The 72,089-nt window shown below is 36.6% G+C and overlaps 2 protein-coding genes across 2 annotated transcripts; one reads left to right on the top strand and one right to left on the bottom strand.

The window, feature by feature from the left end:
- The first annotated feature begins 18,468 nt into the window (after positions 1-18,468).
- LOC100371206 (uncharacterized) lies at positions 18,469-51,834 on the top strand. The gene is made up of 8 exons (XM_002734120.4): positions 18,469-18,608; positions 28,692-29,129; positions 32,119-32,373; positions 38,913-39,518; positions 41,972-42,169; positions 44,324-44,460; positions 49,227-49,444; positions 51,590-51,834. Exons 2-7 carry the CDS (start codon positions 28,721-28,723, stop codon positions 49,428-49,430), a joined length of 1,809 nt encoding a protein of 602 aa, XP_002734166.2. The 5' UTR covers positions 18,469-18,608; positions 28,692-28,720; the 3' UTR covers positions 49,431-49,444; positions 51,590-51,834.
- Positions 51,835-54,944: 3,110 nt separating this feature from the next.
- LOC100371055 (mannose-P-dolichol utilization defect 1 protein-like) lies at positions 54,945-71,550 on the bottom strand. Its single transcript, XM_002734119.3, has 5 exons — positions 71,419-71,550; positions 62,107-62,172; positions 60,768-60,900; positions 57,333-57,537; positions 54,945-55,609 (listed from the first exon to the last, which is right to left on the bottom strand). Exons 1-5 carry the CDS (start codon positions 71,510-71,512, stop codon positions 55,388-55,390), a joined length of 720 nt encoding a protein of 239 aa, XP_002734165.2. The 5' UTR covers positions 71,513-71,550; the 3' UTR covers positions 54,945-55,387.
- Between the last annotated feature and the right edge of the window lie 539 nt (positions 71,551-72,089).

The raw sequence follows: 72,089 nt of genomic DNA, 5'->3' as shown, positions 1-72,089 counted from the left end.
AATCTTTATTACAAGAGCCAGATTAGGTGAAATAATTGTATCTTTGGAGACAGAGAGTGACATAATTCACCTGGGCATTCCGACAGGGATTCACATCAGATTGAAGGTGCACTGTGCAAATACATCATTCGTGTGAGGCCTTAATATGAAGCTAGCAAATGCTATCCATGATGGGAATTTAGCGAACACTGTATAAAGTTAAAGTTGAAATATAACTTTTTTAAATAGATGACGATAATTAAAACAATATGCTCACAATTATTAATGGATCACGAAACCACGAAAATATTTACAGTCGACCTTGGGATTTAAATAGTTTGTTGTTAAGACTTGATATATAGATGAGTGAACCGAACTGTTATACGTATACGTAATGATATATTATTTTCAGGTGATGGTCAATACTGACTGGATACTTGGACCACTGTGATGAAAGAATCTCAATATGGGTAACGAACACACGGGAATTATGGGACAATATTATTTATGTGTAGACAAAAAGTGAAATAGAATATTATCTCGTAAGTTACAGGCAGCACGCATCTCCATATGGATGGGAAACACGTGGGGTGAGTAGTAGTATCTCCTGAATCCTAAACACTGACGTCAAAATATTACATTGACGTATTCATAGTTCCTTTACTTGAAATTTACGAAAATGTTACACATTGGATAGGAGTGCAAACTGTTCAGGAAAGTTAGGTATCATGGACATGGATGCTGATTATGAGATATGGATGCTGATTAATTTTTTTTTCACCATTACTAGGAAACCTCGCATAATATTGCTGTACTAATTAATAGTACTATTGTACATATGACATGTTCATCAGAAAACTGCGGCCCCAAAAAAGTCTGAGAAACCTAATAAAGTTATATTTACTATTGTGTTACCATGGGAACAACGAGGGTCTCGGAAATGGAAACTATTTAAGAGAATTATTATTGCTTGAAACATGAAATATGTTGTCGCTTGATAAACACTGCCATAGCAGGATACTTTGTACACATTTGCATATGTCTAAATCATAAAACAATTGTTATATTCATAGCTACTATAGCTACTTAGTGTTTTTCATTTACATTCCATAAGCCAAGGTTTCAAATTTACAATCATAATTCTGACTAATGCGCCCCCTGTTTAAAAACTGTAGTGCAGTTCGTAATCTGGAAAAAATGCCCGTTATTCTTTGTGATAACATGAAGGATGCACGTCATAACATAAAGAATACATGTCATAATATGAATAACGCACACTATATCATGACATAACACGATGTTGCCCATCATATCTTGAGGAATGTACAGCATAACATGATGATTGGACACATAACATGGTATTTAGTGAATTTCTACAGTCATGCCAATGTAGGATGAATATATGAAGCTAGCTATCAAGATAAAGAAAACTCTACGTAAGACAGTTAGTGTGAAATTTTAAAATTAAAATTGTTTCTTAGTTATGTAATTCCTCATTGCTCCCATGCACACGGTGACAGTTGCATTAGTGGTCGTACACTTTTTAAAATGTCATTTATGTCAATTCAGAACCGGTTCTTATTTTGCTTATGACTGGATTCATTAAAACATTGTACATACATTAGTATGCTCATTGATGTACGTCATTTACAGATTCTATTCAAAACGGTCGACTAGCAAATATCTTGTATTAACGAATGGTATTCCAGAGCCACATCCATGAACCGATTGCAATAGAAGTGTACAACTTCAAAAATGTAACATATTAACATGCTTCATTAACATTTGCTTCAGGCCCTGACTCATTTCGGCTGTGTTTTCAATTGAACAATGAGGGTTGTGTCATTACATTACATAACTTGATGTAAATAAAAGAGTTGGTTTTATATCTATAAACTATATCCAACTCTGTGCTGTTTCCGTTGAGTAGACACCTGTGAAACATTATTTCTGATTCCTACGAAACATTTCCCGGGCAATTAAAAGTTGTGGTTCTCAGTCACGATGGTAGGTGGGTCCACACGTCTGTGAAGTCATGGCTTTGATTTTAATTATAACATCATGTAAATTTAAATTTTTCAACTAAGACGATCGAAATTGACACGCGAACAAGTACACGCTTTAATTGCTCTGAACGCCGTCGCGTTAATCATCAATGAGATGAGGACTCCAGGGATAATTGGACTTGGCATTGACGTACATCTCCACACGCATTGAACTCGACATTGAGGGATACAATGTGATTTACTTATTGACATGCTCAATGGAATAAAAGAAAAATGATAAAGCACGGCGAAGGTCACAAATGCGAACGCCTAGCGTCCAATGGGTTACACAGACAAGTTTACACCATCAGCTTCATCTAATCATAATAGTCCGTCTGGATAAATCTGATCGCGCTAACCGCAAAATACGATGATCAGATTTGTTTTGAAAATTGGACATGTTTAATTTCATCATATTATTCTGATCTCATAAATCTGATTGTGTTATCATGAGATCGAATCAGTTAATTCGGAGCGTGTAAATCTTAAATAAACAACATATTTTTGGTACGTGCATGTTCATTTCTACGTGTAGTGTGGGGTCGTATCAGCCGCGATGACCACCGCTCGTCTCGATAGTTAACATTTTACATAGTACGTCATATTCATCCTTCCGAATAGCTAGTTGGGCATCTCATTTATATGCAGATGAGTTGTAAATATCACGTGTTAGACTTCAATGTACAAAAAAAAAAAAAAAACTCCCATCTCCCGTCTCATCCGTTATTTGAAATAACTAGGATAGGATGACGTAATCAAACGACTGGAACAAAAGACACACATACCCTAGAAATGATATCCCTTAATTATTGCCATCATTGTTTTTAATAATGGATTATTCGTGATATGTAATCAGCTTAGCTCGGAATTCCCCCAAATTGCAGGGAGTGTTATGTGATTACTTCCCGCATGATATTGTTATTTTTAAATCTAACAATCAATTAGGTTTCAAGGTGTGCGGTTGCTATATCTTCCCCGTACGCATTCGTACATCTCCACGCATAAAAAAAGTGTATCTTAATCCCCCTGCAATTCAATCTATCTTCGAAATTGTGTTCTCAGTTTTAAAATTACGTCCCTAACTCAATTTTCTCGAGGGGTCCAAAACACGGAGAGTGCATTGGAGCTCTAGTGCTTTTTTATTTTCCCAACAAGTGAGTGGCCTCTTTACCGTTCTCATTATTTGATGAAAACTACTCCTCCAGCAGAAGCATTGCTTTGGCTCGTTTCTTTTCAAATCGCCCTATGCGACGAAATGTACAAGGGATGTGCAGCGCATGTAATTAATATAGACTCAATATTAATGTAATTCTTCGAAAATAAATATTACACAGTGACAGTTATCACTGAGAATAATTACACATTATGTATGCATTTCATACATCTTTACCTTGAATACGGTTCATAAATTGGTAGTAATATAGGTAGTATTATACTAAAATAATGAATGTAACTGTCAGAGATTGTGACCATTGCCTAAATCACGTTTAGTGTAATTTCCGTCTACGATTAATGAAAATAAAACATACACCTAATGAAGTTTAAAGATGTTATCAATTATATACTTTTGACGCACATGGTCGTCGAGATATCGTTGAGAGCGTGAGTGTGAGAGCGTGAGTGTTTTATTATTTGTTTGTCATCGCGTCCATTTTTGCACGATTACAAATATCAAGCAGACTGATGATAAAATCGTTATTAGGCTTACCAGAAGTGTTTTTGTTTGTTTCTTGTACTACGTTTGACATTAACGAATCTTCATAAGAATGTCTAGAAGAGGTTATATTTAGATCTCGAGCGTGGGGTTCAACACACAGATTAAACATATGACATTTTGTTCAACGATTCGTGAGCATGTTATCAATGTAAAATTAGAATTTCTCTAAAATATTCATTACGAATACTCTCACTCGATGATAAGGATACGATAATGGTCGTATCAAAGGGCAATATGAGAAGTAACATTCGTCGCCATTATCACAATTCGTATTCCGCCACCGCCGGCCAACGTGAATGTCACGCGAAATACGAGATAAGAACCCGTGCATGGATATTCATAAACGAGACTGTGCATCAGATGAATCGTTTCTAAATGTCACTGACTGTGTCTATTATCAAGTCTTATCCGAAAGCCCGTTATGAATCGGCTTTCATCATATAAGTTCCAGTTTTTCTAATCCGTGCCTGAAGAAGGAAGGTTTCATCTTGATCCTTTAGATAGGCCTAAACAGCTTGGATGACGTCATCATCAGTCAGTCTCAAAACGGTGACCACGCAAGTGGGACAAAGTTTAGGAAACAGGTAAAAATCCGACGGTGCCAGGTCAGGTGAGTAGGAAGGGTGAGGTAAGAGTTCAAAGTCACATTCGGTTGCTGCTGCCACAGCCACCTGTGCTGTGCATTGTCCTGGAGCAACAACACACCAGCTAGAAGCTTTCCTCTCATTTTCTCTTTGATTGCTGCTCTTAACTGTCGCAGTTCTGAAGCATAATACTGTCCATTGATTGTTTGACCTTTTTGCAAGTAGTCAATCATGATGACTCCTTAGCTGTCCCCGAACACAGAGGCCATCACCTTGCCGACTGAACTCGCTTGAACTTCTTTGGCGGATGTGAACTCTTGTGTGTATATTGTTTACTCTGCTCTTTTGATTCTGGATCAAAGTGGTGAACCCATGTCTCATCTTTGGTCACAGATCTCTTGAGGAAGTTGCCAGGATTTGACTGGAAACCAAAGGCGTCCTTGAAACTTCCAACCTGTTGAACTTTTGATGTGGATTCAACATTCGGGGAACCAACCTTGCAGACAGCTTGCTCATCCCAAAGATGTTAGACAAAACGTTGTGAATTGCGCCATAACTAATGCCCAGTGAATGCCTGATATGTCGGATAGTGACACGTCTGTCATTCATTACCATGCGATGGATGGCCTCAACCAGCCCGTGGTGGCAGAACTTGGGCGTCCAGACCTTGGGTCATCTTTCGTGCTCTCCTTGCCTCGCTTAAAGTTAGCAACCCTCTTCTTTACAGTGGAATAAGAAGGGGAGTCCTCACCAATCGTCGCGACTATGTCTTCATGGATTTCTTTGGGAGTCACCCCTTCATTTGATCACAGCACGAGCTTCTGTCTGACCCGTTTTGTGATTTTCGTCTCACCTGCTGATGTGCACCATGTGCTAATTAATGAATACCTAAATTTGCATTTCTAGAGGGAGTGACATTATAGTATAAAATTATACCCCAGAATAGGGGTTCCGCCCCTTGTTTCATGGTGAGGCCGAGAACTTATTGATCACCCCCTCGTATGTTAAATATTTGATCGCTCGATACATGTACTATGCGTTCCAATTTCAATTTACGTGCGTGATCTGTTTGGCTTTCCCTGCTATTGTTTGTTTGAATTTTGTTTGCTAACAAATCGTCATTCTACAGGAGTGGATTCATTTTTAACCCAGCTTAACTCATAGAATATTCAGGGCCATTATTTTCCTCCTCAAACATTACATCGGACGATACCTCAATGTGTGTGTGCGTTCATTTAAATATACATGTTCGCAAATGTGCGTTCCGGAAGTTACATATGGTTAAATACGTGTTCATTTGCATACCCAAATGCCATCATAAATGGGTGCGGTTATCCATTACTAGGGCCGTACATACAAACAAAATGGTGATTATGTTTTTGATCATGGCATCATTTTGCGTCCACGTATTTTTCTGATAAAAATTAAAACCATTAAAATGCTTACAGAAGTTTTAACATATTCGCTTTCCAATGCACGATCGTACCATGACATGCAACATTGTTGAAGTAGGTTGATTATTTGTCTAGTTGTACCAGGAGAAATTATAATAAGTGGAAAACCCTGTATGTGTACAGTCTACGAGCTTCTGCGTCTTAAAGTAGAACTGAATCCGTCAAATTGAAAACGTCAGTCGCATACTCGCCCAGCCGTAACGTCCTTGTACACATACCGCGATCCTGAGATATAAATGTCAAGGAATTCGATTTAATTCTTCCTCGTGCATGAACAACGCGATATATATATATGTGTGTGTACGACAGGTGGTTTTATGAGATAATATGTTTACGCAGTCTGTGTACATATGAACTTCTCTGAAAAAATGTTACATGATATATTTATCAGATATATATAATACTTATAACACTAACTAAAACGCGTCTAAAAGTTGTAGATAAGTATGGCTTGATATGAGAATCGAAAAAAGCCAACATAATATATAGATGCATATGAGTGTTTCTGAAAAATATAGAATACACACAACGTAGCACAACGTGTATTTAGGTATCCCACATTTAAATATCTTCTTTCGCTGTTTTTTATCGATTTACTTGTGAATACATATCGTTGTGCTACGCTTGGTATGCAGAGTCGGTGGCGCTATTGGGCTTATGCGCAGACCCACAGTATTTTCAGAGGTCATGTTATTTGGCAGTAATATGTGATGTGACAAGGCTAGGGAAGAACATGTGGATTGATGGATTGATCGCATTGTTTGATTTGTTTTAAAACGCATGTATAGTTTATAAAAAAAAGTAAGACAATCAACTATCATATGTAAGATAAACGATCCATGCTATTGTCTTAAACAGACAAACACACAGATGATTCTTCAATTTGTTCGTGATATTTATTCCTGATAACCAAATCAGATTGTGTGTGATTTTTAATAATATACATAACTTCGGCCGTATCCATACCAACCACACTGAAATCCATGTAAACTCTGTTCTAAAGAACGATAATCATCATTATAATAGACAACCGCACATATCTATCTGTATATTATGACACTATATTAAGTGAGGCATTATGCTGTCTAATAACAGCGACCTTGCCCCTGCCACTCAATGCTTATTATTGACTAATTGATTAATATAACTTATATTCAGTCAAAAATACAAAATTCATCTGGTTAAGTGATTGATACCAACTATGTTCATTGACGATGTAAAGACGAAGGTAACGTTTATATACACGTTGCTGTTTTGTAGTAATATTCAAATGATCAAACTGCAAACATGTCTTCTAAATTAAAATGACAGTGCAAAGTTTATTGTGCTTTAAAAACCTAGCTCGATGTATCATGCAAATCAATATGAAACGTATTTAAATTTAAAAAAAAATCAATTTATACATTCCATCTGATTTTGTGCATCTTTAAGGCAGTTTATATGTGACTGGGCACATCAAGAAACGCATGTGTTTCATGCGCTTCATGGGTTACCACGTCTAAAACGACGTTTAGAAGTACAGTTTGATCATTGCAAAGTTCTGCTTATTCAGCGCGACGCTTATTATTTTCAGACAATACATTTACATTTAGCTTGTTGCCATTGTCAGTGTGAAAATTGATCTGTGTAGAGGTGGTCATGGTCACACTGCACTGCTGAAATTGCTTCTGTAAATTGATTTCTTTAGAATAAGTACCGGGGATACCTAGCTGGTGTCTCTTCTGGGAATTGATTCTTACCATCGCATCAGCTACCCCATAAAGCCGATCCGTTCGTGGCATAATACGCGGTATTCAGATTGAGACAGCAATTACCGTCAACGAGTCTTTAAAAATAACCGAACTTTTTTATATAATTTTGCCAATTTAGCTTACAGATAGTATGAAAAAAAGTACGGCTCATGATAGTGCCCCTAAACTAAGACAGGAAATCATACTGGACAAAATGATTTCTAATAGAGATCCTGTCCAGGTCCATTTCAATTGTTGCCTCAATACGCTACCGCTAGATATTATTCACAACAGATGTATGCGGTCTGCGTTCCGTCTTATGTATGAATTATTGATAATGTATCATTCATGGGAGCTAAAATAGAAGATTTCCAGTTTTCAAGCGAAACCCAGTGTAATTTAAACTCCCGAGTGGATAGAGTTTCCTCCTGATCCACTGGTATAAATGCAAGGTGTGTGTGACATGTTTCTTTATTTTATCGGCATCAATGAATGACGAATGACGTAAACTGTGTTGCAATTAATGAGAAACACTACACTATAACGTGCTATATTAACTCGTGTTGCACTAGAGTGAATGTTTCTGCGTTGGTCGTATTTTGTGATTTATTGAATCGAATATGAGTTCGTCGGGAAATTGTTAGTGAGAACATACTTGTCATAATTCATACCCTGGAGAACAATCGATGTTTAATGAGATTCTATACAAACAATATCATAAACTTGATTCGTGCTAACTTTTTACCGATGTGAAGTTGATAGACATTTACGTTAGAGTAAATAATAATATAAATACCCTCATACAAAAATTTAAATTCATAATTCCTTCGAGGTTAATAACAAGACCGGTAAACAACATGGATTAGGATACGTATAATCTATTACCTTGATACATTTCAATATCGTCATTGCTGTGTATTATGTACACACGCACTATTTTGTTCACCAAGCTCGTGATCGTTCTCCACAGCACATAACACGACCTAATAGAGTAGAGAGCAATCGTCTGAAAATGTACACCCCTACTGGTTGGATATATACATGCCGTAGCCTCGGTATCGTGCTCTTGACTACGCGATGTATTCACTAAATATTGTAGACACTGAGCACACTGACCAAGGTGATCAATTGTTGGCAAATGATTTATTTTCATAATGTGCCTTTAATTTATATTGTTCGTTTTGTAAAAATAAAATGCTTTTAGGCTTTTCAGGAAACATATACTTAAGTCATCCATGAATAGAAAGAATCACACATGAGTACATTTACAATAGCGATGATATACTAGTATGCTACACTGCGTCCGATGGCCAAGTAACAGCTTCACAATCCCTTCCTTGTTTTCCCTTCTCTGCAACGAAACCACAACCACAGGTCCACTGTTACGTAAACACAAGTTGTGGGAAATCTGAGACGTTATGTTTGAAGTAGCTGATTTATGTATAATATGGATTGGGTTACTTGGGAGCGTCGGTGAAAAGTCATTGCACGATTATGCAGTTCACGGCACACATAAGCAAACAAACAATCAATCATTGTGCCACCGCAGGTAATGGCTGTTCAAATGAACTAAAAAAATTAGTTACCCGTTCAACAGCACACAACGAGTACATTGAACCTTCATATTTGAATATACACGTCGCACAACCGCTCATACAATTGACACCACTACAACGTCATTGGATTTGACTTTCTGTCTGTAATTTTGATAGACAAATAAATCAATTGTTAAATAATGAAAAACTATTGTATTGGGGGGGGTGTCACCTTATGAGAATCGTATGTTCCAGTTCCACTTGATAACGCTTCTGTGTTTTGATGCAATCAATTCTTTGCTTTCGTAATATTTTGACTGTTGCTCGAATGATTACCAAACTATAATATTGAGATTCATTCGCGGGCGGGGGTTATCAAAGATCAATTACTAAAGCATTAATGTATCGGATGTAAATGTCTCACACGTGTTGATTAGTTACTGGGATGATAAGGTACGACTAGTATACTTAAAATAACACACACGTACGTTTCGTGATGTAAAGGTAATACTATTCCTGAGATGGAATGCTTGATTGTGATATAAATAATGATTTGTTACCAGTCGTCGGTGAATAGATAAACGGATGGATTAAATCGGGGCAAATACAATTCTTGACGACTTCTCTGGGGCGAAATACAAAATATGCATGTGTGTTTGGGTCATTGAAACATGCAATCACCACAATCGCACTGGGGAGCCCCCACGGCACCTAGCCTGTCAGTCATTCAATGTCATGATGCATGGCACTTTAGTTTCAGAAGAAATGTATATTTGATAATGCCAGCTACATTGATGATGTAGGTTTCAGACCCCCTACTGCCGATTCCTATCAAGTTTTAGTTGCGTAATTGTAGTTTTGCTATATTAAACAATAAATTTGAATGATAAATGGACCGGAAAGATAAGTAATATGAATTTAAAAACATTTCAACAAAATAATCATTTCATCATAATTGAAATATTGATGAAAAACAAAATGTTAGGCATATGTCAGTATTACTCAAATATTACGAAAAACCGAATAAGTCATTATATTATTGCATTATGAGTTATCTAACCCAATTCCATGTCTCCAGGATCTCTAGCAGCTTTACAGCATGATTCGACTCAGTTCGTTGATGATTAATACATGTGACAGTCAAATGAATCATTGTGACACCTATAATAATAGGCAAATCCGTAGTGCATTTGCAGAACATCAGTATGCTAAGGGACCTTTAAAAGTACCTTGATATTTTTTCAACATTGCTACTCAGAAGAAGATAAAAACGTTGTTAACTGAATACCACCGATGGTGACGTCATAGACGGCGAAAGTGGTCAGATCTTGTGTTTGATACTACTCGGAAAATAACAAACATGTTAAACCATATATACATTGCATAATTTATGGTATAACAAGGATATTATTTCGTATAATTTGATACTCGCCAAAACTCATTAACTATCGACAGGTTATGTTCGGGCGGTATTCAACTCAGCTCACCCGAGGCCCTCTATGTTATGCACTGCTGATTGACACCACTGAATGACAAATAATGTAATAATAATGTAATAATAATAAGTGATTGCTTCTTTTGATTTCGCGGGGATTATGGCCAGAGTAGAAACGATATGGACTAAGTTGTAATGAAATAAATACACTTCTTATGCACTGAGCTAAGACAATACACTCAACGGAAATCAAAAAGGGAGACAGTAGAGACAAAAACAGCACTACTCGTACACCTCTGGCATATTAAACTATTCTTTCTATTCAGGTGCACGTTTATCCAATTCGTGTTTGCATGGGCAATAAGTCTTTCACACTGTTTAGCTTTTGGGCTTGGAAATACAGTAAGAGCCATGGATAACTGTCCCCGATGACAATAGTCGACATAACGTTTTACAAAAATAATTAAGTCTTCAATCATGATATCAGACTTGTATCCCGTACAGATATTTCTGTAATCTTAACTACTTTCCATCCCAACTGATCAATGGTACAAAGAACAAATTTCTGCCAGAATGTTCAAACACCGAATCAATTTCCCTTCTGCAAAATATACTGCTTAAAAATCTGTTATACGAAAATATATACCCTCCCAATATGACAGAGCTTTAATGAGTTTTAAAGCTTATTTGATATTAACTTAAATTAACTGTTTTTGTTGTTGCTATTTTGTCATAAGTATTTAAACACAACAACAAAATATTCTACAATAAAGTTTAACAACTGAAAACGATACCACGATATATAGAATGAAATATAGTGTAACATTATACTAAATCCATAAACTGTGCACAAAAAATCATACATTCAAAAAACCTTGTTATTGGGAAGGTTTCGGTAAAATGTCGTATCATTTTGTTTGCGAATGCCGGGGTTGTTCCAAATAGTACAGTTAGATTGACCAGACGACTTCTTACAATAATTGAGTGCATATCATGCTGTCAAAATATTATAATAAAAGGGGTATTAATCCACTGAAATTGGTATGTCGTCTATATGTGATTACATAAAACAATCGAATCATTCCCATATCGAATATAGATTTGCATATTGTTTCCAGTTTAATTTGTTTGTCTTTGCACAGTAAATAAACGAAGCCCTCCACATTGTTATAAGTTTATTATAGCTGGCCTTTTAATTTTCTCGTTTTATCAAAGGAAATTAGAAATAAAACATAATAAACATAATATTTTAATTTCATTTCAATGCCGATTGTATCACGCGTTAAAAGAACGGCATGTTGGAGATTAAACTCCAAAAGTGTTGATAAATCTGAGCCATCGAGACATATTGTTGTATCGACAACATAGTTTTAAAATCTTAATACTACGGACACTATTTCTAGATCTTACTCATGATGTAAACATTGTGGTTCATAAAATTAATAGGTTAGGCAACAGGATCCTAAGAAAATGAATAAATTACCCAGAACATATTTAACGTTTATCTCCTGCGTACGAATAGAAGCACACAATGGAAGTCTGTATGGTTAGTGCGTCTGTGTTTATAGATGCATGTGTTGATGTACGTGTATTTGCATTACTATATGTAGCGTGGGTGTAAATACAGGACATGCACTTCTTACAGTGACGTTATTAATAGTCCTCGGAAAACATGATTTATATTAATAGTTCAACTTATACTCAAGTTTGCACAGATTATGGCTAGTAAAGGGGTTGTGTATGGTACCGTTTATATTAAAATTAATATACGGTAAGTGTACCCCACCTACCTCTTTACTAACCCTTCGCAGACATTTCTATGAAACTTAATCCACAGGTGCTCTGGGATATATACGTAAATTAAATTTGCATAAACTAACAAATTTAGAGGTATTTCACATAGGTGCTTTTTGATAACTCATATATCTGATAACTTCAGGGTTGAAACCATCCATATTAATTACTTACTTAGCATAAACGGATTCATGTTACCTCATTGATATGCATAACTGTAATATATCAAGTACTGTTGCAGATAGGGACATGCACCTAATGCTACAATGGAGGAACCTTGCAAAGATATGACTGACATATCAGATGGCAATATATAATCATGTGACCTAATTATTATGCATAACTATGATATTTCGAGCGCTGTTGCAGTCAGTGATATGCATTTGGTACTATTTTGAAGACATCGAACGAGAAATAGGACTAACGTATCAGGTGATCATATATGGTCATGTGACTTGATTAATATTCATAAACGTAATGCATTAAGCACTGCTGTGGATGGTGACATACAACTAGTGCTATAATGAAGGTATTAGAAATGACCTAAATATTGTGCGTATTTGTAAGTACTGTTATAAGGACATGCAACTAGTAATATAATGTTGTTGTCGGACAAGTTATATGATCTAAATATCAAATCATCATATATGGTCATGATTTCAGTAAATATGTATAATTGTTATTATACCATAGCTAGTTGGAACTTCGCTGATCATTTCTTGCAGTTTTATTTTTAAATGCCGCATTTTCTCTATTAGAAGCACATTAGTTCAAATGTAAATGACAATGACATCTACAGTCAAGATGAGAAATATTTTAATGATTTTGCATGCAAGAAATACAATTTGTGCTTTACATGTTTCGAAGATGTGTTTCTAATATATTGAATACAGTGTTCCTAATTTCTACTTCAATCTTCCCATACCCTCAGCACACGGGAGTTCTTTCTAAGTTTTTGTTGATTGACTTTGATTTCATTGAAACACAGGGCCAGGTATATGTGATCATTCAGTGCAATGATATTGTATTGCAAAAACAAGTTATGTCAGTTGCATTGGAAAAATCAATACGTTGAATACACTGGGTTGTTACTACAGCCAAGCTTGGGTATAATTTCACAGTTTGACATCTGTGGCCACATACATCAGACGGATTTTGTATGAAATCTGATGCAAACATAAGACAGATGACATTGATGCCAAATGAGAACATCTATTTAACAGTGTTATTGTATTCAACAAAAAGAAGATGATGCCTTGTTAAAAAAAAGTATGCATATGTACTACAACCGGGGCATATGTAGGAAAAAATGCATATTTATGGTAGAAAAGATAATACATCTCTTTTTTTCATTTATTCTGATAAAAAGTTAGGCCCTAGAGTCACATATAATAATATGTGAATAAGAAGAAAAAGATTCTGTACTCTTCTTTAATCCTACATTCAGCTGAAATATATATGAGTGAGAAGGTGACAACAGTCATATGCGAGTGGTGATTCATAGATTTTACTGCTACTTACTTCCGACGTACTATGTTGATCTATGTTATAGAATTTGCTACCAAGAACTGAAACAGTATCTTGATCATTAAAATAATATGAGGTTATTACGAGGATACCACAAATTATGCAAGGAGACAGTACAACGGGAGTATCGACTGACGGTGTCTGTTTAGAACAAAATCAGCGAACTTCGTTGTGTGGAGTCCGGTCAAACCCCGATGGCAGCCATGTTTGTTTTCACTATTAGAAGACGCGTACGAGCGTAATCATTTCAAATTTGGAATCCGCATTTCCTAATATGGCAGGATGAAAATACCCTGTAAAATAACGCAAAATTACGGCACGCTGTAAGTTATGGCGTTACGGTGACAGATGTATAATAATGACTATTAAGAATACCAGGAATATTTCTGCATTGCATACGGTATGGGCCAGGATTTTTTTTTTTTCAGTTTACCTGCCATCATCACTTTTGTTTGAAGAGACTCGTGCACACATGACATGCAACATTAGCTACAACATATTTCTTACAATGTTAAACAAATATTTTGTAAATTTGTCTGTTATGTATTTGTTCATTTTGCCCTAATGAATATAATTTGTCATTGTCTACAGTATTCATTAGAAAAAATATGAAAAAAAAATGTTTTTTTTTTTTTTTTGTGTCGAAGTTGATAGAACGGGGGTTCAGCAAGCAAATACATTGTTTAACAGATACCACGGACATGAACTTATTATCATGTCATTCGTGTCTCCGGGCTTGGATGTGCGTTAACCTACAATTGAATGTAATCCTTAAAGACAGACATGTTTGTTCTCAGATTAAGGTGACCTTTTGCATTTCAACGCTTCTCTGCGCCTGTGACGTGAAACATTCCTCCCATGTGGTGGAGATTTAAAACAAGACGTCTGAGCAACTAGCTAACAACTTTTCTGATACTGTTACATGACAAATAGCACGTTTCATTTTAATATTTTCATTATTTAAAAGTAATTAATTCAAAGTTACTCAAATTCAATGAAAATATTTCTAAAGAAATTTGAAAATATTGAAAACGCATGTTATCGAATGAATAGTACCAAACCTCGCTGAGGATTACGTTAGTAGACCGGTGTCCATGGTGACAAAAGATAAATATAAATATTTCCCGCATCAATGAAGCTCTTTGTCTCCTTTTGCTAGGCAAACAACGTAATATAACTTATTTCACTGGCTCGTTCATCCAGAAATAAAAACGTTCCCTTCGTAACGTAAGCCGCGTGTGTATAATACTCCACGAGACTAACTTAAAGCGCGAGAATTGAGTCCCAAGCGACGATAACAACACACGCTAAAATGCAAAGGCTCATGGGTAGACGCTTGTTTTTAAACAATGACACGCTATGGCCATCTGACGCACGCGCAGGTAACTACTCCCCCGAGCATCTGTGGACTCACCGTTCCAAAATCGAACGCTAGAATACCGTTGCTGGTGTGACAATGTGCTGCAGTCTTTCTGTTTCCTGTTCTATGTAATTTTCCACAGTGTTTTTGACTTATTATATAAAATGGCGACATTTTCTCGTAGTGCATTTTTAATGAAACAACATACTTACATAAATACATTTTCAAACTGAACATTCACTAGCGGCTGATAAGAACAACATGTTGCTTGTTGGGGTTTTGAGATGAGATATTGCCAATGATATTGATCAGAATGATGTTCGAATGACGCACGCGCAGCTCCGTGGAAAGATGAACTGCACCACGTTCTCGTATTCTCGCTCAAATGATGTAACATTTTCTTGATTTGCATAATAAAATGGCGCTCGTAAAACAAGGCGAGAATGTGAGAGTGTGTGGTCATCACACCTCGCTGAATGGACAGATTGTATAAAATGTATGTTGCTGTGTATGTAACCCCCGTTAATTAGTGTGTCTGCTTCTGCGAAACATAAATAATTGTTGAAATAAATACTTCAGTTTGAGTCATGTGCGGAATGTGGTTGAACATCACATGTGTATTTTAAAGCGGGGGAGTCGTCACCTGCGCATGCGTCAGATGGCCATAGAACGTCATTGTTTACAAACAAGCGTCTATCCATGGGCCTTTGCATTTTTAGCGTGTGTTGTTGTCGTCGCTTAGGACTCAATTCCCGCGCGTACGCAGGTGACGACCCTCCCGCTTTAAGAGTAGGCTGCTATCCTGAAGTGACACAGTCGTCGCTAAGCGCATGTCGTGGAAACAATGTATTTTACTCGTGTTTCATAGGTCACTATGGGTCCCATATTATATCTAACGGGACGCGGAGCGATGGATGTGTGCAATAATTAAATATATACTCACTTTCTACGACCTCGTCCACGGGTAAAATGTTGGTAAATTCTGACTCACTCTCATATGCAGGATATGCGCCTCCAATAGGGAAGCGCTCAGCCTCGTTCATATATTCCCATATCCCCACATTATTAAAAGGGGGTTCTTTAATCGGTGGACCAGGATGAAGATTAATTTCAGGCGCTTTAAACTTAGCGTGGAACAAATCCCGGGGTACGCTGTATAAAACGATGGCGGCTAAATCAATCAGAATCTTCGTCGTCTGCGTACGATTGGTCTGTTTTTTAAATAGATATTTACTAATATCACTAATTGGCCAAAACTGAAAAAAACAAAACATTCTCCAATATAAAATGTTGCAAATAACTGTCATGTACTTCAACACTTTAGGTTTAACAAAATTGGAACACTGGAAACATATCGCAAGAGATTGTGACCTAATCGAAATTAAAAATTAAAAATAACCACAGCTCAAACTTACACAATAATGCGAATATGCAAGTTATCTGTTTATTGATTTTCCGTAATTTCGTTTAAAGGGTCGTATTAGTAAATTGGGAAACTAAGGATACGATATGGAATAAAACAATGCTCATAGCGTCTTGTATACCGTGTCGGCATAAAATAATTAATGGAAAGTATTTTACCGTTACTGCTAAATCGTTGTTTTTTTCGTTTGTGTTTAATACGTGGTTCTTCCGAGTCGTGAATTATAAATAAAATAACATTACGTAACCTTGTGTGACTTTTTTCGTATTTAATTCTATTATACCTGGTAAAATCAAATTTGTTACTTGTGTTAAAATGTTGGTAGATAGGACAGTTTGGAGATTTCTACGGTGAACAAATGGTGTAATCACACTTTGCATTTTTATGTAACGTTAACAGTTCATAGACGGCAAAAAATATATATTTTAATTATATCAAAATTTATTTTCCTTCAATAGTGTGTAGCGACCATTTAGTCACGGCTTTTTTGAGAGAATTGGAAATATGTGCTGACGGTGGTTTACGGCCAAAAATTATTTTATGATATTTGCTTTCGTGCCAACGAAAAAAAATATGCGTAAACTTGATTACTAAGTTTATGAAAAATGTTCATGAGTTGAAAACACTGCTCGCGTGTTTTGTTTTCTACAATTGACGGCATAAAATAGCAGACGAAACTATGTATCGCTTTAGAAGAGATTCTGGGGAATTGATTTTTAATTGAATACTATAAGAATTTGAGCCGAATTCGAATTTTGCACCACTGAGCAAGTTACTGCGCATATATGCAATGCATTGTTGGAGAGGACTTTCAATTGCATACTGGAAACTCACTAAATTGTATATCATTGTTTTAAAAATGTTTTAACAATATTGGAATTCGTATTAATTATCATAAATGAAGCAATAATTTCACCATTATAGAATCCAGTGTGTAAAAAATGCCATTTTTTATGACATTTCGGACTCGAAAAAAAATCCCGGTGGCGCGTTTGTTTTTATTCTCAGTATTCTGGGTCCATAATAATGAAAGTTGGACGAACATGACATTTTCTTCAATTAAAAATTGTGGTTTATATAAAAACGTTTATGTGCTTAGGACAAATAATAATGGCTGTCAGGTGCGTTGCGTCATGAATAAACATTAAAAGTAAATTATAAACAGGGACAAAAAGCGTAATTGTATCAATCAGATTGTATCGCTTTATCTGATTAATAAAAAAAAGTGATTGACGTTGGATAATGATTAATATACATATTTATTAAACTAACACTGTATATATAAGCCAGGGGCACCAAGTCGGGTGCACGAACGTTGGCGTGTTCTACGACGTACTAGTACGCCTCTGCGCTGCCAGTGATTTGTGAATATTTGTTTCAACCAAGATGTCATTGTTATTAATGTGAATAAATAGAACCAACTGTTATCTTTTCGGGAGGGAGGAGAGGTAAAAATGGCCTTCTTAATACACTCTTTGAAGCCGCTGTGATGTAGAGTCGGGCGTGTGGATGTAAGCGCGTCCCCTGTTGCAGTACTCCACGTTTGACGGGTTAATTTTAAAAACACGGCGTGGAAATTATTATAGCCGATGCAGAAGAAGGTGAACGCATAAAGCGACAGCCAAATGCTAACATTATTATTTGTGAGTAGAAATGTGTACCGTTACAATTAATTGCTTGATATATCAATTGTTAAAACGAAATAAATATTCACATAATTACTGCGGGTAGAGCCTTGCGAATCGCGTCCAACTCCCTGCCGATTGAATCATATCCTAGCACCCCTCCTTCTGAATGGAATGGTCATATTCGTGACGCCGTGTAATCAATTTACGTATGCTAAGATGTTACAAGTCAGTTTGCCTCTCTCTGAATCGAGTCAGTAGTATGTGCAAGCGCTGACGGATCTTCTGCTGTTGCTGTTGCCTTTGCTAGGGCTTAGCCGGTAGTTGCTACCATTGGACAGTTTTAGTACCACGATTTCACCGACGTGTGGAAGGTGTTGATTGTTCCATCTCATTCCAGGTAATCTTCACAAACGTTTTTATTTTATTTTATTCTGTATTGTTTTATTTTCTCCCCTCAAAAAGCATCGACAGTCTGAGGTGAGATACGTGCTTCATGCAAGTATACGGTTCCACGGAGAGTTCATTGTGTAGTAGAAGGAGCCATGAATATATTGAAGACGCGTTCGGCTAAAAAAAAAATCCGAGAAATTTATTTTTAAAAATTGTATACGCGTCTGTTCTTTTTACTTTCATTTGTGTAGTATCGAAGACATTAAAACAATAATTCAATTCTGTAGCTACGCATCAAATATACGCGAATCAATTTTAGCTTACCGGACAATAGACTGGCCTCGAATATAATTTGTGCTCGCTGTGCTTCTTGACGAAGCCTAATTATGCGTATACGTATTATGGAAAGTACATGTTAATGATATTAATGGCCTGTTATATTTGATAATGAACCAGAATGTATACCGTATATCTGCGATTTGATTCGACTCGTTCTGTATTCTAATTCTATATCACGTTTAAATAATGCTGTCTGCTTTTATTGAGTCTAGTTAATGACGACTGTGCTCAAAGTGATGAGATAATTTGCTTCGGACACCATACTCAGGCGTGCTCCGTCTCTGTTAGTCTACGCCGCCATATTTACTTATTGTTCTATATTCTTCACATCATTTCCTTGCTCCACAGGGAGTTGCAATTTGCTGGCATTTTATTTTCAGTCTTTCCAAGCGTGGCAGTTCCGACGCTGATGTTGTTATTGTTGTTTGTTTGTTTGTGTGTGTGTGTCTGTCTGTCTGTGTTTTTTCACCGCGGAGCCACCCGCCCACCAAAGTGATACTGCACGCACGTCACAGACGTTATTTACGCAAGCCGTCCATTCAATGCACGATTGTCGACGACGGAGAAAATCATTGATGTTAATCTGTATTACGAACATAATAACGATCATTTGACGTTTATTGGTTCTAGTGCGCCGATCTTTTACTGTCGCCATGGCAACCGCGAACTCAGGTAATACCCGGCACACCGGTCTACGGCGGCAAACAGACAGAGAGAGAGGCAGAGGAAATCATACTCATGCTGCCAGTGGATATCACGCGGCCAACAGATGTGGTCTGATCAGCTGCCTCCGGAACAAATTCTCCCAGCATGCATTGCCTCCCACACAATGGCGTTATAGTTTTATTGGAACAAACAGGATACGACGTAGTGTTATTTTGTTGCTGGAAAAATTATATTAAAAAAAATATATGCCCTTATGTGAGGTGCAGAAAACCTGACAAAGAGCTTTTTGTAGATTTTGTATATCAAATAACAAATCGGATGTGTATTTGCTCCAGTTTATTGACCCCTTGATTAAACAGCCCATCAACGCCCCCTTCCTACGTAATGATGACGTTGTGCGCCGGCGTATGTTAATCTTGGAGTCCATGCGATGTTGCTATATCGATCGTAATAGTTATACTTTATTTCAAACAAAAAGATAATCCTCTGTTTTAAGACCCATTTTTTTTCAAAGCAATGTGTTCTAAACCTTGAAACGTTTCCACGATCACCTGTCCTCATTGTAGATTATGCTAATTAGATGAATATCGATTAAAATGCAGGAGTTTAATAATATATAATATTGGAAAGGGGGTCTTTAAGTCAATAGCTCAAAGAAGCCACCACGTACAATTTTTATTAGGGGTTCGTGGGCCATCTTTCTCAAATATTGAATAGACCTGATATAGTGATTCTATACTTAGGTAAGCTGTGGTAGTTATGCTAAATTTACAGAGATTTTCATATAGAGTTTACCAATTAAAAATATGAAAATAAAGCGTTAATCTTGAAGTTGTTTGAACTACGTTTATTTGGATGTCATAGACATATTCGGTTAAATATTTATGTTTTTAAGTATATGATTAATTCTGGATACCCTGTTGTGTGTTAATGTATACAACGATGTGTTGTCGTGCCATGACGGGCAGAGCAGCCCGATAACAAGACAAACACGATGACTAATTTGACGTCATTTGACGCCCCTGTAGTTTCTAGCTTCCTGTATTATCGGAAGATGGGAAAAAGTCCGGAATTGTTCTTCCCGCACACACCAAGATATTTAGCAGATACCCGTGGCGATATTAGCGTACATTTTTTGTATCGCATTTCAATGTAACGACAGGAAAAGTGCTACGTGTAAGTAACTCTGAAAATATATTATAACGAGGACACTCCGTTGCGCCAAATATACCGTGTGAGCGTTTGCACGGTGTCTGGAAAACGTTCATTCGATTGCCGATATTTTGTGAGTTATTCAAACGCATAAACAATCTAGAATCAATCAAACGTAAAGCCTTTGGGACAAATCTGAAAATTGGAATCAACAAAAGAAATGGAATATCATATCTGAAAGATGATTCTGTTTTTACGTCACTAGTTGCAGCAATTATCCTTTCTGTCACTGATATACACTTAAAAATAAACAAATTTTGCAATAGTAATATCATATTAACAAACATGAAATTTTCTGTCGACTGTAAAATGTACTCATTTCTTAATAACCCCTATTCATATCGATCCACACAGTCAGAAAACTTCTTTACAGTGAACAGGAAGTGCATGTTATTTCTAAAGACGTTCATTTTGGTTGGCGGTACGGATAATGATATGCTAATATCAACGAGGAATGCGTCTAATCCCCGCCTTGAGATGAAAACACAAATTACATCAATAACAAGTTCTCGGTGATGTAGGCTTGTTGTATGACCAATTATTGTTATGTGCTCCAAATTTCAGCAGAGGGATGACGGTAAATGTCACATGACTTTGTCAGAAATGACTAATTACCTAATTAAAAAAAAAAAAAAAAAAAAAAAAACGAGCCATCGCATTCAAACCGACGTTGCCAAGCAACCAGTCTCGGAGTTCACCGATTCAGAAACCACTCATGGTTCTAAGTGAGCATCAGCACATTTGTGTCTATTTGTTCGCATGGAATTGTAATTTTCTAGAATTAAAACCAGGACTGGTGTCGTAGTTATGTGATGCTCCAATACTGCCTGTGTGCCATGACATCCATGACAATTTTTAAAATGAAAAGAGCATACTCTATTGCCGTACACGTTACTACTATAAATGGGTAAGATATTGACATTGATGGTTTTCTACAGGATGTAATTAGCAACTTGGATATTTATCACATCATTTGTTGTAATTTTCTCTTCATCCTTATTTTATGTTGCGCATCTTCTTTTTGCGCATGTCCGTATCCCATTATTTAACAAGTAGCTATGCTACAGCCACAAACGTCACGCACAGCCATATTATTAATATTTGCAATTCATCAGCCGCGAAACATTGCTGTGGAAACATATGGAAAAACAGGATTTTCCACGTACTACTAATACAGTTTGTGACGATGAATTTTCATCTGAAACAAGATGTATTAAGTGGAAACGTGTTTCTGGAAAAGGTTATTAGTAAAATATAAATATACTTTTTATTGTATTATATTATTCTATATAATCATCAATTAAACCAAAAAGGCAGGATTTTCACGTACTCTCTATTAGGATCATTAATGACCTCGAAATTCTCGAAATAAACCATTTGAACAGATTTTGAAAAATATTTTGCATCGATTGAGTACAGGGAACTACACAATCAACCTCGTTCGATGAGAGAATACTAGCACTCAAAACCACGCGGGCTTTCGTTCTCTTACTGAATTTCCCATGGTTCTCCTCATCACAGATGCCCAAATTGCACTGTTATTATTCTCATATTAAATTGCACTAACTCTTATTAAACTATTCAATTAAAAAAACCCGCACAATTACTGTTGTATGCCGCAATTACTCCGCAACTTCCCGCTAGACTCAATGAATACACATTACAGACGTTGTGCCTAGATTTCCGCGTATATCACGTAATATGGACATTCAGTGATTTCAATAAATTGAATTTTTGGTATAGATTTGAGTTGAATGTGCAGTATTCCCTGCAAAATAACGGGGATAGCAAACAGACGCACTATTAATACTGAGTTCATCTACTTGTATGTTTAATAATCTCAGAATTGTGGTTCACATGTTACACTTATTTGTTCCCGCCATGATTTTAATTCCGCATTTTTACATATTTATTTTTTTTAATTTTATTTTCGGACTAAATATACAAGATTTCTTCTTTCTAAATATCAAGTAAAGACGTTTATGTTTATTTTATTTTATTACAAAAAAAGGCTTGTATATACCATTGACCAAAAGAGCAAATATAATTTAACACAGCCTGTCAAGGTAAAAATAAACAAAATGAAATAATTTGTATAAACTTGTTTTGGTGCTTGAACTCATAAGCGAAATAAATATGTTACATGAAAGGTATGTGCAAAATCATATAGATCACAATTGCATTATTCAACCTGGACATTTTCAATGACTCCGCGTTTCAATGCGCAGATTGTGAGAAGACTAATGCAACCTGTGCAGCTCCAAATTTATAACCACGAATTCAAAAGAGATATTATGATTCATAAAAATTTTAAGTGATTTTAATGCATTAGATGTATTTACTTCATGCAGTCGCACCTTTTTGTCGGCCTTCTTGGTTCTGTTTGAAAATACATTCATTTAGATGCAATGTGAGAAAATATGCTAGCTTGTACAATGTCTATAAATGTGTATGTTTAAATATAGAACGCGCGTACGATATGCACGTACACCTCTACGTGTTTGTTACATTCTCACCCACTCACAAGTAGTTCTTCTTGAGCAATGTCGTCATACGGTTTATTACTTAGACTTCCGGTCACGTGTTGGTGTGGCTTTGGGTAAATACCTACGTCAAGACAACAACTTATAGACATGATGATTATCGATTCCACTCACGCCCACCTTCTCAAATACACTCAACTGCCATCGTAGGCTGCTTGTACCGGTGACTTTGATTGTATGGTATCTGTTTACGATATATAAAATCATATGATGCTTAGATTACGTCATAATGTACACCCTTGTGGAGAATAATATTGGAGTAACTTGTGTGCCCACGTGTCTACAATCGCTTCTTCTGTAAACTATAATGGTAACAGAAGTCAACAAAAATGTCCTGCATTTTAAGAAAAGGAACGAATTGCTTATTGACACAGATCATGGTTCAACGCTTCGCGCGATGTACAATATGCGGAAATGTTTTTACTTTTCACATCAAGCTAAAGCAAGATGTCATTCTAGTTCGAAGCTAAGGTGAAATGTGGTTGTGCGCATGTGCAAATGTCAGGGTTTTCATTGGGCAACGCGACTCACAGCGCCGACGAGGAAACTGGTCACTTGATTGCCTGAAAAAAACAAGTTAACGGTTTTTTTTTTTCAGGGGACCCATCATGGCGACGCGATTATATCATACAGCCAACTTTATGAGGGGTATGCGTTGTATTTTATTTTTGCGACCCCATCAACATAATTCCAAAGAGATGGCATCGCAGCCGTACGTCTTGGATTTTGTTCATTTAACTATTCTAAGCACATGGTAACTAAACCATTCTGCTTTCATGCATCTAATCCACATATGCGAAATGCCACTAAAGGATCAGATTCGCTCTTAAAACTGAACGAGCCCAAGTTCCAGTAGAGGTACTATCTGTGGCGAATAAGGCAAGAGAGAGAAAGAGAGAGAGAGAGAGTCATACTCTATAACACAGACCATTGAATAAATGGTGATTAAACTAATATAAAAAAATCAATACAGAAATATCCACAGATTTGGGACTGCTGTTTTCTCCTTTCTATTTGCATGTCAAGATAAAAACAAAACATAGAAAGTCCTGTGTATCTCATCCCATAAATTAAAAAAAGAAAAAAACGTGACTTGGTGACAATGTAATAATACTATGAGGTCTCAGTCTCCTCGGGGAAAAACTATTATAAATATCGCGGACCTTTCGACATCATCGATCCTACGACTATCAGTGGTTCTAGGCGGCGTAGAGTGCGAAGTACAAGTCATCAACCAAATGGCCCGGTATTTTGCTTTTTATTTTGGCTCACCTAAACATATCTTCTGTAAATCGATGGAGACTAACGACCATCTGTAGGCCTAAAATACTTTCTCTTGCCAACGATCGATACTGAATCAAAGCCATCGTACTAAGCATATATCGTGATCTTCATGCATCTCAGTAACTGGCGAACGAAATCTCGGTTTTACGTGATCTGCTGACTTAATTAATTCTCTTCCGTACACAGACTGATAACAGGAGAATGACATTCCTATTTGGATTTATTGATACTAGAGTAATTCGACTTTCTAAGTATTAATATGCGTTGAAATATTTAATATATTTGGTATCAATTTATTAAAATAAACCACATCGGTGTACTCAGCGCTTTGTCCGTGGATTTGCATGAGTAAGCCCGTGTTCATTGTGCGATGTACTGGCTCAAATCTCCTGTCATTCGAAGCAACAGACGCGATATAATTATATCAAATTACAATTAAGTGTATCCCTGACAACATATGCTGCCAAATTTGTAACGAATAAAGGCTGGAGTATTACGCCGTGTCAGGTTTCATCACGTAAGTGTGTAACTGTGTGTGGACGCCGTGTTTCATATCGCAATACAAGTATTGGTTCCGTAACAATAATCGAAAAACACCAGCCTTTCTTTTGATGTACAATACACTATATGCTAGAGAAATTGACGCTACTGCAAAGTTAATTCAGTACATCGTTATGTGATTTTAATCCACGCCGTTCATTCAAAATGAAAATTGCCGTATAAGCACCAATGTTAAATCATGATATCTTTTAAAAAAAAGTAATTTTTCAATTCCACTCCAATTAAATTGTCAGTTTTTCAATCTCCGTTGTACACGAGCTTCACATTTCATAGAGTTCACTGGGGAATATTACTAGCCAACCCGGTCATTCATAAATCGAAATATCGAGAGGTTGAAATGAGTAACCGTCGCAGTGATGAATACGTGAATCGAGCGGCTACGGGAAAAGTGATGCCTGGCTGAATATAGCATGATATTTTATTCAACTTGACTCACCCTGAAAGTGAATGACGTCTGGTCAATTGCAATATCCCAAATCGCAGGTCGTTACAGTGATTTTCATATAACGAACGCCAATTACGCCGCGATAAAATTATATCATTAATGTGAGACGTTAAAAGGCCACATCCGCGATATGAATTCGAGTTGTATGAGAAAAAAAATGATTAAAAGAACCTTGGAATGGTGGTATTGAATCACGTTGTTCAGATCGCCAAAAGCACTAAATTAACGGAGTCGATAAAATTCGAAACGCAGGTGTGTGTGATCACATGGTATATTTGCAAAGACGATACTCAAATATGCATTCTCACTAACCATAACGTGTGAACTCAACCAATGAATGAATACATGATGCGCACACGCGCCTCTCCGTAGAACTGGAACCAGATGATATTAACGACGTGATATAGACTTGAGGGAGGGGGGCGTCTGTTTCATTTGATGGATGTATATTTTGACACCGTAACGATAGCCAAATATTAGACAATATTTGTTTGTGGCGGGCGTAGTAGATTCGAGCACTGCATTGAGTTAATTTTATTATAATTTGTATGCAACAAGCATCTTTCTTTGAATACGGTGGCCGAGGAAAGCAAAGATAAATTGAATTCAGGATGACATTATGGTTGCACTGGCATCTTCTTCTAAAGTCTCCATCATCATGCAAGTCGATATTGTCTCACATTTACGTGTCGGTCACTGAGATGAGAACGCAACAAAATACTCAAGAACTGTGCACAACCTAAATCGGGATGACGCATAATGCTATGATAAAGGTACCATCGTCGCAATCAGCATCCAGTGAATCACTTTGTGGTATAAGTCTCGTATGGATAAATTGCAACCAGTATGCGTAATATCAGGCACACGGAATAACATATAATTGCGTCATCCTTACTACTTTACCACAAACGATAGCAATTAAATCATGATTACTCGGCAAATGTGTGTCGGCAACACAAATAATGAATTTAACATTGCGCCATTATGGCCGCGCGAGGTGATTATGCGCAACATGTCGTAGTATGAGCCGCAGGCGAGGTGCCCATATTATCGGTCTGAAGAATTATTTTATCATTATTCTAAAATACCCTCAGTGGCGCCAAACGGAATGGTGCTACTTTGGTGTAAATGCCGCTATTTTATTATCGGTCTGAAGAATTATTTTATCATTATTCTAAAATACCCTCAGTGGCGCCAAACGGAATGGTGCTACTTTGGTGTAAATGCCGCTACGCATACCTGTCTCCGCTATACGCACCTTGCGCATTGATACGCCTGTGGCGCAATACATGCTTTTGGCGTGATTTGTGTATGTACGTGTTTCGGTTTTACCTAATTGATTATTTAAATGAACTTTGTGAAAGGTGACTAAATACCGGTGTTATTGCGTTTAGAAGAGGCGAATCATACATCGTGTCATCGTGTTTTATTCTTGGCAGTTCTAGGAAGTAAGATACAAAACCCGACATTATATCTTCGAGCTAATTTCGGATGATCTGGTCTGATAACGAGGATTTGTATTACTGAGTGCAACACGTGTATGCCTCGAGTGTGGCCCTATATCAAGGGGTTTCAAAAGCCTCGTTTTAAATTGCGACATCAGTTTTGTTACGACAATCGTTAGATTAAAACAAGCCGCCCGACGTTCTTTGTCGTATGACAAACTTCAATAGTCATCTATGCGGCACGAATCCTGCAATTGACGTGAAAGATTAAGGTTTCAAGAGTAAGCCTTACCGACCAGCTCTGAATGTTATTACGGAGGATGCGACGTACTGCTGGTGCTGGCCAGTGGAGATTGTAGCGATGTGAGTGCACAAGAAAGAAGTCACAGAATGTACATGTACCATAGAACACAAACGGAGCGTAACGTAGTGCAATGCAGCGCCGACGCCCCTTTACAAAACGGATAACTTAGTACGGTGAATATAACCAGTTGTACTAAAATGTGTTTAACGGGTGGCGGTGGATCGGCAGTTAATACAACTACAATGAAATCATCCCAGTATGTGCACTTTCTGGAGAATATATCCTCGTTCTAATTCCATTTAAATATATCGTTACTATACAAATGACAATAATGACTAAAGAACATCTCTAGACATTAATTGATGGTACATACAGCCCTCGATTGCAGATGTAGTTAATCAACCTTTATGTACTCGCCTTGTTACGTAGCACGCACGGGTACATCAGTCCGGCGCAGCTGATTTGATTCCAATCTAATTAGACTCGTTATAAATCGTACACAATACAGTTTCATTACGTAGCCGGGTGTAATTATTTCGTCAACTCTCAATATTCTTCTCATATGTACCTTACATTACGTAATAATAATAGAATGAGTGCTTACACTATTCTGGGCGGGAGACCGTACTCATACTTTCTGCACGATTCTGACACGGGGGGTCAAACTGAGTGTCGTATGACGTCATACACGATGCTGTTCCGATCAACTCGAATGTTAGAGCTTCATATTTATTATATCGGCTTTTCTACCGTGGCGGTTGTCAAGGGCACGGTCTAACGTGACGTCATTAAATATGTATCGGGCATCTTCATAATGTTTGTGGGTGTCTGAAGATTACCTTGTTCGTATCGTACTGGAAAGTTCAGACAACACACCGAAATAGATCTTAGTCATATGTATACGGATGCTAAGAATCCCCGCATAAAACGACCCCAGATTGAATGCCGGGATTTTGTCCGTCTACGCATGCGTTTCTTACTATGCATCTCTTTCGATTTGGGTAGTATAGACGTATGTGAAAAAATAGAGATTAAACTTTGTTCTCAATCAATCAATATATTTCATGATTGGTTTGTTTCAGTGGCGCACTTTTATAGTAGACGACATTACCCCTTTTATCCATGCCGACAACGAGTTCAAATAGACATGATGGCAATCTGACTGTCTTTGCTTTATTTAGGTTTACCGTGAACATCAAGCACCGTCCGTTAGAGGCATGTTCGCATAGTCCAACACAACCCAAATAGTAACACGCCTAACGTTTTTTTTTGTTTTTTTATTCTCTTCTAGCTACGTGTATGTAGATTTCCGAAGCGGAAATGACGTCAACGTTGTTGCTGGGAATTTTGCTGGCGGTCGGACTTTCTGTCCAAGCCAACGCTAATTACAAACAATTAGAAAAACAAAAGGCATTGTTAGATGCCCTGGAATATGTCGAGAAAGCAATGCAGGAGCAGGAAGTGTCGGAAGAAAGTGTTTTTGAAAACGACCAGTTAGAAGAAACGGGCGTAGACGATTACGAGACATACATAGAAGAACATTGGCCAGAGGAGGCGCCTGAAATTAATCTTCATCCGGGTCCACCGATTAAAGAACCCCCTTTTAATAATGTGGGGAAATGGGAGTATATGAACGAGGCTGAGCGCTTCCCTATTGGAGGCGCATATCCTGCATATGAGATTGAGTCAGAATTCACCAACATTCTACCCGTGAACGAGGTCGTAGAAAGTGAGTATATATTTAATTATTGCACACAATCATCGCTCCGCGTTCCGTTAGATATAATATGGGACCCATAGTGACCTATGAAACACGAGTAAAATACATTGTTTCCACGACATGCGCTGAGCGACGACTGTGTCGCTTCAGGATAGCAGCCTACTCTTAAAGCGGGAGGGTCGTCACCTGCGCACGCGTGGGAATTGAGTCCCAAGCGACGATAACAACACACGCTAAAACGCAAAGGCTCATTGGTAGACGCTTGTTTGTAAACAATGACACACTATGGCCATCTGACGCATGCGCAGGTAACGACTCAGTCGCCCGCTTTAACTGAACATATATTACCCAGAATTTATCTAGTTTGCAATAAAATGTTCTTCAGGTCAATATAAGGATATTAACTCAAAACTAAAAAATGTATGGCATCAGCTTAATTTTCGAGAAAATGGTTGGCAGTATTATAACCCTTTTACAATAGATTCCTGTAGCAGGGATAATATGCCACATCATGAAATATAGACTGGTGACAGGCTGAAATTAATAAATATTTAATATTGATAACGATGGGGTACTTATTGTTGTCCTGAATTATTTAAAAAATCTGGGTTTTAAAAAAATGTTAAAAACTGTTATTTTTCTTTAACATAATTTTTTTGTTGTGTTCTATGGGATTGTTATAAAAATATAATTGTTTGAAAAATAATACTGGAACAAGTTCCTAAGTAAACGTCACCGTCACACATGAAAAACATGATATTTTGGTATGTGACGGGAATATAGCTCTATGATTGTACATAATAAATCAATGAACATTGTCATGCGATTTATGATTTACTACACATTTTAAAGTTGCAATATGAACGCGATTGTGAATTTTTAGTATTTTTCTTTGATAATGTATATCGATGGATACATTAAATTATGTTTTATCATGAAATGAAAACGCTGTTCTTGTAAACACAATGAGTATTCGTTCAATGAAACAATGAAATTTACATATGACGCATGCGCACTGGTTGTTTTGGTACGGCCAGTTACAATCACTGCACATGCGCATTGTTTGTTCTTATTTTTCAGCTAACGAACACTGTTGTATGTCATGCAAACACGTTTAGGTTATGATAAATGAAAATTCGACTTCGTCCAGAGTATGGAATATCCAACAACATTAAACAAAATATCTTTTCGTCCATATTGCATCGTTAAAGGTGTTATCGAAAAAAACGGATGGTAAAATTGTTCACAATCTACAACTCAAATTGTAAGTGTGGTTTTTCCTTCAGATGTTCCATTCTGTGGAGTAACTAAAGAGTACACTAACATACCGGATTATCATAGTAGTTTTATCATGCGGCACCAAAAACGCATGTCTTGCTAGAGCTTCGCAATCAATCAACTCATGAGAGCTCTCTCCCATGACACATGCGAACCGGAAATTGTTTTTTTTTCTTCTGTTTTTTAATGCTTGGGGGCGTACATTTGTTGTCGCCCGTGAAGCACACACTTGACTCGATATACTCATCGATTTTGATTATCTGTTTAATCGTGTAGCAGTGTTTTCCGCATATCTAACCCAGAGGCTCGGTCTTCTTACAGCCATAACTAACACGTTTAAATTAGTTTGACTGCCTGTATGACCCAGTCACGTGACCAGTATCACAAGGCTGTGACAGTTAGACCAATTCAAAATATTACATATTATTTGACCCATGGCCAAACTCATTCGTTAAAACTTAAGTAGGCTACACTGGAATGAAATGAAATAAAATGAATGAATGATAGAACAGTGTTTTAGCCAGTCCCGTTAACCCGAATTGTCTAATTAAAGGTTAATCCATCGATTAATAATTATTGTGAACAACATGTAACTATAATTCTAACAACCTTGTTTATTCGATACATATATATATATATATATATATATATATATATATTAGGGATATTAACTATAAGGTCAGTTCCATTAGCTACCCAATACGGGCAAGTTGAGACGAAATGTTTAATGAAGAATGAAGAGAAACGAACAATAAAGTATGCAAATCTAACGGCTCAGTTGAAATGGCTAATGATATTTATGTTTTTTTTAAAAAATAAGTTAAATAATTGTAAATAAATCATAACAAGAAGTCAAATTTATATTGAACAGCAGGGAGATGGAACAGCAGTGTGTAAGCATATTTTGAGGCAACGCCATTTTTTACAAGCCATAGCATCTTTAAATAACCACTTCAACCTCGCTGTTTCACTTTTAATGAGACAAGAAAAATAACAGCGCCCGATGGTGATACATTTTGTCATGGGATCTTCATCAATAATGATCCCGGTTGCTCCGGCAACGTGGTTTCTCCCCGGGGTATCCTCAAACGAAGTTATAGATAATGGCACTCATGATTATGTCAATGAGTTTCTGATCTCTAGGGGCAGAGATAGATGGAACTACGTATTCACGGGACGTAAAATCTCCAGATAGTTTGTGTCATGAAACACATAAAATTTTTCTGATGCTATTCATGACTAAAACGAATAAATAATAATAATAAATCCACAAATAAATACATATCCTAATCTTTGATGTGTGTAATCAGATTAGTCGGAAAGTGTTTCGAGCGATCTTGCAATTTTTATGGAATTGTTCTCATGTGCTTTCGTGATCGCAGGGGAATAAAACGTGACTGGCTAACACGGTGATGATCAGACATGACAGCCGCCATGTATGAAAATGAATCGCACTTTAAAGCGGGGGAATCGTCACCTACGCATGCGTCAGGTGACCATAGCGTGTCATTGTTTACAAACAAGCGTCTACCCATGAGCCTTTGCGTTTTTATTGTGTGTTGTTATCGTCGCTTGTGACTCCATTCCCGCTCGGGCGCAGGTGACGACCCACCCGCTTTAACGGTTTTTAATACCATGTATGTTTGAATACACCATTTGTGTAAACTACTCCCTCATATTGTCCGAATTCATCGACGTCTCCGCAATTTGTTACTTGTAGGTGTTGAGGAATTTGACGAGGAGCCACCGGCCAGTGTATTTGACATCGATAAGGAAACGCTGGAAAAGATGATGCAGGTTGCTATGGATGAAGGAATGCTGGGAGATTTTGAACCGCAAGACAGTGTCGACGAGATCGATGACTTCGAACTCGAGCCAGAATCGTCCGAGCAAGAATTCGAAGAATCGATCGTAGACGAAGTCAACGACGAACCAACTAGTGAAGAGGAGGCTATGCTGGAACAGTTGACAGAAGGTAATTATAGAGTTGAATTGAAATGGTAAAGAATTAAATTGAATTAAAATAAAATATTAAGATATTAAGTCTAATTAAATTGACTTTCGGTCTTTAGTATACCTTTATTAAGATAATAATCCCTGGGCTCTGAAATAAATGAGCAGAAAATTATTCACGAAAAGCTATTTTCACTAAGACTTCCCCTGCAGTCTCGTGTTTTGAACTTGAATACTGAAATGCATTATTTGGAATAATTGTCCTAAATCGCTTTCGTGTCCTGAAATATAATCCGATGGCCCGACCGCAAAAATCAGCTTTGGTTTCTGTAATCGATATTCGGTGGTGAATGGCGAGAGTGTATTTGTTAATATCAAGTAGCTCAGTTAAGGGAATTTGTATTTCTAAATTATCTAAAAGCTCACAAAAGTAGGGATTGTTTAAATACAAATAGGTGTAATTATTTAACTTGAAAAAAAGATCGTTAACTCTCATTTTTCACATAAAAACTAAATAAAAAAATAAGTAAAACGAAACAATTCTGGTTCTTCAAAAAGTATAAATCGTATCTTTTTTTTAGTAAGGTTGAATACCTTACTCGAAAAAGGAACAATACGATGTGAACTTACACAAAATGTTAAATCCATCGGCGTAAAGAAATTAAAATGCTGTTAACGTAACTATGACTACACTACATCCTGTGTGTAAAAGATTACTCGAAAGAATCAGGTATCACGTAACAGGGCGCCTCAAGTCTGTCATCGTGATTTAACCATGTGATGTGTATGGCAACCGCCGATTATAACATACGAGAACACAAAATGTCTATAGAAAAAAAAAACGAAAGAAAATACTCACCTCATCAAAAACTCTGAGTTTGATATTATTGATACCGAGATAGCAGTGATTTGTGTTATTATTTTTTTTAAAAAGTTCCGTAATTTCCGGAGTATGAATTTCCGGCCACGTCGAAGTATAGATTTCCGAACTACTGATTTTATAATAAGATTACCAGTTAACGCGGGGATTTACACCATTTACATTTTGCCTCAATGTCCACATACATTGAAGAGGGCGGTCGTGAAATGAATTTATCTTAGTTCCAAAAATATAGAAAACTATCTAGAATTCTGTTGAGTGGGTACAACGTGATCATATCCTACTTCGGCGTGTGAAGTGCTTGACTGATGATATCAGACACGAATTACATAAAATGTCGTTGTAATAGCACAACAGAAGTAGTTAAGAATCTTCAGTCCTCAAATCAAAGCTTTTGACTTTATTCGTCCACGTATTTTAATTTTAATAGTTCCGAAATACATGCATGCGAATGCATGAATGATACAAAATGGTCATCATCGCGTAGGTTCATTTCTGTTTTTTTGACATCGAATATAAATATTAATATAGTCGTAGGCAAAGCAAAGCCCTAAACGTACGATGTATACTGTGAGAGAAAATCGATTTGCTATATTTGAAATACTCGATATTATTGTGAAATTAAATAAATTAATATGTTCGATACCCTAAACTTTTGTTTCTATGGTAACGACTGCATATCTTGGCAGCTGCTCCCAGATGCATGGTCGATTTATACGCACAACTGATAATACAATGAATAAGGGATATCACTTCATTGTATGCGCCAAGAACTAACAGAGTTAACATTGTATCTCCTTGTCACTTGTGTAATATGCACACTGTCATTCAATATGCCGAATCTGCAAAGTAGTAATGCTCTTTTTGCGGTTACTCGATCACCTCCTGCGTGGGCGGGGAACGCACTCAGAATGAGAAACGAGAATGTCAGCATGCAATAACCATCGCATAAATTCAATTGCAGATCTTGGACTGACTGACACTTACGTGTGCCGTTTTCCCATCGATATTTGAACAGTCCACTAATATATATATACATTGCAGATATTCTGCTTTTTAACCTCCTACAATCCACTCAAACATACCCTTACTTACTGAACTAGCCAACGCAGGGCGCCATGATAATGCATACATCTTATTTTTTCTCCAACAACGTTGTCTACAGTAAAATCGTTATTAATGTATCCGTTCTAGTTGTCAATTAATGGTGACTCATTAAATCGTAATTGGTTTTCTAAAACGTGTCATCACCCCCGGGATAAAGTGACACATGATAACATTAACGCATTTACTATATCCGTGTCCATCCATATGATGTCATCATGATGCATATTCCAACATCTCAGCCATGCACTAAGCACTATGGACCACCAAAAAAAGTATTTGTATATATATATATATATATATATATATATATATTTGTGTAATATGAATACATGGCTATGTATACCTTTAGTGTCTAGTGATTGTATTATCCAGCCTTCCTGATGTCATCAGAGTCTGTGTGTACTTGGATTGCTATATGTTGCGAGGACAAAAATACAGATATATAGCTACTTCCAAGGACATACACACCTTCCGAGGACCTTTTTCATAGTCCTCGGAAAACATAATTTATATTAATAGTTAATTCGATTATTAATACGTTTTGCGTAGCTTAGGTTTAGTATCGGGGGAAAGTATGGTTCACGTTATATTAATATTAATATAATTGTACCATACCTTACCCCGATACTAAACCTAAGCTTCGCAAACATTTCTATGTTCAGTCATGGGATATTCAACTCTTTTTTAATTATACTTAATTAATTAAAATGCAATTCTCCATTGTATTGCATTGTAATTGAGTTTAATTAAACTCCAATTAAAACGCAACCCTATATAGGAACGCGTTTTAATCGAGTTCATATCGCAACTATATTAAAAGTTAATTCAACTATATTAAAAGTTAATCCAATGAAGTCCTCGGAACATATAGCAATACAAGTATGTGTGTGTGTTTTTTTTTCTATTTCGCATGTGTATACCAATGCGTTCAGTATTTATCCGAACTATTGACCATGTTTATGCTGTGGTATAACTACTATAGCCTGTAGAATACAGTGCACCGCTTCTTGTTACTGGTTTATACTCAGTATTCTGTAATAATAGGGCAAATCTTGATTAAATTGTGCATACGATTCGTCGAGTGCAGGCGACGAACCGTTCTTGACACAATTTTGCAATAGAATAAAACCGCAGGAACGGTACCATTCACCAGGGAACTATTAATAAACAAATTTAATAAGGATAATTTTAATTGAAAGACAAAAACTACTGCAGCATTTGAAATACTTGCTCAAAAATTGTAGTATAAAATAACACTAACTACAAAATAGTATGAAATAATATTAGAAAATAATTTTTAAAAAAGTCTGTCGGTGTCATTCTGTAATACATTTAGGTCAGAAGTGATTTTAAAAACAACAATTATATTCCAAATAAATAAACACAAATATGGCTCTTTATAAAAAAAATTGCAGGTGTCAGTCCTAGCCGAGAGTAAAGTTGCCAGTAGAGGAAACATATAAATTTACGTTTCTGTAAATCTCGTTGCCGATAGTGACATTTCCTGTCTCTCAAGTAAAACCCAACATTTCAATATCCGATGCCAGCAATAAACATTCGTCTGATTGTTTTAACACACCTCCGATCTGCATTGTATTTACAATACAACCAAGAAGATGATGATGAATTAAATTGAAATTGATATCATCGATAATCGTTTGCAGCTATGCTCAAGTAATGACTTCGTCTCGAGGACATGTCGCCGTGAATAAATTAATGAATTGAACGATTCAACGGCGCTAGAACCCGTGACATACGTAAACCGGGGTTTGATTTCAGATTTGAAGACTGTTCTTGATCAATAAGCGAAATTGAAATCTCTACCCCGCTTTTCAACATTCCACCTTTGAATTCATACTTTTCATACTTCCAAGGCATGGTAACCGTTTCATCGTCGAGTCAGAACTCCGTTGCTGACAACGAACGTCCTAGGGCATATACAAAATCACCCCATCCAGTTGTAATATTTATCTTTTTCTAAAGCGGTGCACTGTAAAAGAAATTATGCAAAAAAATACGACCAGTGGCAGAAAGAAAATTACTATTGCATTATATTATCGTTTTTACATCGGCATATCTCATTTGAGGACAAGAATGATTATTTTGAAAAGCATCGCCATTTTGGAGCGGAACAATTAAGGGCGTATGGGATATGATTTATCGTGTCAGAAATGTGTATACAATGTGAATTGTAACGCCCATGCTTATAAAACAGCGATCTAGTACTCGCTTTCCATGTACTAGTGTATATATTTATTTATGCCTCGATTTGATACCCAAGTCACGTGCTTTGTGTATCATGATATACGTATACGACAGGTCAATCAATCTCCAAGTCGTCATTAAAATGAAACAGCGCAGGTATATACTTAGTGGTTCGTTGACGGTTTGATGGTTTGAATGAAAGATCAACTACGTTGATATTTTTTTTATCGTTCCTGGAATCCTCTTCTATTTCGCAAGGTTGCTTTCGGTATTGGTGGTGCCGTACAGTTAACCGTTTAATACTCCACCATAAAATTTGGGGGGGGGGGGGGTATGTCAAACAAGTAGGTTACAAATCAACTGATTTTTTGGACAGGTACCTTTATGTTCTATGGCTTCCTCTCAATTAATTACTATCGTATTAGGAAAAAAACACTCCTGTGGATTGAAAAACGAATTTTCCTGTTTTTCTGACTCAATTTTGTTTCTCCTGCCAGTGCATTTACTTACTCCACGTTAAGTAGCCACTTCGTTCATATTTTATTCATAAAACGTTACAAAAAACACCTTTCATGAGCGCTGGCGTAAAATTCTTCTTCATTTATGAATATCAATTTCTTTAAAAAATGTATTTCAAAGTCATTAGCATGTAAAAAAAATCGTTTATAAATGAGTGATGCATGGATGTATTTATTCACACGGCATCAATGCTCAGATGTGACGTTTAAAAGATATTTGCTCGAGGCAATTAGTGACGGGAAAAAAACTCATGATTTACTATCCCATGTGTGCCCCATCGTTATCGTGAAAATCAAACAGTAAATATTAATGTATATTTAGAAAAAAAAACTTGTTCGTTGTTAAGTCCACCCGTACCTTCGTCCATGGTCCACCTTTACCCGTCAACAGTGACAATTAACCCTTTGTTTCAGTTGTCCTTTCCCTGAAATCATAAACCAGGTAAATAAAACATAGCATGCAATTGACGGTGATGATGATGATGATAAATTTCATTTTGTAGAAAGAAATGGACATGTGACATTTAGAATTACAAGTTCGTCAGCCACTGAGAATGTGTGAATCGTTACAAATCACCCTGATGCAGCCTGAGTGGAAACACTCGCCGTGCGCAACAAATGACTGCCCTATTACTAATTCACGTTGTGTGCGGGAATTGTTGGAAAACGGATAATTTATTTCAACTTGTGACCATTTATTACTTCTTGACAGTCATAATTCTTAATACACATCTAGATCCACCAAGATATAATTTGATGGAAATCTAGAGAGACCCCCTCCAGTCAACCCCGCTGTTACGCATTAGACAAGAGCATGATGGATTATATACACAATTAATAGCTATAAAAAAAATATATGGATGTTGTTGTTTCCATCGCAAGCCAATAACGATAGAGTTATTGTCGAGTTGATCCCCGTGGGTCTTTCTTGCTACGTGACTTGTAGTTTAATTTCAACAGAAATATCCATCCATAAATTCACTAACCATTGTCGATGTCATCGTTCTTTTAGAAATCGCTACCCGGGTTCATTGGCATTGTTTAATCATAGACAGTATAGTAGGATACTGTCTATGGTTTAATCAACTGCGCTTGCTCTTTTTCAGATTAATATGCCACCATGTTCACCAGTCGAAATTCTACATCGGGATCGGAAAATTTAAATCTCGCTGACTCTTTTCGCTGTGACACTAACACGGCCGATCGCTTTGTTGTCTTGGTGCACACGACACTTAATGTTACAGAGAAAACACGCCTGTTTCTAATATTGAACTGATCTCCATGTAATGTACATCACCATACATACACACACATATATGTAACACAAAAAGTGATGTACTGTTCAAAACTAGCCATCGTCACGCTAAGAAACAAACGTTGATATAATTCAGAAACAGACGTTGACATGTATAATGCCAGATCTTCGCCGTGACTTTAGCTACCAGTGCAATTTTGATGAAGACGCCAGAACCAATGAAATCCATCACTACAGAGCAATATAATAACATGCACTATATTTGACAAACCACCGCATCTGTTATAGACCCGTGTTTGACATTCGCATATATTCCGAATTTGCCACTATTCCTGAACAATTTAGAAATATAAATCACCGTACGTCAAGCTACTGGTTACAAGCACCAATATAGCACTGGATTTGCATTCATGTATTCGCTATGTAAAGCGCGGTGGTCGTCGCGCAGCGCGTGTTTGAATTTCATGTAAATAAACAATGTATTTTTACACGCGTTGTATACGTCGCTATGAGTCCCATATCGAACAGGACGCGGCACGACGACTGCCGTCCTTTAATTATCAATTGATGATTAACAATTTTTTATAATTTGACAGAAATAATGGAGGAGGTAAGAGCAGAAATAGGCAAAGAAATTGGTAAAATCGCCGAAGATGCTATTACAGATTTGACAGATGAGGTCACGGCGCAAGTTGTAGAAGAGCTCAAGAACGGAGAAATTGGATTTAACGACATCGACGAAGCGTTTGGTCAGGAAGAAGGAAGCGAAAGCGAGACTGATGAAGACTATTTGCAAGAATTCTGGGAAGCGAGCCAGTCTGAAGAAGAGAAGGTGCCAGATAAACGTGACGAGGAATACGCATTCGGTGCCTGGGAAGATTCCGCGAACGAGGACAGAAATGTAGATCAAATCAACGAGGTTGAGGTTCTGAATGACATGGAAGAAGAAGGCGATGATTATGATGATGATAACGTTGGTGATGAAAATGACGTCACGTGGAAGGCATTACAATATTTATACGGACCATATTTGGACAATGTCAAACAGGAATTGATTAAATACGATTCGGACGAGGACGTTAGCAACGAGATTGCCAACGGAATCTATTTGGAGGATTCGGAATTTGACGATGAAAGTTACCGGGTCGAGGAAGATAATGAAGAAGAGGAGTCGGATTATGATTACAGTACACAGGGAGAAGGTACGTCGAGTGCAACTATGATGAAATTATATGCTAGTAGTGTTTTTAAGATGAAATAAAAACGAGAATGTCTAATTTGGTCTACAGTACGGAGTATCGAACATATATAGCATATGTAATAGATATATGTACTGACGCCGTTGTTCGAGAGAAAGAGGTACATCATTGGTAGTTTTGGTGCCACGTAACTGAAATAACAAATAACAGGGTGCTAGATTTACTTGTCAGATGATGGCCTACATGGAATGCGAATTGTTGAATGACGCCCTCTAAGATCATCCTCGCCTTCAACGGTCCACCACATCGAAAATGTCACGTATTAAAATGACGTATGCATATTTTGTGCTGATTCATAAAATAGTTTCGCGTTAATCATAGAGGTATTCTTCTGTCAAACCCAACATAAAGTCTTATTCAGGCATCGAATCGCACAAACATCATACTTATTATGGCTCTTGTCGTACATTTACATAATAAATAATGTGAAAACCAATGTTCGAGGTTTCCTGCAGAGCCTGAGGATACGTCACGTTCTCTTCCGGTTTAGGCGTTCTCGTTGAGAGCGAGAGCCGTGCGACTTGTCTATGACTATTATCCACCACCCTACCCCGACTTTTTTGCATTCTCTGCCGCCATTGCGTCCACTGCTTTAAATGCCATCGGATATGTATGAATTGGTATATGCCATATATCAAACGCAACAATTGTCGAAAATGTCATCCGGGTCAGAATATCTGTTGATACTACACCCTAGCCAACCTCGAACAGGGTACATTTCGTACTAGGTTTGTTTAATTGTTTGTTTGATTGAGCACGGTCACTCGGACCTTAGGGTTGAGCATGCTCCAAAACAGGTTCCGAAATTTGTTGTATGACAGAGGATTTTAGGTTGTCGAAATAACAAATAAATCATTTAGGTTCCGATACGCATATTTTAACCCGTAACTACTGGGTTAGGTTCATGTCTCAGTTTATATTCGATTAATTCAGTAGAGTGTGAGACGCCGCAGACGTTGCGCCACGTCATGTTCGATATGGAGCCCATGAGACGTGCGTATACAACGCGTGTAAAATACACTGTTTGTTTACGCGAGATTTCATCGCGATCTGCTGCGATCCGAGACTGCGGTGCTTTGAACCTTGCACACGGTACTTTCTAATGCGTCTTACATTAGAAGGCATGGGCTAATCAGTGAGATGCACTGGGGAGCGTTTACGTTCTCTGATAAGAAGTCATTAACTATGGCGTCATTGGGTCGATTACCTTGTTTAAACGCCATGTCTTTGTCATACATTAACGATAACAAGGGACTCCAAGCTACAGATATTTGTCTTAGCCAGCGATATCAATTACACCGTCTGAATATCCTGGCAATAAGTCAACCATAAATGCAAACGTTATTCAAATGACAACGAAAACTACGTTCGGTCGCTCGCCCCCTTCCCCCGATTGTTTTCGAGCAATATTTACTGAAGTATCTCTATACTGATGATAACGATAAAAATAACTGTCTCTGCCGTCGGATTGATTCACCATAGTCATCCAATTTAACCATCACCCGTACATTGTACTCGATAATTCGTCTTAATTATTTCTCTAATGTGTTGTGCTACAGGGGATGTTTAGGGATCGTCTCAAAACATTTGACTGGCGCGCTTCCTGTTTATATATATATACGTGTGTGTTATTTTTAAAGATTGAATCAATTTGAATTGATTGAATATTTGTTTTTGTTTTTCAAAAACTGTAAAACATATCATTTCACATTGGTATTTTTTTTCTTTTTTTCATTTACATTTTCACACATTCGTCGCGTAGTCCTGTTTTGGTACGTCTCATATCAAATCTTCATCGGTGAGATGCACCATGAATAAAGATGCTGTAAACTCAAATCTCCGGGACAGTTGAACTAACGAGATGATCCCTTAGAGCTCACTTACATTTGTTTCAATCACAGAAAGTCGAAATACTTGGATAGGATTAGGTAGAAGTCATCATTAAATACGCCAAATGATTCGCGTGGATGATTGTCGAATGGGGTTTGTCCAATCAGTGCCCGGCGCCTCGTTGTTAGGTATACTTGTACATTGCATGTTGGCGCCTGTTGCCCCTTATACATACGTTACAGAATATATAGAAATGTCTGTATTCAAGTTCCACAATAATCGTCACATAATGTGCACAGCAGTTGACCGAACAATAAGACAGCGTATTTGTATGAATGTGTGTACTTTCCAAACGCAGACGCGCCACGGTAGACGCGAATTAGCATATTATCTATGCAAAGACCGAAAAACGTGTCGGAGCAAATCTGACACGGGGAAATTAAAGCCTATTGTCTATGTTTGCTTGCATGTATGTGTGTGTGTGATATTACAAAATTACAAAATACGTTCCAGCTACGTTTTCCCTCCCAGTTAATTTCCTATATGTTTTCTTATTGGTTAATTAGACGCGTACGAAGAAATGTACGAGGAGGTAGTTGCAGAGGCTGTTAAAGAGCTTGAAGACGAGGCCGCTGATACCGCCCGGAAGATGGTAGACGAGATGCTACTTAGTCTCGTCCGGGAAGAAGAAAGAGAGGAGCAGGAGGAGGCGGAGGAGGAGGCGGTGGCGGAAGCAGAAAGGGAACGACTCGCGGAGCAATATGGTGGGTAAATTCAAAAACGCATGCGAAGTACATTTTTTTTGTAATAAACGTGTTTTTGTTTTGTTTTTTGTTTTTAACCAGCATTATCCTCCAACAATATGGCTGGTGAATATTCCCACGAGTGGTGGGCGGACAACGCATGCGCGGTTAAAACGAAGGCAAGTCACGTAACAACAACGTAATGGTTGAATGCAATTTCCCAGATTTGTGTCTCTAAATCAATTGCTACCGTAAATGCATCAACATCAATTGTAATTCAAAATAAACGTCGGTCAAATCTCGCCAAATGCGTGTTTATGTAGATACGATCTTAGCGATGATCGATGATTGAATGTGATGCATGTCTAGTATGACTGGAACGATGCATGTATCATGGCTGTTCGCTATAATCCCGACTCTGTGTGTTCTTAGCCGGGGTCTTCGATCGTAAAAATAAACACGCCAATTTACTTGATGAACGCGGTTGTATTTTGGGGTGATCTCGCAATTGACATTTATCACCAGGGGACCAGCATGCGATGGGCTTCGCGTCTCCTGGGTATCGCAATAATTCTGTTACCGAGTGTACGTATGTGAATCCCCTTCATATTTTGGATTGAAGTATATAAGCGATGATATTAACGCTTGACCGTTTTTGTTTTTTTGTGATGAGCACGTTTTATGACAGATAATTGGCTGGCGCTGTAATTGAAGTTCTTCGAAGCTACTCCTGGTCATATCGTTTGAATGTCTATCAAAAACATCATAGTGTACGAGAAGTAAATTGGCGCCCCCGATGTCAATATTGCCAAATTAGAGTTAGCTTAAGTACCCATACGAAATGTGATCATTGTACTTGACATGTTAACCGTGTACTATTAATATCGACGATCTTCTTCGATGAAAAAAATGTATTTGCTGTCGGTCTATATTACAATAGCCGGTGGTTTTGATCCTCGTTGACAGATCTCATTAATCCGCACTCTCATTAGGCTCGTCTAACGGTCGGACGGTTATTGGACATTTTGGTTGGCCAGCACGACTCGTGTAGTTGAATACGACATGCGGTTAATAGTTAAGAGCCCTCGTCGGGTTACTAGTGCATTCAAGAGGAAGTCGATAAAAGCTTAAAACCCCAGGCCGGTAATGATGATGACATAAGACACAATGGGAAATAAGGAACCGTCACAGTGTATTTTATCGAAACCACCGAGACGGAACGAACGACAAATGTTTGAACTACTCAACGTTGCACTCTTCGAATGACCCCGAAGATGCCGGGGGTAACAAAGTGTATTTGTCCACTAATTCGGGGACTCGATGTGCAACTGAACTTAATACACATATTACTTGAATGTTAGTATGTACAGGTGTTTCAATTAATGAGCGTTCATTTCCTTCATCGTTATAGTTCGTTTCGGGAGAAGGCGTATATTTCACCATGTTCCTATAGGCGTATAGACAGATCCAGTTTCTTTCTCAAATGACATATGCAATTAAAAAGAAGTAATTGTTATTCCGACTATATATATTCTTCTCCTAGTAGGCTATCGGTTGTTTCTATAAACGAAGATTGTACTATTTTTGTACTAACTGTAAACCCATTTACCATATTCCATCGCCGCGACAAAATAAAGGTGTATCGCCTGATTAATCGGTTTGACGTGCTTGGCAGTGATGATCTAGGGTCATCAATATGTCTGACGCTGTTAAGAGAGACTTTTTTTTTATTACTTTTTTTTGTGTAAATATTTTAGTCTCGCGTAATCTCAAGTAACTTTACGTAAAGCTATCACATCTCGCGAAAACTACACGTTCGTGACATTTTTCTCGTTGATCGTAATGCGTCATGGGGACATGTTGATATTTACGATGAAATTTCATCTCGCGTTATTGGAATACGCTTGCCTCTCGCGTTAACGCCATCTCCTTACAACTTGGAGTAACTACACGCCACGTGTCGATGATATTTGCAAGGAATTTCCAGAATAAAACACCACTACAATATTATTACAGCATAAACCTTAGTTTACATGGCCTATAATAATTAAACCAATTATAGACCTACTCCCTTCGAATCTCCAGAAACGGTTTAAATAATTGTCTAACTCCTATGCTTTGAGGATCATTCTTTTTAATATGACGTCACATTTTCTTCTCTTTTTATTTCAATAGACTCAGAAGAGTGCCAAATACTTGATTATGTGGTTGATAATTGTGAAGTAATTGACCTTTACGAGGGCCTCGGTGACAATGGATATAGAGAGGCGTTCACGGGGCCGTGTAATCGACACCAACTTTGTTATATTTGTGTAAGTATGTGTATTTTCGCAAAATTCCACTTTTCTTGGTCGTTTTGTAAACGCATAGATTGAGAAAGCTTAGCATCACGTGACAATTAAATGTTCCCTTATCGTCGAGAAATTGTAGTCTTCTTGCCATGAAGAGTTTTGACAGAAGTCGTGAGTTTTTCAATTCATGGAAGGCCGCGTCTTCCGAGTCATGCGAAGCTACATACAAGACCGTACCTGATTGGGTACCCAAACCCAACAACTAAAAGTCCGGCCAATCAGAGAGCTTGTTGACAATTTTTGTTCGATGTGTCAAATTCTGTCTTGTATATGTGCTTGCGATCTAACTACGTCTTCTTGCAAAAGCTTAAAGCGGGAGGGTCGTCACCTACGCACGCGCGGGAATTGAGTCCCAAGCGACGATAACAACACACACTAACACCGCAAAGGCTTATGGGTAGACGCTTGTTTGTAAACAATGACATGCTATGGCCATCTGACGCATGCGCAGGTGACGACTCCCCCGCTTTAAATATGGCAGTTCTGGTCAAATTTGTAAATATATTTGTTACAAAAAAAAACGCATATGCGTTTATGCTGTTGGCGGAAACATGTATACCAATATCATCTAACCCAACTTTCACAATTCTTGCTCACAACCGATATTCAACAAATGGTATTCCAGTAGCTAAATAGAACCTGATTGATTTTTTTCTTTAATTACTTTCAAGTTGTTGAACGTCATATAAAAATACTGGGTATATAATGATAAGTCACTAGATTTTTAAATATTTGATTTTTGCCACATCAGGAATTATAATCGGAAAATATCTATATATATCCTGACTATCCGGTTAATCAGTATGTGTCCATTTCGATTTGTTGTAAAGTGTGTAGTACGTGACATAATGCATAATATGGTCACGTAATGTCATTTTTAATTTGTTCGACGCTACACGGAACTATTCAGCCTGTTTGGGGAGGGACTAATAATACTATAAAAAAACGATATACAATAGATAATATTTGGTAATCGTTGTCTTGTGTAACTATTCAAAATATAGACGTTTCGTGCATGGGACCTTCTTATACTAGTATATCATTTAATGAGATGTTTACTACATATGATTACACAGACGTATGTTGATATGCATATATATATATATATATATATATATATATATATATATATATATATATATATATATATATATATATATATATATATATATATATATATATATATATATACACGGATTTATCCTAAAACTAAAAAGCTGGTGTGGGTCGCGCGCTGAATAGTGTTCTCCTGATGTAATGTTGCGCTGATAGTCGTGTTGTAATCTAACTAACACGTGTTGAATTACTGGTACGTTTTTAATTCAAGGCGCGTATGTTTTCGTCTAGTTCAGTAGTTTTCATACTCTTCTATGTGTGCTACAAAAAAACAACAGTGTTATTTTACAACAGATCAATATGCAAGTCAGTATCAAATATCGACCACAACCACTTAACACAAAATAATCTTTAAATGGAATACTATTTCCGCCTGGATTCCCATCACCTATATATGTGACGTATTGGGCAACAGTGCGCATAATGTCTTTGGGAGGTACAAGGTGTTGGAAATGCGTTCATTTGATATGCTGACGTTATCGTCGGCTTGACAAAATACTAAGACGTTGAATAATTGATTGGCATTTGTTTTGCTTCAGTATGCTCGATGACGTCTCGCATCAAGACATTATTCATAGTCGTAATACATGTAATTCGGCTCTATTTCAGGAAAGCTTTTAGTGCAATAGACAAGACCTGGATTCGGAGTCTATACAAAATGTTTTGATGGCCTTTGTTCTCTAAGGCTATACACTTGAAAGTCTGCACGATGACATGATGTCATCCCTTGGAAAATTTTGCTAATTTGCATACATTCAAAATTACCGTCATAATACCATTGAAAAATATATTCCCACCTCTAATTAATATTAATGTTAGTGATTTAAAACGCATTCGATATTTGCATAAATATTCTTTATTTTCACTAATTCAAGATGGCTGCCATAATATCATACTTTAAATTTTTGTGTTCAATTCTTGCAAACTGTATATGGATCCACGGCGATCATGATCATGACATCACCCTGGGCAATGTACTTGGAAAATATAACTAATGGAATAAATTAACAGCCATAATATATCTGACACAGCACACATTTTCGACACACGATTCGATGAACTGCTGTTTTATTATTGTCACTGGTAGAAAATTTGAAAATTCTCAAGAACATATGCCATTATATCTCTCATTTCTGTACCCGAGGCGTCCGTATGATATCCATCGAATACAGTACATGGCAGTTACGTAACCACACATGCTTACATATACAAGGCATGGTATAGTCATGTACAGGGGCAATCGCCATATCGTCAGATGTTATTATCGGCATCCGATATTTTGTGGAGCCAACTATCACGTATTGGATCTAGTGGTGCTAGATTAAGCCATAACGTGTGTTATAGCGATGTTGTCGTTCACAAGCTTGTAATTGTGGATGTTCTCGGCGAAATGCTTCATGTATGGGCAATTATAGCGGCAACTCTGTTTGCCCATGACAGGATTTCAATTTTGCCAATATTAACATAACATGCACCTGTGTCGCAGGCTGGAAGAGCGTACAAAGACAAAGTATTGCGCCATCATGTGAATTTTCTCGTTGTCTCTTAGTTGTAAGTTTCAGTTTTGCCACTGTACTGATCATCCAAATAGAGATACATTAGATGGATAAATACAAACAGTATCATCTGCAACATCCGACACACCGAGTAGTAATTAGCTGCCGTGGCGACTACTTATTGATATACAATAATATAATCTGTGTCGTGAACGAGCAGTTGAGACATTCTGATGTTGGATCACTACTCTACTCACTACTTATTGCTACATGAAAAGTGTTTTTCAGTACCTCCTAAACTTGAAATGTTACTTTTATTAAAACTGTTTATTGGAGTTAGAAATGTGACATCCTACATGTCATCTTACATGATTGATTGGCTTGCTAATTCATTCATTTTATCCCGCACTGATAAATTGAAGTCATGTCAGGTTATCCTGGTGTGTATCATGAGAATTGATGTCAGAAGTGCACACGACGCATTTCATTAACGTCTAGGCATTTACCGCTTACGTTAGTCTGTGTTGACACAGATTCATTGGTCACGGTCTGTTTACGAATACGAGGCACGGTGAACGACAGTGAGCAGTTCCATGTTGCACTTTGCGGTTTATGACGTGTTTCGAATGCATTACACATACACATCCAATTTAACATTGCGCTATTTGCGATAACCATGGCTACCATTTACAATATAGATCACTGTTTGTTTTATTAACATTAATACACTCATATATTGAACAAAGGATGCCCATCATTCTGGAAACAGCAATATTACAATATAATTTAATAGGCATACAGTATTATCGTGTTATATGTAGTTCGCCCCATTCTCCTTACAATCGGGCGGCCTAATATCGTGTTTGGCACGCCGCCGTTGTACAATTTTTCTAAAAAAAATAATAATATCATACATTTTGTACTTCGTTAGTTCGCCATATCTCATTATTTTTCACGGTCAGTTCGTTATTTTTAAAAAGCTTCATTTTAAATTATGACTGATAATTTAATTCTTGACACCTGTCGTTTTAAAGAATTAAAATTATTACAAGTCATTCACTCATTATGACACGCAAATCAAACTGTTCGTGGAGTTATTTAAATATTCTAAATAGAACAAGACGTAGTGTGTTTTCATTTTCCTCACAGGGAGAGGCTAGCATTCGTCGTGACAACGTGGACACGGTATTAATGATGACGTCAATGATGGCGTCAACGTGTTTATTATACGAATAGCTTCATTATTCATCCTACGTAATTTTATGAGAAAAAAAAAACTCCGAAAATGAACAATAATCCAAATTTTATTCCCCTTCGGCACATTGGACAATAGCATAACGGATCGGTGTCTTGCTGCTAAGATAAATTAGTAATGCTCAACTGCCTTGAATTATTCATGTCCTTCATCACTGGTTACTTAGCAACGTCTTGGTTGCCTGGCAGTACATCTTCCTGTTTATACGTGCTGTGCCTTCGTCTTCGCGACCTTTTGCGAACATCTATTTAAATACTTGTCTTGCCAACGTGATACCTGAACTATTGTCTTTCTTTCGCCGACCACCATAACGTTTGCCTTCATGGGGTCTAGAGAGAAGCGGGGGCGCGCGCGCCCCCCTAAGACCTTGTTGCTCCTACACATATATCCCATAGTTCAATGCGGTAATGACGTCATTGTAAATGTACCCCTCCATCGATCATTCTGAATCAGCTCCTGTTCTCCATCTGTCTTTTGTTGCATTGAAGTTCCGATGTTGTTCGTTTGTTTGCAGACTCTAGTAACTATTGTAATCGCTGATATTACATTTCATGTTTTGTAGCTTCAATATGTGTTATTGACAAGTATACTGATATAGATCAACATTAAAGCGGGAGGGTCGTCACCTGCGCACGCGCGGGAATGGAGTCCCAAGCGTTGTTAACAACTTACGCCAAAACGCAAAGGCTCATGGGTAGACGCTTGTTTGTAAACAATGACACGCTATGGGCATATAACGCATGCGCAGGTGATGACTCCCCAGCTTCAATTAAATATATGATACATTTTCGGGAATTCTCAGATTTTCGGTCAATTATTTAACGGGATTGTATTTATGTGTTGTTTTGTTTTTTTCGCAGAGTGACACGTATCAACTCTCGGAGACTCTTTGCGATAAAGTTTTTTACGGCGAGATGACTGAAATCTGTGAAGACAGTGCAGCGTGCTTAATGCGAGCCGAATACTTTTTAAAGGTAGCGCAGTTAAGAGACGTCCCAGAAAACAACCCATATCTCGATTTCGTTTGTCGGAATCGCTGTGTTCTCAACGCCCTCTACGAATAATAACAATTTTACAGGTAAGCGTCACTCGCCCTTCTTTCCACTCTTAAAGGGTGGAGGTTGTCGCGCCACGCATGTGCGAGATTTGTTTCTCTCTGGCAAAGATGAATACACATTCTTATTTGGTCCCGTTTTGCGCTGAAATACCGACTTTGACTCCTTAATGTCCTTCGAGATTGTCCTCAATGTCCCTTTTTACGCGTTGATCTACGTAACAATCGAATCGCCATCTTTAGTAAAGGTACCATTATCTCACACTGTCCTGGTACGACGACTTCCATCCTTTAACACAGTGTTTATACTAGTCGCCACGTGGCTGATTTGCATGCGCGCAGCTGCCGGGGAAATATAAGATTATATTAAACATTGATTCGTGGTAACCTTGGTTGCTATACCGCCTTTGAATTAATACGATTTGTTATTTAACCTGAAAATAATGTCCTAGTCCAGACAAGAAATAATGATTGTTTTTGTTGTACCAGATATTTAAACTGTTCGAGGTCAGTGGGTGCTCGTTTTTATTTTACATTTGGTATTAAATGATGTCATTTGAGGCCCCATACATTATATATTTTGTGTTTGCTCCGTGCTTGAACGTTTCAAGCAGAGCTAACTTTTATTATATTTTTTTAGTCAGCGTGTTTCAACACAATCTGTATGAGAAATCTATATGTGCACAGGGAGAAAAACGCTCAACATTTTGATAAAAGTTCAAAATAATAAAATGAATGCTAATTTCAGCAAATCCGAAACGAATGGTCATTAAATAAAAAAAAAAAATTTTAAACGGAGTTCAATCCACGTTGTCTTTATGGAATTTCTTTCTTGCATATGTATACTTTATGTATATTTCCATACAGTTAGAACATTTTCCGGGAAGATCTTTTTAGTTGGTGTATTTTTCATGGCATAAATATTACGTACAGTATTAGTTGTAATATTTAGCAATTCAGGGAATACTTACATTGTTGTCCATAATCTCAGCGTTTAAGTGTCTCGCCACGTGGTGTTTGCGTCCAATCAATCTCCCACACAGAGTTCTATTTTTATGAATGTATCTCTACCACTGAGAGGGAGAATGGGACGCACACAGCGCGTGTAAAATACACACAATAAGAACGCACCGCGTTACGACTGCGACGCTTTCGCAAACGCAATGTTAGGCGCGCAACTGTCAGAAGTCGCTCGATCTATTCATTTTGATTTGCAAGTAAGTTAACCGGCGTAATGCACTGAAGAAGAGCGGATGTTTGTGCACGGTGAACCCGATAAAGCCCACCCGGCTAGTAAATTAACTTCATTGCACTGATTGCCGCAATCATGAAATCGTCGTATTAGACGGTATGTGACTGAAATGGGGAATTACATCCGGATTAAAACATTGTACATTATTTTAATGATTGCCGGTTTTATAGGATTTCCCCTATTTCGCAATGATTGACTTAATTGTCACAGATATTAAAAGAATTCACTTAATTTCCATCCTCGCATTAACCTTTCCATGCTTATATGACATCATTACATGGCTTTCTTCTCCGTCTCCGATATGCATTACGCGAACGCATTTCAATATTACATTTTTTTAATAAACATTTATTAATGAGAATAAGAAGAACACAAAATAATATGTACAACCTGTCCAGTTTCACGTGCGCGCGAAAAGTTATAAAAGGTTTGATGCTGTGGGAAGCGAAAGTTATCGACGCTGTGATATTACGCTGTCAATTGTATGATATATGGGGACGTGAACGATTTTGACATACGATAGCGCACGCCAAATGTTTCGTAACTAAGTTAATAACGTATCATACGTGGGATTGTCAACGGTATCGAAAATACGCCGACTTAAAGTGAATATGTATAAATCTGATATTGACACTAAGATGTATGGGGACTCGAGGCCTTGCTTACGTACGTGTCGTGAATTGAATCTCAGCCCGTTTTTTTTTTTTTTTTTTTTGTTTCGTAGAAATACAGTGCCTACCGGTAACCCTATATACCTGACCGCATTCATATACAATCAGTTCTCAATTATCTAGTAAAACTACCATCACAACATTCCATACAAAGTAGCAATTCGCGTGATTAGATTTACTTTCTTCCAGTCCAATATCGTCGTAAAATGTGATTGCTTTCATGGGTTTGTATTATTATCATTGCAGATTTGATCAACGAATCGACGATTTGAATTCTGGGCGACATGTGGCGTCATCATTGCTAGATGGCTTGTGGTTGCTGATGAATTTGCATCACCACAACAACGGTGTCCATGGTTTCATCCAAACAACCACTTCTTTATGGTGAATGTGTGAACACTTGCGGTGAAAATCCTGTTTATTATTTAACTTTGATTCTGTACTTAATTTTAGGTGATTACATATCGTTCTATAAACCGCAATGAACTAAACTGCTGTTTATTTTACGCCTTCAATTTCTACTTGTTTGCAGACAATTGTAAATTTTGTTTTGTTTTTGTCCGTTCAATCTGTTGCTTGTGAATGTTTGCGGAGTGAACAGAAGTTAGTGGTGTTGGCGCCACCAACGACGAACTCTGAAATGTTTCAGTACATCAACATTGAGGGCGCTGCTGCTTTAACTTTTCAACTTGTATTTTTCCTTACGTGAAATGGCGGTGATCGTGCGTGAAATGTTTCCATGGATGAGGACGAGGCATTCTGAGAGTTTGTTCAGTGCCTTTTGAAAGTTGACTGTTTTCGCAATGGTGCATAACTGAACTTTAACTGGTGAAATGAAAAAAAAAATTGATGTCAGAATTGTATTTTATTCTTCAAAATATTTTTTAACTGTAATTTCTGACCTGTTAATCACATTTTTTGGTGTTAATCATAATATACGTAATATCAAATTTGCACAAACTAAAATAATAATTTGTTCTTTAGGAAAATTCGTCACTATATAGCCAAGCTTTTTGAGACACCCAGCAGTGCCAAATAAGGAATACAATATTCTAATTAAGAAAATATATTATCCCAAATAAGGAAATATTATTCCAAATATGGAATGCACTCTTATCTGGCACTTCAACCCACAATGCAGTTGTTTGTAGATGTTCTTGCATTTCCTGTATTTTACGAGCACATTAGATGTAAGTTTCTTGAAATATTACTTAATTTGATTCGATATAGAAATTTAATCTCGTGGAGCAGCGGTCCCAGCATTATCTTTTTGTAGTTTCCGTGTTTACAGCGTTTTAAAATCGTTGTGATCTCCAGTTGCTCACCTCCTATCTCATGCTCCTGTCTTGACCGATTCATCATAGATCGAGGGGGCACACTTAGAACGAAATTCTCCATTCCAGTGTGTATAATTGTGACACGACCACCACTAACATGAATATTCACGTTCCCGGGCCTTCCACGATTGTGATTTGATCTTAAGTTGATGTAGGTAATTTGTTTCTCTGTTCAAGATTATATTAGAGGATTCCCTTGTGGTTTGGTAAAATAAAACAAGCGAGTTTGGTGATATACAAAACAGAAACACCCAGTTTCATTTCAACCCTGCTGCTGTCATCCGCCCAGATTCAAAATATACGAGGAAGAAAATGGCAGCGTTAAAATAACATCACGTCAGATCCGTTGGATGATAAAAGCAGTATTTTACTGTTCGGTACTGCAACCATCATGCAACAGAAATGCCAGGCTTTCCCCATATATACGTGTGCGCATGCGTGTGTGTGCACTCGTTTACTCAGTCAATAATTTAATTTAATAAAATGTGCTTGTTCGTTTCTGCTTTTAATCACGCTTACCGGTATATGATGTTTTAGTAACTGCATAGAGGCAAATGATCTGAATTCGTCACATGCGTAATAATATTAAAAAGTGCAATATTCGGGACAGAAAGAAATGGAGAAAACAAATCTTCTTGGCCGTTATAAGCACTGGAAAAGGCAGATTCCAAAGAAGTTCTGACATATTCTAAAAATAGAATAACCAAATTGCCACCAAAATCCATACATCACAATTTTCCTTTCGAGACACCTGACATTTAATTTCGCAAAATTAAAACGACCGCGACGTTTAACATAAATTTATAGCAATCATCACATTTCTAAGATAACGAATAATGGTTTACAATTTATTCTGCGTCTTGAGACATGTTGAAAATTACCAAACTAGGTTTACAGAGTATGGCAAACTTCCGAATGTCTGGTTTCTGCCTTCTCCACAACTCATTTACATATCAGCTTTGATATTATCATAATTAGTAAGTATTCACGCCTTCTAGTATATAAGCATTGCTGCAATTACATGTATATTTAATGTTGTATTTAAATTTATATTCCATCCAGATGGAGGTCAAAGGTCACCGGACTGTCATAAAAGTTTTAAAATGTGAACAAACTTGTAAAGAACATAGTGCCTTCATTCGTCTCTTTCCCTTTCACCTGTCTATTTGAATGTGATTGGAAAAATGTTTAAAATGTCTCATTTTTGGCCTCACTGTGGATTCCTTTCTTTCAACATGAACCATAGTGGGACATTGGGAAAGATGGAGTGTGGTAACGTGGGGGGGGGTAGGATGGATGAGCACTCATAAGCATCAGTTTGTGTCAAGAAAAGTTCCGTTACTTTTAAGTGGATGATTTCAACTGTTGACTTTCTTTGAATTTTCGGCATTCGGATGGGATGCAGAGATATTAAAAACCTGTGGCATATTTACTTAAGCTTTCGAGCAACTAATCCACTGTAGTAAATGAACCCCGAGTTGATGTATGTGATAACACGTACAATTGATCAATGTTCGTAAGTGGAAAAGTTGGTGATGTTTTTCGTGCGTGATTTCAGTTGACGTGGTGCTTGTAATGATATATATATATATATATGTACATAGTTTGTAATGTTGGCGTTGTATTTTTATTCTGCATTAAAGTTACGGTACTGTAAAAAATGTGTGTGATTTATGAAATCAGTGTGGATCAGGGTCAGATGTTCATGTATTATGAAAGTGGATTTTCTTTTCACTGCAAGATTTCACGTAATGTCTGAAATGTGGAATTAAACATCTGCGGCTAAAATCAAATTTGATTTGGAACTTCAATTTCTTTTTTTATAGTTCAATGTCGAAATTGAACTTCATCAAAATTTACCATCCAATGTGTATCGGATATTAAAATTGAAACAATTTTTTGCATTTGTAAAATTCTAGGTATTTTTTTGACACCGCTGTAGTCCTGTTTACTTGCATGAAATGTTACATTTTCCGAAGTTGGAAAAATATAGTCGCCACCCAGTGAAATTACATGGCATGTCATCACGTGTACTAGCTGAAAAAGTAGTTCAAGATGTTCTTCTCTGAATTTGTGTATGGTTACTTCAACAGTCACCACGTTAGAGATGAATTTTACATACATTGTATACATCACCGTATTAAACACTCTTCAGCACTGAGAACAAGAAACACATAACACAAATTTGAATATGCAAATTATGAGAGAAATGATGAATTTTTTATAACTAATTACAAATATACAATTAAAAAAAAACAATGAAATAAAATTCATATGCATATCTTTAATAGTATACTTTCATACTGTTAGATAATTTGCATATACATAAATGGTCTCCTTGAATTACTGGTTATACCCTGTGAGATATCCCAAGCCATGGAAGATATTCTAACTATCATGCCACTCTAGGTGAGAGCACCCTAAGTTGATTAGGGGAGGGGGTATGCTAATCAAGTGTGTACTAAAAAATTAATTGAGGGGAGGGGTGTTTTTATTTTTATATGGGGCTGCCACACCAAGTGTTGGAGATAGTATAATGGACGACTTATGTAAATAACATTCGTGTCAAAAACTCGTATTGAAATTTGATGTTAGTACATCTTATTATTATTGGCAGACATCAAAAGTCAAATGTACAAATTTACATACAAATTCGAAATGCTAAATACAAGTCAAATACTCAATTTAAAACACTAATTAGACAAACTCATTCCTTCTTAGGTTTAACGCTGGAATAGTAGAGAATCTGCGATACTATAACGCAGTTACATGTCGTTGATACAATGTAGGTAGCTATCATGGTAGGATCACCAGTTTCTTGGATTGACGTGAAAATACGAGCGATGGATCCCAGAAACAACATGAGGTAGGTAATGAAGGACAGCTGACCTGTGTGACCGTTTCTGAGGTTTGCCACCACTTGCATCAGCTGTGGAGAAAACAGACAAGTTTTAGCGATGTTGGTATCGATGACAGTCCTAGAATGAGATACGCAACATTATTATGCATCTAACACCGAAAACAATCAAATTTTACTGTTCCATTTCAAATAAAAGCACATCCGCTCCATAACAGATTTACACGTTTAAATTCACCCTTTGATTGGTTAAACTATATCTCAAACATTGACGCATTCAAGATTATTGATGGCACATTCAAACATTTCCACACAACCACTCGTCCGACCTTGCTCCCACGCTTGACTAAGTGGGTATGGTATATCTGTTTTGGGGGTCATGTTTGACTTAGCGCCCACAAAATGTAACCGTCAAGTTACGAAACTCGGTCATTGAACGTTTTTTTTACTCTCCTGAATAATTATGGTGAATAGGATGTTTATGTTTGTGAAAGGTTTTTTCCACATTCAGTTTACCTTTCAAAAATTGTGAATTACAACAAAAAATAATCTTGTCTTTGTTTCATTGAAATCCATGCCAACAGGCCGTATTTAAATATCAATAATTCACTTCTGCAGTGCATTGTGAAAAAATTCCATCATATACAGGTATATTCCACAACTGGTTTATAACAGACATGACCAGTCAGTTCAGAGGGCGTGGGTTGGAGCTCAAATTGTGCAGAGAAACATCATGGCAGAAATTATAAATACAGTTGAATACATTCAACAACCAAGATAAATCTCTCAACTTTGACGCTGTAATTTTTACACTGTAAATGTTACGTAAATATTATGTGCATATTTTTAGTGAGCATTTATTTTCTATGTAAACGTGGAAATGAATGACGACAACACATTTAACAATTTAGTTTTTCAAAAAAAGACTATATTCCCCTTAATCTGGCATTGTGAACGAAAATTCGTAATTTGGATAATTTTTAAAGATGTGCTTCACTAAGCATCCCCTCTCAAAAAACCATGATGAACATGGATGCTAAGATGAGAATAGTATATAATGCATGACAGATTGTATACTTTTGCAAAATGTGTTTTTGTCACGAATTCCGGCTGTTATGTTTTACTGAAGTACAAAAAAGATGTATAATCATCAACATAATACTGCACCCAGACATTAGGGAATTGCATCAACCTTTGTTGCTCATTGGTCGTTACAACAATCAATAAACTTTCTTGGTATTATACGTTGCAATATGCTTATGGTGATCACATATGCACACAATTTCACATCACATGGAACATTAAAGAGCCGCTTTACCTTTATGTGCACAGCAACACAACTAAAATACTACTGAAATATAGTCATTCTGATATTATGATGAATTGCTACAAATCAGCAGCTATTACAGTGCCGGGTCTGTGATTTTCATATTTTGTTTTTTTTTGAAAAAAATATATTTGTATAAAAACAATGATCAAATTTAAAAAGTATAAAAGGGGAGGGTGCAACTTAATGACAGTATTTATAATTACTGGGTGTGTCCAATAGTCAGCTAGAATGTGTACAATGGTACAGAGCTGAGTCGGTCTCTCACAAGGATATTGAGATAGGTTGATTTTACACGGTTTATATTTTTCGGGCAATCAAATTTATCATTCACGAATAACTCAAATTTCAGAATTACCAAAAATACAGAGAAACCGAAACTAAATATGTATTTAATGGCAATTTACATGTAGTTCTAACCTCTCACAACAGTGATGGCACACAACCAACAGATATGTGCTAACTTACCCTGCTTATAACAATCATTACAATATTCATAGACTGTAGAAATGCCAGAAACTGAATGGATACTAAACCCGACAATAGAGTGTACATCATCACAGAGTACAGACTAAGGAAAATTAAAGCCGCTCCACTTTTGCCACTGTAGTATAGAACCAGTATGCCGATGGTGATGCTCTGCACAGCCAGGAAAAAACTTTCACCCCATGCGCTGGAAATTAGAGAAAAAAATCAGTATTTAAATGATCTGCGATGACACATTATAGAAATGTACGTCAGTTGTATCCACATATCACTGTATCAAATAGCACCACCATGTTTCGGTAATTTGTTTTTGTGAAGTTGCGAATTACTAAACCGTTAGAGATCACATTTCAAATCGTTCTATTTTTGTTGTGTCAGAGTTTAGAATACCAGTAAGCAAAAAGTTGCAAAAGAGAATCTGTCGTGAATTCTTATTATTTATCTTTATTTCAATTGCATATGTGATTTTTCGATGTGCGCCCTCTGTGGCAGAATGGATATAGACAGGTGGGAGCTTAGATTACGGAGTGGTAGCTATGTAGAGTGGTGGTTGAAGTCAGAGTTTTCAGCAAATGGTATTGAGGCGAGGCACTGCAGGTAATTAGCGGAACTGTGGGTTAGTAAATGTAGACATTAGTCAATCTTTGAGAGTGGCAGGGCAGAGGCGTTCTCGCCATTATTGTTGGGCGTGTATTTTGCATGGTGTGATACTAATCTGATAGTGACAGAATCCATGTTAGCTTTGAAAGGTTACATACATTCTCACAGTTTCATGTTTGAACATTGAGTTTGTCAATATTTCATATTTCATAAATACTTTTGGCACTGAAAAACTTCGGAAACCCAAACTTGAACTTAACCTCAAAACTCCCATTGGACTGCCTTTTTGCCACAGTATAGGGTCAATACTTACAAGATTGTGCCTGATTGGCTACCTGACCCTAACACATAACAGTCAGACCAATCAGAGAGCAGCTTGTTTGTATAGGTATTTTTGACACATCACATTCCAGATTGTATACTAGTATATGCTTTTACTCATTGTCTGAACATTTATATACCAGTACATGGCATAGAGGCAATACAAGACAATCAACCATCAACTCTTTCTGACATGATTGCCTGTTGAATTATTTTTTATATCAAAATTTGACATAATCGCTTGTTAAATTATTATATGTAAAAATTTGACATGACCACCTGTTGAATGAAACTTTCATCAGAATTTTTACCTAACCACCTGTTGAATGAATTTTATATCAGAAATTGACTGACATAACAACCTGTTGAATTAATCTTTGATATCAGAATTTGACATAACCACCTATTGAATGAATTTGATGTCAGAATTTGACATAACCACCTATTGAATGAATTTGATGTCAGAATTTTAAATAACCACCTATTGAATGAATTTGATGTCAGAATGAATTTGATGTCAGAATTTTAAATAACCATCTATTGAATGAATTTGATGTCAGAAATTGTCATAACCACCTATTGAATGAATTTGATGTCAGAAATTGCCATAACCACCTATTGAATGAATTTGATGTCAGAATTTTAAATAACCACCTATTGAATGAATTTGATGTCAGAATTTTAAATAACCACCTATTGAATGAATTTGATGTCAGAATTTTAAATAACCACCTATTGAATGAATTTGATGTCAGAATTTGACATAACCACCTATTGAATGAATTTGATGTCAGAATTTTAAATAACCACCTATTGAATGAATTTGATGTCAGAATTTTAAATAACCACCTATTGAATGAATTTGATGTCAGAATTTGACATAACCACCCATTGAATGAATTTGATGTCAGAATTTTAAATAACCACCTATTGAATGAATTTGATGTCAGAATTTGACATAACCACCTATTGAATGAATTTGATGTCAGAATTTTAAATAACCACCTATTGAATGAATTTGATGTCAGAAATTGCCATAACCACCTATTGAATGAATTTGATGTCAGAATTTTAAATAACCACCTATTGAATGAATTTGATGTCAGAATTTTAAATAACCACCTATTGAATGAATTTGATGTCAGAATTTGACATAACCACCCATTGAATGAATTTGATGTCAGAATTTTAAATAACCACCTATTGAATGAATTTGATGTCAGAATTTGACATAACCACCTATTGAATGAATTTGATGTCAGAATTTGACATAACCACCTATTGAATGAATTTGATGTCAGAATTTTAAATAACCACCTATTGAATGAATTTGATGTCAGAATTTTAAATAACCACCTATTGAATGAATTTGATGTCAGAATTTGACATAACCACCCATTGAATGAATTTGATGTCAGAATTTTAAATAACCACCTATTGAATGAATTTGATGTCAGAATTTGACATAACCACCTATTGAATGAATTTGATGTCAGAATTTTAAATAACCACCTATTGAATGAATTTGATGTCAGAAATTGCCATAACCACCTATTGAATGAATTTGATGTCAGAATTTTAAATAACCACCTGTTGAACTATTCTTTTATGGCAGAGTTTGGCATAAAGACCTGATGAATGAATGTTGTGTCAGAATTTGACATAACCACCAATAACCCATTTTCCGTTTCGTGTGAGATCTCACGAGACTGTTTTGTCTAGCAACCGGTCGCTAGTCATGTGATAAAGGTCAAGTTTTGATTCAAAATGGCGCTAAATCGAAGACTTTCTCCGTAAATTTGGCGTTTCATCGTCCAACGATCTTGCAACTTGCGGAAAATGGCTTATTGAATGGCATAGCCACCTGTTGAATTATTCTTTTGTCAAAATTTGAAATAGCCATCTGTTGAATGAAACTTTTATGTCACAAATTGACACAATCACCTGATGAACGAAATGTTTGCCAGAAATTGACATTCACCTGCTGAATTATTTTTTTTATGTCAGAAATTGACATAACCACCTGTTGAATGCACATTGTCTATCTTAAATGGTAAATCCTTGGTGGATGCTCACTTGGAGATGTGAAAAAAGATACCAAAGCAAGAATACCAGTATAGTGGAATCAATTCCTCCGTGATGCACATCAGCTGAAAGGAAGTCACAACGGACATTCCTATCCACCTGTGTACCAGTGAAAGCACAACAGTGCTAACTAGTTTGTTGTGTCTTCTCGGGTTAGGAAATACAATATTAAACTTTTACCAACACAGTAATGACAAAACACAAGTTTAGCATATACAAGTAATTTGTAAACAATACATGGCAAGTGACAAATACGGTATTGTAATTTATTCAAATGACATGCACACCATGAGTGATTGGATGTTCATCAAAATAAGTCTTGAGTGTTAGAATTGGCATGATGCTGCATCAGATTCACTATATAGGTTCTGTGTAATTGAATAAAATTAAAATATTAGTCTCATTACTCACACAAATGGAAATCCACTTGCCACACTGTAAGACCATGTAGCTGAGATTGCAACCAATTCCAACACTACACTTATGAAACTGATGCCTTCTCCACTTTGAGCCGCAAGAATCTTTAAAATCTGAGGTAATTTAACTGAAAAAACATAAAAATACAACAACAGAAGTAGCATTATTGTCTTTTTTCCTAAAGAAATTGGTCTCGTACAATGATTAATTTGTTCTGGGGGAAAAAAAAAACATCAGTGAAAGTTATTGGTATGAAATTAAATAATTCATTTTTTTGTATTGGTAATATTATAAGAACCTAATTGTAGAGACGGCAAATATAATCAGTCAAGGAATACAGCAGGATATGGTTCTGGCAAACCTTGTAGGTGTGTCTCAATCCATAAAAACTTAATTTTGATCTATGACAGCTACATTGTAATAGAAATTTACGTGCACATGTATACATGATATGTGAAAGTGTAAACACAATAAGTCCTGAAATGTTCGAAATCAGAACGACATTTTACTTTAAAGAAGAGACATAAATGTCAGTCTGAATCGTTGATAAAAAAAAATACATGGCCATAAATGCCATGAAAATTAAATAATGTGGATATGTTTGATTGTATTGTATCACTGGAAGAATGTGATTCATTCATATGGAATTTGCCCAGTGAATGCGATGCATTCAAATATTGGAGGAGATGTGGATGTATCACATTGAATTTGATCACAAGAAATATTCACACCATTACGTCTTGCCTGTCTGAAATGGGTGGAATGCACCAATTTTAAGTCAAATCTTGAAAATAAATGATGTAAATCAGTAGCCAGGCACACCAAAGAAATGGTCGATAACATGTTGGAACAATTCACATCAGCACGCTCTCATGTCTTGTCTTTTACCAACTTTGAACAAAATCGGCCAAAGCATGTCCAAGAATTGGTTAAAAACACGCAAAAATAAAACCAACATAGCCACAAGTCAGCCATTTTGAATCAAATCATAAAACAAACTGGTGTGCATGAATAACTCATCATGTGTAATGTTCATACTAATAAATCTACTCGGATACATTTGAGAATCGGTGGATGACACAATAAAACTTTGGGATTTTCTTTTTCTCTTATGAAAAATGGCCACCAGTCGGTTTCATTTTTTTGGAAATTCAAAAATACCCGAGAGACCATACAACAGATATAGGCCTTTCCTTTGCATCAAATTAAAACAAAATCTGAGAAAGTATTTAATAAAACAAAATGAATGTGCACGTGTGCGACATCATTTATGTCGATAATTTGACTGCGATTGGAGTCCAGAAATAATATTTTACTGTACCAAGTCACTTACCTATGACTGAACCAACAATAATGCCCATACCAAGACCTTTGCTGATGGCCACTTTAATGCAGGGCACTGTTAAGAAAGAAACAATTATTTATGATGAATAATAAAACAGAAGGGGGAAATCAAGGGGGGGAAAAAGATCATACCAAGCATTTACTAGATGTTGTTCTATTTATGATAACAAATGACATCAACCCAGTAAGTTTAAGTGACATATTGACAACAAAGTGTGACTATTTCAAAACATTTGCAAGACTCGCACAAAATGATAAAAAAGGATAACAGCTAATTTGCATACACAGCACTTATGTCAAAGTGACTGTAGCAAATTTTTAAGTGGTCTAACAGCTACAAGAATAAATGTACTGATTGTTTGTTTGTTTGTTGAAAGTTAACAATACGAGACCCTTCCAAGACTGTATCCAACTAACAGTATGTGCATATTTCTTGTAAGGCCTTATTCATTAATTATGTAAAACAAACAAAGATAATGCAAAAATAAAAACATGAACAACACATATTTAGCTAACGTTTTTAGAATGTAATTCTTGAACACAGCAAGGATTATTCGTGAACCAAGGATTTTCAATTTGTTTTTCAAGCATACCCATTTCATTGAAATTTGCATTTATGTCTTGAAGGACATTACAATCCATTTTTACTATCTATACAACAATCCTGTATTCAATTGCGACCTTGGTACATGAACTATCTTATTTACATGATGGTCCAAATAGCTCTGCTGTTTCAGCAAAGCAAAGTCTTGCAATAAAAAATGGGTAAATAAATAACCTTGGCTTTGATTACATTCTACTTAAGTGTTGTTTTTTTTAAATATATTTTTGTTTCATACATTGAATGTCACTGTTGTCTCTCCTGTTTAATTTGCAAGTGTCCATTCTGACATATAGTGCATTTTTCCAGAGAGAGCATATTCAGTTTGAGACTACGTGACAGGGCTGCTTGATCATCTTTCTATTGCTGGTGTCAACCAAGCCCGGTTGGAAACAAGCTCCCACGAATCTTAACCAAATTTACTAAAATTCGCATTCATTAGTAGATGAATCTTGGCCAGTGGAGTCATGATTCACATTGAGTCTGTGGCTCAAAACAATTAAAGTTTGGGTAGGGTATCAAAGAATCATTGAAAGCAATTGGAGTAGCATTTTTGAAGAAGAAGTAAAATAATAGCGTATTGTCAAAGTCTGATGCAAACACCCTGTGTTCTTGGAAATCAAGTCATTTTGCTCTTGTGTTTTCATGGTGACCAACTGCATTTCAAAAACATATTTTATATATAATGTATCTAAAAAGTACAGTGACCCCTCGCTAAGTCGTAAATATTGAGATCAAAGCAAATAAGGTGACTTATTACGGGTTGCAACTTATCAAGGGGCATCGAGAATTGCATTGCAAATGTATAAATAACACACATATTAATTTACATGTATGTTTTGCTTATTGAAAAACATCAAGATCATGATTAATAAATTCTAAAACTAAAAGTTAATAGTTGATTTTCCGTTCATTGTGAGATCTCGCGTACCGCAATACGTGAAAGATGTGAAAGTCTGATTTGTTTTATTTTGAAATGCCTCTTTCAGAGAGCAATATGGCATTGAGATACCTTTACCTCATCAAAATTTTCCATCATAAAATGTGTATAGCACATTATTTAGTGGGGAAAAACCTCAAAAAATAGTTTCCCATTTGTCCCATAGAATTCCACGCGATGTTTCAACGCCACTAGAACGCTGTGCTCTTTGTTTGTCTTGTTTTTTTTCATTCGAGTAGGATCTGGCAAGGAATGGGAAATGATCTATTGAAAGGTTATATATACGCAATAATATATTGGAAAATCGCGTATTGATTTGTCATAAGTACCACTTGACATCTGGTACATCTACAATTTGTTGTTAGCCATCTAATTATCCGTGATATTGCAATTTGCTGGGGTGGAAATAAGCGAGGGGTCACTGTATTTTATTTTCGTAGGAGCAAGGATAATCTGCTTTATTATGCATACAAGTATGACCTAATAGTCAGCAATACACTGCAAAATTTTTACTGTAAAACCATTTATTTTCACTGACATTTAATTTTACTAATTTGATGTTTTGAGAATATTCACTGTGTTTTAATTTCACAAATTTGTGAAGGAAACAAGTTTTATTGTTATTTTACCTGTTTCTCGTAGATTTAATTTAGCGGAATTTAAAAAATAACAAAATTAAAATTAAAACCCAATGAATAATTAATACATTTACAGTAATTTTTCCCAGGTGGAATTTTTTGTAATATCCGAATTTTATGGCATTCATGAACGGAAAATTTTGTGACTGTCACTGATATCCAATGTGGTAGGATCTGAGAAACTTTGGCTGCTACAAAACGTTGCGAATTTTCACTGAGTTTGTTTCTCCAAAAAAAATACACAGTGGATCAGATTTTACACAATTCATATTTTTCAGACATTCAAATTTAAATTGTTTATAATAATTATTCATTTATGAGTTTATAATTATATTACATTTCTCAGGTCTCCTGGTTATGACTGAATTTCAGAATCACATTTTGCAGCAAAAAAAATGTGTATTTAAATTTAACATCTGGTGACTGCAGTCCCTCTATAAACAGAACGTGCAGTATCTAATAATTAACAGCATGGTTTACAATATGGATTCCACAATATGTTCGCCATCAATTTTCTTGCGGATATTTCGCTGCAACATTTTACAACGTTTTTTTTGAATTTCTAATAAACTTCTTTGTTAATTTTGGGCAAAAAAATCATAAGCGAAAAGCAAGACCTGAAAGTTAAAACAACCATACCATCACATTCAGAATATATTATGTAAAGTTGAATGAAGTTGAGTTTTATTGACTTGACTTAATTATTTGTTAATTATTAACTGTTAATTACAGGACATTCAACCATTAATAATATAGGTGGAGCATACGATATCAACCGCATTATTAATAACTTCGGCAATATGCTACATGCTGATGAATATTCATTGGGTATATCATTTCAACTCAAAATTATAAATAACTTTGCCATGTTATATTCAGACAATATCATATAGAAACGTTACCTTTTGTCAACCTGACTTTTGATAATAACAGGACATTAAATAATAGTTACCGGTACATCATTTAATTTCAATTGAGATGGAAGTGTCACAGCGATTCAATAAACGAAAGCATCTTAATTGGTCTAATGGTTGTGATTTCATTATTCCATGTTAGATAAAGAATTAGACCAATCACATGAATACTAAACAAACAATGTGGCAATACATTGGATAATTGGGTTTGAATAAAGGCCACAATACAATGTTTGAAATGATTTACATAATTTGTATTTAGTAAACTCAAACCAGTCACATCAGTCACATGTGTTTATATACACATATTACACAACCAAAAAGATGAAAGTCCCCTTTTTATAAAACACTTACGCAGAATGGCAGCAAAATCAGACTATCATCACGCCGCGTCCTGTTCGATATGGGACTCACAACGACATATACAATGCATGTAATATACATTGTTTATTTATATGAAATTTGAATGCGAACTGCACAACGACCACCGTCCTTTAAAAGTACAAAACCTGATTCATTCAACCTATCCTTTGTACTTTCCCTTTGGATGAAGCTTAATAAATAAACAAAACTAATAGTAATTATGAAAAATTATGTTTAAGTTGACATAGCGGTTATTGACCAGCATGCTCAGGTATTCTTTCAACAACAATCTCAGACATCTGAAGTAATGACATGATCGCTATGGTTACAAACTTTTACAATACAAAAGTGACAAAAAATACATTAAGATGCCATAACTAACAACATAGAAGTTACAAAATGTGATTAAATATCATCTAAGACAAATATTTAATTACAAATATAATTTAAAATATAATAAACTCCAATTACAAAAACAATAGTTGAATGAGCCACCAGGGTATCAGAAAATAATATATTGCTTTCTAGTAATATTTAATTAACTCCCGATATTGGTCCAATATGGCAGCAAACTGATAAGACCAATCTAATTGAACTTTAATGCACATGGACAGTGTCCACTACTTATACATACAAAATTAGGTGAGTGGATAAAGATTTGTATGATTTTGACATTTTTCCTGAAAATACAGAATGGTGGAAAAAGTCACAAAAATTGAACACAAAACCGCGTGTCCAATAACATTTTAAAAATTTGGTGGAGAGACTATGGTAGGCAGCAGAGCTAATTGAACAATCAGATGTACTTTTTAAGTGATGTACCATGGCACATATATAATTACCAAGCTTTGATACTGCTAAACAGCCCAGTCTTGCAACCTTGAGTGATGTAAAATGTTTTCAGTGCAAATTTTCACTATTTTAGAATTGTACTTTATTCCTTGAAAACATGACTACAAAATTTTGCGTTCGGAATAAATTTGTACGGTAAATGCATTAATAGTTCACTGGGTTTTAATTTCACTGATAAGTAAAGTTCACTACTGTAAAATACTTTATTTTAGCTGGAATTAATTTTCGCTGAAAAGACTTTTTGAGTGTTTTGTATGGAATTTATTTTCACTGATTTTTATAAAGTTAAAAAGTTTTTAACAAGATAAAAGGTATATTCACTGGATTTTATTTTCACTGAATCATCCCCTCAGCAAAAATTAATTCCAAGCAAAAATAAAGTATTTTACACTAAATTATGTAAAATAACAACAAACTCATTGTTTCCTTGACAAATTTGTGAAATTAAAATATTTACATAGTAGGTGACAAACCTAGATAAACAAACAATGAAAATTTAAATAATACTGGTGATAACATTGTTTGTCCATGAATCTAGGCATATGAACAGACTAGTAAATCATATCTGTTTTTTGAGTTCTTCTACACCAATAAAACTTGAACCATGGCTCCACAATCCTTGAGATTGCACCATTGTGTGATGGGAAATACAACTTGCATGGCCCGCCAAGTTGTCTACTTGGTACACAGCTGTTATCATCATCGCATCATTCAGTTCCTGCATTCACACAGTGAGCATCGTTCATTTGCTTTGTCATTTTGATTTTTTTTCCCCCTGTACTCATGTCTCATTTATCTATCAATAAATACAGCTAGGGGGGAGGGGGGATTGTCACACAGGGAACCATACTCTGTTTGGGCAACACATCGCCTTTGTCCCCGAGATGAGTTGGAAGCAGGACATACATGTAGGCCTAAATGACGCCTACACACAGAGTCCCCTTAGGTGGCGCCCTCACTCAAGTACCGCGTCGTCCTTGCCATGATGTTGACGCTTGCCCGCTGAGACTCTCAATCCCCCTACTTTTCACGCATAACAGTTTCTTGTGTCATTTCTAGTGGGTTGATGGGTATTTTTCACTCATAGTCCAAACTGAAACACTATTCTTTTGTAATATAGTTACAATATTGCTAAGGTCATATGGAAGTTTCGTTTGTTTTCAAAAACTAACATTTCTGTAACACACCGCTTTGTGAAACATAACTATTCTCTCAGACAGGTCTATGTTACCTGCTTAAAATTAAAGTGGTGGAGTTCAGCATCAGCAATCATTCCCAACATGTATTTGTAAGTGCATTGGCATCCTATAATATGAAGTTATTACGAGGATACGTCAAAGTATGCACAAAGACAGTACAGCTGGAGTATTGGCCGACGCGCAGCGAAGGTCAGTGTGATGGTGTACTGTTTGAGTGCATACTTTGAGGTATCTTCAAAATAACCTTATTAATTAATACACACATGTATACATCTTTTCCTTCCAAGGATACATCATGGGAATGCCAAAATCTAAAAAGTTTATAACAGAATCAGCGAACTTCTTTGTGTGGAGTCCAATCAAACCCTGGTGGCAGCCATGTTTGTTTTTATTATTAGGTTTTTTTTTTATTATTATTATTAAATGCATGATCCCCTGACAAGTATGTGTCCTACTTAATCCATGGAGCTAACAAAAGAAGTAGCAGTGACACCTATTGTTTCCTTTGTGTACAATGATAATTGGTGATTGTTTGCCTAACAAACGATGTGGTGTCTGTTTTCCTGTTATCTGCTTAATCTTTTAATGGGGATTCAGAGTATTTCGACAAACTTTGGAAATTATTCGAATAAACAACGGCGAACGCATGTGCAGAACCAGAGTAACAAACATGGCATCAGGCGTGACATGAGTTCCCGTAGACATTAGCGATATAGTTGAAGATTTTTCTGTGGTAGTAGTTGAAAATGAACTAGAAATTTTTCAGCAGTCCTTTTGTATATGTGGTGGTGAAGAGACTGAAAGCATGTAACATAGTGTATTCTTCTCTAGTCAACAACAATGTACTGATTAGCGTCCTACCATGGTATCCTATAGACTAGGCTTTCAATCTGATGACTCGTGATGACAGGGATGTGTCGAGGGTAGGGTGCTTGTGGTGTAAATATTACAATTTGTATTGTGCAAATGATCATACAGACGAAGAATATATTTCATCAGCATTTTTCTAAATCTCAAGACAAGAATAGAAATTTAAACATCTTGAAAATTTAACAACATTTGGCAATGTTTTTGAAGAGTTCCACCACTTTCAACACACAAATTTAAATATAAATTTCAACACTTTTTTTGCGGATGATAATTTCAATTTCATGAGAATGACTATGCTTAGTCTGCTATGAACTTTTGAATGGGGTAAATAATGTGAGATAGGAAACTCGTGACCAAACACGGTAGCCATGATTATACAAATGTTATAGGAATGCATGTGTTATTTAACGCACACTATGCTTTTGAAAAAGTTGAATTTCAGGTCAAAACATGTGCTATTTTAAGCTGAATTCAAAACTGACTTTATGATCAATTTTGCTCAAAAATACCACTAGATTAAAAACTGGTGGCCAAATTTATTATTTTAATTTTGTTGTAGTTTTAAAAACAACTGGGCAGTTTTGAAAGTACAGAAAGCTCAGGGATTTTTTTAAACAAGAGAACAGGGGGCAGCGTCCTCATGCCATGGTCATGCGCCCCCTTACCCTGGGAAGCAGATCCTCTGGCAACCATAAAATTCTGATTGACTAGGGATCACATGCGGCCACAGTCTTTACAGCAAGTCTCAGAAGTATTGGGGCAGCCAACTCGCTAGCGAATTGGCTAACTGCTTGGGTTTCGACTAAACGATTGGCTTTCGAATCTTGCTGGCGCCGTCTTGTGATCACGCCCACTTAAGGCGAATCTATATAACAGTAGGGGACGATCCTCATACTTTAGGAGCTATTCGGCAACGGTCTTACAGTTGGATGGCGATTTCGATTTTTTCAGCGGTTGGCTTAATGTTATCCCAACGGATCGTGATTGTGAAAGTTTGTTATTTTCTCCCTGATTTGTAGGAAACTGTTTCTCAACTTGTCTATTTAGTGTCAAGCAGTGTTCGAGAAGGTTAACCTCATATAATAAATATCGGTAGATTAATCGCATTTATAATATTATCACACCAGCTGACTGTGGCCATTTTCGGGCTCAAATCATTCAAGGGAATCCAGACATGTACCAGCCTGAGGATGCGTAAAAACATAGCATGTCCCCTAATGCAATATAGACTCGCCAAGAGTGGACGCGATCACAAACCGGCGCCAGCGAGATTCGAAAGCCAACCGTTTAGTCAAAACCCAAGCAGTTAGCCAATTCGCTAGCGAGTTTGCAAATTGGCTGCCCCAATACTTCTGAGACTTGCTGTAAATGTGATAGTAATTTTGGCCCCAAGGAAGCTATAGAATGCTCCATTTTAACTTAAAATTATCAAAAACTCTACACCCTGGTAAGGAGCACCTTATCTCCCCCACTTCTGACCTGGTGGCGCCACTGAATTGCAGTGCTCCCTCTTGCAGTTTTTTTCTAGAAAAACCCCTGGTTATTTTACCAAAACATGGAAAACAATACGCTTATGATGATAATAATAATTCCTATATTGAAATTATATCCATTTGTTGTTATGGTATTCATTACATCATTGAGCACTTTAATGGTAAAGGAAAATTTGAAAAACAATTATTTTTTTACTTCGATGCAGCATTGCAAGAAAATACCGGTTGCAGCAGCACATAATTATGCATCGCTGACGACGGTTTGCATTCATTTCGTTCATGACTACAGCATCCGACCATATTTAGCTTCTCTTCCCTCCATCATCATAACATACCAGTATGCCTCTGTAAATGTTCTATTAAATTCACCACAAGCGTGTGATTTCAGCTCATGTAAAACATTCGCACAACAAATCTTGGCACATGCCGAGTTTTGGCCCCAAGCATCTATCGGGACAGAGATCAAATTTTTTTTGGGACATGCCAACCCAGTCCCGACCGTTCACACACACACACACACACACGCGCCGAGATCTCTAACGTTAACACCACTTTAATTCGTAATATGTCCTAAGCGTTCATGCATGTTATCTTAGCACAGGCTAAGGTATTTGACTTCTTAGCCCTTGCCAAAGACACTAGAGAAGAGGGACATGCAACTGCGGCAAACATGAAAGGAAAGTAACGGAAGTTCTGTGCAACATCTCTTGGGGGACGGGACCGCTATGCAAACAGATGTTTGGCATCCCGCGTCGTCACGTGACCAATTTCGCTTCTCTAGTGTCTTTGCCCTTGCTAAGGAGCTGTGCCTGAACTACATAATTGATGCATTTGAGGATTAGTGTTATCAGCTGTAAATAAGCTACAAGGGGCTCTGTAAACAAAGGCTATGCAAGTGATTAACAACACTCGTTAACATAGCCACACCTCCGATAAACAATTGGGCCTTCAACCCCAAGTCCAATGACAGGCAAGAATTTCATATTTTGCTGTTTTTTTTTTTTGAGTAACTCGCTGGTTTATGCGACTGTTTTCAATGGACATAATAACTTGCCCATACTTCTACAAATGTTGTGTTCTTTGGTTGAAAGTCAGTTGATGAGTTTTTTTTTTTTTGTTTTTTTTTTTGGTGCACTGATCCACCGTTCCTCAACCGACTGATCGCAAGTTCACTGATGACTGACTTGTTTGTTTTTTCAGGGTATTATAATGCTGGAAATTGCCTTTGAGCATAGACCACTTTGAGCAAGTAAATAAGACCAAATACACGACAGGGTAAATACTATGTTAAATCAAAGTACAGTAAACACGATGGGTTTGATACCGGTGTCGCGCCGCTGCAATCAATGCGTGTCACGGTAAGTATCGCCATGGAAACTCACCGTATAACTGCCAAACTCGGTACATTCAAATGTGGAAAGTTAAACTTACCATCGAGCAGGTTGAACTTGACGAAAAACTCATCGTAACAGTGCTGTGGGAGAAAAAACAAAACGAGAGTTTGAAACCAGCTGATCGTCTCCATGTTGTCAAAGAGTAAAGGTCAAACAAACCTCGTTTTCGCGATTTATTCTTTTCGGTCTAGCGTCGTTGGGTGGCGCTACTGTTGAATACTTTCGTCTACGTCATGAATTCATAAATACGATTATGACATAATATACGTTTAGTTTTAGTAATGCGATTAATGAATTATGGAGAAAACAGATGTTCACTAATGACTTTTATTATTTATCGATCTGACCTGACATAGATATTCAAGTCGTGCTCCTGATCATGTGCCAGCAAGAGCTCTTATGCACACTCTGACATTTCTGTAGACAGTCCAAATACTTTAATTAACCGGACAAAAAAATATAACCAAAATAGAAAGCCGAAAACCTCAATATTTTAATGTTATCGTATAAACCCAATAAACCGGTGTTGTAAGGCAGTATTGCATTTCCCGATGGGAATATTACATTGGATCTGTTCGATACACGGGTCAAGTTTATAGAGAGTATTTTCATAATTCACTTTCATTCTCATTTATCGTGTAAAATCAAACTTACTAGTATGTGTGAGCAATGATGACGTCACTGGCAAGTGGTTATGGTTGACACTCA

Source organism: Saccoglossus kowalevskii, chromosome 1, assembly GCF_978046115.1.
Source record: "Saccoglossus kowalevskii chromosome 1, keSacKowa6.1, whole genome shotgun sequence".
NCBI lineage: Eukaryota > Metazoa > Hemichordata > Enteropneusta > Harrimaniidae > Saccoglossus > Saccoglossus kowalevskii.
This window is presented reverse-complemented; position numbering and strand designations above follow the sequence as displayed.

Excerpts from the sequence above, each read along its gene's own strand:
- LOC100371055 (XM_002734119.3), bottom strand. The coding sequence starts at position 71,512 with ATGGAGACGATCAGCTGGTTTCAAACTCTCGTTTTGTTTTTTCTCCCA. Across the intron at positions 62,173-71,418 it reads CAAGTTCAACCTGCTCGATG|TGCCCTGCATTAAAGTGGCC; the intron begins GTAAGTTTAACT and ends CTTTCTTAACAG. Across the intron at positions 55,610-57,332 it reads TAATGATTGTTATAAGCAGG|CTGATGCAAGTGGTGGCAAA; the intron begins GTAAGTTAGCAC and ends TTTTCTCCACAG.
- LOC100371206 (XM_002734120.4), top strand. The coding sequence starts at position 28,721 with ATGACGTCAACGTTGTTGCTGGGAATTTTGCTGGCGGTCGGACTTTCT. Across the intron at positions 29,130-32,118 it reads CGTGAACGAGGTCGTAGAAA|GTGTTGAGGAATTTGACGAG; the intron begins GTGAGTATATAT and ends TGTTACTTGTAG. Across the intron at positions 44,461-49,226 it reads ACCAACTTTGTTATATTTGT|AGTGACACGTATCAACTCTC; the intron begins GTAAGTATGTGT and ends TTTTTTTCGCAG.